This window comes from Schistocerca nitens, chromosome 9 (assembly GCF_023898315.1).
Source record: "Schistocerca nitens isolate TAMUIC-IGC-003100 chromosome 9, iqSchNite1.1, whole genome shotgun sequence".
In the NCBI taxonomy this organism is placed as follows: Eukaryota; Metazoa; Arthropoda; class Insecta; order Orthoptera; family Acrididae; genus Schistocerca; species Schistocerca nitens.
Window position 1 is genome coordinate 141695331 of NC_064622.1, and position 72089 is coordinate 141767419.

General features: G+C 43.8%; 1 protein-coding gene across 1 annotated transcript; it reads right to left on the minus strand.

Moving 5' to 3' along the window:
• Positions 1 to 702: 702 nt before the first annotated feature.
• Positions 703 to 51758, minus strand: LOC126202970 (UDP-glycosyltransferase UGT5-like). The gene is made up of 6 exons (XM_049937112.1): positions 51669 to 51758; positions 35471 to 35711; positions 24680 to 25257; positions 9239 to 9461; positions 1697 to 1916; positions 703 to 1571 (listed from the first exon to the last, which is right to left on the minus strand). Exons 2-6 carry the CDS (start codon positions 35709 to 35711, stop codon positions 1274 to 1276), a joined length of 1560 nt encoding a protein of 519 aa, XP_049793069.1. The 5' UTR covers positions 51669 to 51758; the 3' UTR covers positions 703 to 1273.
• Between the last annotated feature and the right edge of the window lie 20331 nt (positions 51759 to 72089).

Consider the following 72089-nt stretch of genomic DNA (forward strand, 5'->3'; position numbering starts at 1 on the left):
AGGGTGGTGTTACAAGGTTACCATCATCTTATTTCACCCGTTTGCTGGTCAGTTGCTTGTTTTTTTTAATTAACCTTTGCCTGTATTTGCTATTTTGCAGCAGGTTTCTAAATTTTTTATATAATTGCCGTTCCTGGCGTGTAAGGCCTTCAGCCGTGATTGTGGTCATTTGCTTTGAAAAAATAATTCGATATTTGTATTTTGGCAGTAAGCCTTAAAACCTTATTTACTGCCATTCCTGGCGTCTGATATCTTCTGCTGTGTCTGTGACCACTTACTTTTTAATATTTCAATACCTGTAAGTTGTAATTGCAGCGAGTTCTTAAAAATTCTTAATTTATTGCCATTCTTGGCGTGAAGGCCTTCAGCTGTGATCTCAGTGGCTTGTTTTTTAAAACATTATCTGTATCTGTATTTTATGGTGCTTTGCTAAATTGTAACGCACTGACAGCACTATTATTTACACAGTTGTTTGTTCCTTCATTAATAAAGTGTGGTACTTTTATATTTATTGTTTCTGGAATTACTCTTTTAAAAATAAATGTGTGTAACTGTAAAAGGCAAGCAATAGTAACTGATTACAGCCCCGTTCACAATCGTAACCGAATGCTGCCTTCCTTTGACTATCAATTTCACTACGTTTAGATTATGTGATGTATGTTTTCAGACACAATAAAATAAAATAAAACTGTGGCACATACGTTGCTGGGGTAGTTATTATTTTATTTATCTATTTCACACGTTTTATTACATCGTAATATTACATGCGTATCTGGAATGATCATCAGTGCCGATGAACGGTTGAGAACTTGGAACAAATTTATCAGTTCAAGAGGAGAGTTCTTCTGGTTATCTTAAATAAATGTGAAATAATGACATTTCTTTCTTATTATCAAGACGATAGTACCCCAGTATGGCAGTGAAATACTCAGCCTCAAGTACAAGCAAAATATTTCCAGTCAACAAGTGTCACTTCTGCTGGGACAAAGGGTGCCAAAGTGAGTGGTAATTATGTTCCAGACGAGCGCCAGCTCGGAGTGCAGGACGAGTAAGTACTTTATCGAAACAGTACCGTGACGTATCCCTTAGTGTAACTCTGTGGAGGCACCAGCACAGCCTAGAGGTAAAGGAGTAGGTCAGATTTATGACAGACCACGGAAGTATCCCGCAGAACTCTTCCGACAACGCATGTTTTTAACGTGATAACTGCGTTCACACACTTCTGGGACCTACAGCGAAGGGCACGTGCCAGACGGGAACAGTCCCTGAAAATTTAGTCTCGTTTGGAAACTTTCTTTTTGGTCATTACAGCGGGAACATGCCTAATCGTTCTCAACAGCAGTCTGAGTATCACAGAGACACTAAAGAGAAGTATAACTGTAACTAGAATAATAGCACCAACAACATCTAGCAAGAGCAGCTGGAACCACGAGAGATCAAGAGCCCCTGAACGCATATGTTGAGCTCCTTTGTGCCTTATGACGTATTCTATCCAGTAAACTGCTTCTTCCAGAGGCGTCCTTGGACTGTCATGGAAGAGTCGAGATCTGTACTGCACTGCTTCTCGATAACTGGAATCAGTACAGACATATTATTACCAAATCCAGAAAATTAATTACATATGTTCAATATTAAAATTAGGGAAAACCTTATTACATTTCAGAGGAAATTTAAAAGGTAGAAATGCTGTTCTTACCTGGAAGTTTCCAGTACTTCACTAACGGCCCAAGTAATTGATTCCAGAGATATGTTTGCAAATGTGATTTTAATTCCAAATCCAAGCTCCTCAGCTCTGTTCATATTGTGGAATTGGTCTGCGAAGACAGGGAATCCTATGACTGGTATTGCATGGTATATTGCCTCTTGAATACTCATGAGACCGCCGTGAGTCATAAATAAGCGAACATTCTTATGAGCTGTAACGAAGTTGAGGAAAATTATTCGTCGGATCAAACTAAACAGTCAGTAGCATGTAATACAAAAAATTCAGAGACCCACTAGGCTTATTTATATGATGATTTTTCAAAATAATTTATCATTGGCCTTTGACACATACACACACAGATCAACAAGAAAACTGCAAAGATGTGAAGGAGTCGTTCTTCATGATTAGGAGTAAAATACAAAAATAGACCAGTCTGCAGTAAGAGGGCAACTTAATAGCTGACACAGATATAATGTTCTGAAGATGTTACGTGGCTGGTAGCTCAAGGAATCAAATAGAATAACGTTCAAAAGGAGAAACACGAGTTATCATGTTGAAAGGCGTCTGCTGTTGAAGGTTTCCATCTCATGTATTCGTACATCACTTGCTAAGCACTTCTATGACTCAAAGACCGTCTAAGCAATATTTCTTTGAACTTTTTCGACGTCCACCGTCAATCCTATGTAGTAAAGATCACACACCGCGCACCAGTACTGTGGAAGAGAACGGACAAGTGAAGTTTGGATAAAGTCTTTAGTATATTAGGTGCATCTTCTAAATGTGCTGCTAATAAAACGCAATCTTTGTTTCGCATTCCCACAATATTTCACATATGATGCTTCCAGTTTGGTTCCCTAGGTATTTAACTTTGTTGATTTATTGTGTGATCAAAATCTGACGGAAGCTTTTTAGTACTCATGTGGTCCACCATACATTTTTTAATGTTTAGTGTTATTCGCCACTTTTCATACAGTACAGATGTCTTGTGGAAACCATTTTGTAATTGGTACTACTCCATTAATGACTTTGGCAGACAATAAACGACAACATAATTTGTAAACTATCGAGGAAGGCTGCTCGGATTGTCTTCTATATTGTTTTTGGGGAATATAAACAGCAGAGGGTGTATAACAGTTCGCTGGGCAACGCCAGCTACCACTTTTGTTTCACTCAATGACTTTCTGTCAGTTACTACGAACTGTGACTTTTATGACAAGAAATCGTGAATCCTGTGGCATAACTGTGATGATACTCTACTTGATTACAAGACGCTTGTGAAAACGGTCTCGACAGCCTTCTTGAAATCTAGAAATATAGAATCAACCTGAGATCCCTTGTCGATAGCACTAAGTGCTTCGTGTGAACAAAAAGCCTGTTGTATTTCACAAGAACGAAATTTTCTGAATCCGTCATGATGTGTCAAAAAATAGCATTCTCCGAGGTATTTCATGTGTTCTAACGGACCTATAATTCAGTGGATTACTCCTATTTCCAGTGTATTGGCTTGACCTGTGCGACTTTACATTGTTTCCTACTGAAAACTGGCATGAAAAGTATGCATCTATAATTCAGCGGATTACTTCTATTTCATTTCTTGAGTATTGGCTCTGAGCACTATGGGACTTAACATCTATGGTCATCAGTCCCCTAGAACTTAGAACTACTTAAACCTAACTAACCTAAGGACATCACACAACACCCAGTCATCACGAGCAGAGAAAATCCCTGACCCCGCCGGGAATCGAACACGGGAACCCGGGCGCGGGAAGCGAAAACGCTACCGCACGACCACGAGCTGCGGACCTCTTGAGTATTGGTGTGACCTGGGCAACTTTCCTGTCCTTAAACACAGATCTAAGTCGAGTGGGTAATTGTATAGGATTGCTAAAATGAAGCTGTTGCATCAGCCTACGTTGAAAGGAACCCAGTCTGGACCGGGAGACTTGCCCCTGTTAAATGAATTAAGTTGTTTTCTACACCGCGAGTATCTACTTATAATGATGAAGCATAGATTAAGTGCAACATGGCAGTAAAACCTCGAACAGTTTTAGACCAATTAACTAAAAAATTGTTCTCGATAGTCTAATAATCATTCAGGAGCCACAGGATACGTTTTTTAAATATATACACTCCTGGAAATTGAAATAAGAACACCGTGAATTCATTGTCCCAGGAAGGGGAAACTTTATTGACACATTCCTGGGGTCAGATACATCACATGATCACACTGACAGAACCACAGGCACATAGACACAGGCAACAGAGCATGCACAATGTCGGCACTAGTACAGTGTATATCCACCTTTCGCAGCAATGCAGGCTGCTATTCTCCCATGGAGGCGATCGTAGAGATGGTGGATGTAGTCCTGTGGAACGGCTTGCCATGCCATTTCCACCTGGCGCCTCAGTTGGACCAGCGTTCGTGCTGGACGTGCAGACCGCGTGAGACGACGCTTCATCCAGTCCCAAACATGCTCAATGGGGGACAGATCCGGAGATCTTGCTGGCCAGGGTAGTTGACTTACACCTTCTAGAGCACGTTGGGTGGCACGGGATACATGCGGACGTGCATTGTCCTGTTGGAACAGCAAGTTCCCTTGCCGGTCTAGGAATGGTAGAACGATGGGTTCGATGACGGTTTGGATGTAAGGTGCACTATTCAGTGTCCCCTTGACGATCACCAGTGGTGTACGGCCAGTGTAGGAGATCGCTCCCCACACCATGATGCCGGGTGTTGGCCCTGTGTGCCTCGGTCGTATGCAGTCCTGATTGTGGCGCTCACCTGCACGGCGCCAAACACGCATACGACCATCATTGGCACCAAGGCAGAAGCGACTCTCATCGCTGAAGACGACACGTCTCCATTCGTCCCTCCATTCACGCCTGTCGCGACACCACTGGAGGCGGGCTGCACGATGTTGGGGCGTGAGCGGAAGACGGCCTAACGGTGTGCGGGACCGTAGCCCAGCTTCATGGAGACGGTTGCGAATGGTCCTCGCCGATACCCCAGGAGCAACAGTGTCCCTAATTTGCTGGGAAGTGGCGGTGCGGTCCCCTACGGCACTGCGTAGGATCCTACGGTCTTGGCGTGCATCCGTGCGTCGCTGCGGTCCGGTCCCAGGTCGACGGGCACGTGCACCTTCCGCCGACCACTGGCGACAACATCGATGTACTGTGGAGACCTCACGCCCCACGTGTTGAGCAATTCGGCGGTACGTCCACCCGGCCTCCCGCATGCCCACTATACGCCCTCGCTCAAAGTCCGTCAACTGCACATACGGTTCACGTCCACGCTGTCGCGGCATGCTACCAGTGTTAAAGACTGCGATGGAGCTCCGTATGCCACGGCAAACTGGCTGACACTGACGGCGGCGGTGCACAAATGCTGCGCAGCTAGCGCCATTCGACGGCCAACACCGCGGTTCCTGGTGTGTCCGCTGTGCCGTGCGTGTGATCATTGCTTGTCCAGCCCTCTCGCAGTGTCCGGAGCAAGTATGGTGGGTCTGACACACCGGTGTCAATGTGTTCTTTTTTCCATTTCCAGGAGTGTAGAATGTATAAATATATACATAAATGGGAAATGTTACTAACAAAAGTTTTGAAAAGTTCTTGACCGATACGCTTCAGATTATTAAACGACATAGGCTATATGTTATTTAAACAAAAACGTACAAGTTTCCTGTTAAAACATACTACAAGAAGGGAAATGCTGACCTAAGCAGTGATGCGAAAATGTTTAATTTTCTTTCTCGCAGTCCGTTTAACTAATATAGTAGGACTATCACTAGAAAATTTGTTTTTCCCATATATATTCTTTCTCCTTGAACATAATTATAAACAAAAATTTTATGCGCAACAATATACTGCTTTGTTTTCTTCCTCACAGTCTGTTTTAACGGAAAACGGGAAACGAAAGTTGCATTTACGGTTTATCAGATTGTGATTACGAGACTACGGAATCTGCATCGTCCGAAACTTTCTAATTCTATGCGTTCTCAGATTGAAACCATGTGAAATACTGTCACTGGAGCTACTAACCTCAGAAATCCAGCAGCTGGAGATGTCTCTCTCGTACTCCATATGCCAATGAACCCCACCGATTTATTAAAATCATTTTAAGCGACTGCAGTTCCCAATCAAAGTTACGCTTGCAATATCAATGAACAATAGCACAAGGTCAGAGAGGGGAGGGAGACGATGTAGAGAGAGAGAGAGTGGGGGGGGGGTAGGAAATTGAATAGAGAGGGTAAAGGAAGAAATGGACAGGGACACTGATGAGGCGGAGATGTAGAGGTAGAAGGGGTCAAACAGATAGAGGGGGAGGGTAGGAGGAGGTGGACAGAGAGAGGGCGAAGAAGGAGATGAGCGGAGAGAGGGAGAGGGGAAGATGGACAGAGAGAGGGAGAGAAGGAGATTAGGACGTATATCCATTTCCAATACATGTTTAGCAATTGTGGAGTGTTGTTGCAATTCGTGGGTAATGTTCTGCGCGCATACACTAAGAAAACAAAGTCGCACCAAGAAGGAATTTTCCGAATGGGACCGAAATCGGTAGATGTGATAAACATGAACAGACAAACAAATGATTACAATTTCAGAAAAATTGTATGATCTATTCAAGAGAAAGGGCTGCACAAACTGAGCAAGTCAACAGCGCGTTCTTCCACCTCTGATCATTGTGGAAGTAGTTACTCAACTTGGCACTGACTGGCGGAGTTGTTGGTTGTCATCTTGGGAGATATCGTGACAAATTCTGAACAACTGGCGGGTAAGATGGTCAAAATCTTGAGCTGGTTGGACGGCCCCGTCCATAATATTCCAAAAGTGCCCAACTGGGCAGAGAGTGGGTGACTTTCCTGGCTAAGGTAGTGTTTGATAAGCACGAAGAAAAGCAGTAGTAACTCTCGCCGTGTGCGGGCGGGCGTTAGCTTGCAGAAATGTAGGCCCAGAATGGCCTGCTATGAGGGCAACAAAACGAGGCGTAGAATATCGTCGACGTACCAGGGCCCTCCAACCAGCAACTGGATTTTTGACGATCTAACGCGCCAGTTGGACAGAATTTCGTGCAATATCCCTCACTAGGACATCAAAACAACGCTGTCAATCAATGCCAAGTCGACTAACCACTTTGATAAGGGCCAGAGGTGGGACCAATGCGATTTTGATTTTCTCCATTTATGAAGCTCTTTGAGTTGAGTAAATCACGGATTTTTTTTCTGAAATTGTAATCATTGGTTTGTCTGAACATGTACATCACATTTACCGATTGCCGGACCATTCGGTTAGCTCCTTCGTGGTGCTTCGTTTTCTTTTTTTTTAATCTTTTTTTGGAATACTTCAATCCGAACTGCGTGGAACGGAAGAAGAAGAAAACACCACCATGCATCCCTACTGCTGCAGGGTCAAATGTGTTGCGGTGTAGCCACTACACGCAAGTCATGTGAGCTTTCCAACCATAGAAAAGAACACTTATAGTACCTGCTATGGATCAGAAATCACTGCTTCAAGCACAGACAGACAGATCACAGCAACCAAAAATCTAACACAGCACTCAAAATTGTCTATTGAAGTGCTGCTGTAGACAACGTTCTTCGTTCACCGAGGCAGTGAACCGAAAGAAAACACTTATTGTCAGTATGGCTAAATCAGAACTATTGGCCCCAGTGAGAAAAAAGTTTCCCATCTTGTGTTACATGATCATCTCAAGATAAAGAAATACATTAACCAGATCGCCTTCGAACTGCGAGCTAACATCCCAACGATGTTCGGGCTCACATGCGGTCCCCTTTCGTCGAAATGTCTTGGCTCAAACTCGTCTAGGGGTTGAACTGCACGTGTCGCATTACACGCCCTAAATTAGACACTTGTGACGCTTTGGTTAAATTGTCTGGCTGATGGCAAGTTTGCGAAATACAAAGTGAACATATAATAACAGTAATAATAATATCGGGAACTAAATCAGCGACCCGTAAATGATGTAGGTTACACAGTTGCGATTTGGTTAGAATAATGTTTATTCAGAAAGCAAACTAATAGCGAAAGTGGTCGTATTTAGAGTTACTGTTACACTCGAGCGCATATACATTTGACGCAGTTTGATCATTCACCATCTCATCGCGGAATACAAGTTATCTACGTGAAAAGTTGTAGTTCAAACCAGGCGCGCGGCTGCACACCGCTCAGAGACGAAGTCCCGCGATACCACACAACGCGAAAATTTCTAGTCGTTTCACTTCCTAGCTGCCTAAAGGCCGACTGTCCACTTTCGCGTCTCAATCCGAAATGTGCCCTTTGGTGTCTAGACCAGCACTGTCCCTCTGCCCGTCCCCGGTCGCGCTTCCCGCGCGCCGAGCATCCTCGCTCAACTGACTAGGGCAGTTCCCTTTCCTGAAGACGTCCATCTGATTGGCTACAACTTATTATACAGTATTTTACATTGTAACATTTTAAATAATCAACGCTTGACCACTTTCACGTTCTAAATAAAGTAACAATGTATTCATTGTTAAATTCTTTTACATAAAACCAATGCAATTTCCTTCTTAACTTTGAATATCAGGGCCAGTAACCTTGCACCAGTGTGCTTTCTGATAATTAAATAAAGAACAAAAGTAACTATTATGCACTAAACAAATATTCTATTACCTAATGATTCAATAAGGTGTCATGCTGTCATCGTTCAATGTGTTTTGTGTGGAGGAAATGACGCTCTGATGCTTAACCGAAAATAATGATAATTTAAATTTACTATATATTTTAAACAAATAAAGTCACAGAGTTGATATTTACAATGTCTGTCTTTTTAATGATGCTCTTCTATATGAAATATCGATCGTTCAGATCGATCAAAGCATTCAGACTTTAGCATTCAGGTCTTTGTTGCAAACCTTGTTAATTTCAATTTAACAGTAAATATTATAGATATGATCAATATTAAAATTTTATTGGGATCACCATGAAAATTTATGGAGGAGGGCAGATTAAAATTACTGTGGCTTGTTTCCCTGCATTACTACAGAATTAAATAGTTTTCATAAATGTTTCCCTTTATGGCCGATCTTAGGTCCGCCATATTTAACACTGCTACATCTCCTTGGCCACAAACGGCTGCTACTGGGTTTCCCTATAACGTAGGTTCTCATCTGTCTCACTCGCACACTACATCGCTTAGGCCTCAATAGACAACAGACGCCTGTGAGTTTCCCATCTCGTGGTAATCTGCGTCCTTTGTGGCACGCGGTCCTGGACTACAGGGTTCATTTCACAATTCCTGTAGGCTCACTCTTTTGGCCATATATTTAAATGAGAGAGCAATACTCGTTAACTCACAGAACCCAGTAACAGATTTATTGGCTACAACCCACACCAAGACAGCTAATGTACATGCAATGAGATGAATACAATCCAACAGAAATATGTTTCTTCAGCGTAGATACTAAATAATGACAATGATTAAAAATACATGTTCGAAAAAAAGGATATGTCACAGGTTTCGAGACAGTGGTAATTTAGAAAATGCTGCATTTTTCTTACCCAATATATCTTGCTGTGGTAACCATTTGGATGTCATAACATTACTTGGTTGTTTTGGCAGCTCGTCCTCATCGACCTTCCACAATACTCTCTGCTTCAGACGCGAGAAAGCCTCAGCGAAGGCCAATTTCGTCTCGTTTTTCATGTCTGTACTTTTAACATTGGTGCCAAGACTGAAATATATAGCTCCATTCTCTGCGTCATCAAGAAACTTCTGTATATTCTGTGGAAATACAATTTCAGCGGGTTTTACTTTATAAGTCTTTAGACAGTCAGCACACAGTACAAGTATATAGAAAAGAAGTCAGTCGAATGAAACAACTGTTTTACTGTTGAAGATAAGATCTTCTAGGATATTAGGCCACGTCATGGCCATCTTTAGTTTCTTCAAGGCGAAGAACGTTTCGACCCCTTTCCTGGGATCCGCTTCAGAATCTACTGACAGTGTTCACCTAACTGTGAACACTAGTATGTCCGGAAGAAACTGAAGAGGACCATGATGCGGCCTAATGTTCTAGAAGATTTGATCTTCAATAACAAAAGCTGCGAAAGTCTACATACTTAGACAAGGTTATTGTTACCAGTCACTATGTGTTTGTTTCCAGGACTCGTTTCGCAAGTATAAACATCCATCATGAGGTAGATTTACGTGTATTAATATGGCGTGAATGTGTTGTTACGACTTTGGGCAACTTGTGAAGCTGTGTGGTAGAGAAAAAATAATTTATTTGATGACGGTTCTTATAGTTTTGTGGAAGTCTTTGTCTGAAAGGATAAACGAAAATATAGATGTAAACATAAGAGAAAAAAATAAAAATACCTCTAGTGGTCACAAAATCCGTTTCCTATTGTTTCACATCATTTACACTATCAAATTTTGTAACTACTGAAGGGAGTAGAGATGGAATGTAACAGTTCAAAGACATATGGCAAAGCAAACCACTATAGTCTCATAGCATTGTGAAAGTCTTCGGCTGCACAGATGAACATAGATGTATGTGTAAATATCTCTAGTGGTCACAGATTCTGATCTGTCAAGTTGACATGAGTTAATACTTCGTACAAATTTAAGCAATCAGGATGACATGTTAGAAATGTCAAATGTAATAATTATTTTGCCAAGAGTGGCAAAACTTGTATATAATGAATGATTTACTTATTATTACTATTTTACATGTTTGTGTGTGCGTGTAATGAGTATGTATGTGTGTGTGGGAGGGTGGGATTGAGGAGCAGAAAGTGAAAGGTATGAGAAGGAGAGTGCAGGTTTAGCTATGACAGAGTTGTGGGTTGTTAAGCGTACATGTGTCGGTATATCTAAGTGATGGTTGAAGTAATAGATGGGCTATGATCTTAAAAATATTTACATATTCCTCACCTAGGTAGAAACAGTCACGATCAACACAAAGTTTTGCATACAACTGTATAATGTAGTGGTTGTCTTATTTTGTTGATATGCGGTAAATTTCTGACCAGTATTGTCAGTGGTAAAATATTTTTTTATGCCCTTCCATATTATATATGTTGTTCTCGTGGTCTTCAGCCCAAAGACTGGGTTGATGCAGCTCTATGTGCTACACTATCGTGTGCAACCCTCTCGCTTAGTCTCCCTCTGCGATCCCCCCCCCCCCACCCCAATTCTTCACCCCAGTACTAAATTGCTGATCTCGTGATGCCTCAGAAAGCATCCCACCAATCGATTCCTTCTTTTAGTCAGGTTGTACCACAAACTTCTGTTCTCCCGAATTCTATTCAGTTCCTCCTCATTAAATACATGATCTACCAATTTTATCTTCAGCATTCTGCTGTAGCACCACATTTCAAAAGCTTCTATTCTCTCCTTCTCTAAACTGTTTATCGTCCATGTTTCACATCCATGCATGGCTACGCTCCATACAAATACATTCAGAAAAGATTTCGTGACACTTAAATCTATACTCGATGATAACAAATTCCTCTTCTTAAGAAACGCTTTCCTTGCCATCGCCAGTCTACATTTTATTTTCTCTCTACTTCGACCATTATCAGTTATTTTGCTGCCCAAATAGCAAAACTCATCTACTTCTTTAAGAGTCTCATTTACTAACCTAATTCCCTCATCATCACCTGATTTCATTCGACTGCATTCCATTACCCTCGTTTTGCTTTTGTCGGCGTTCGCCTTATACGCTCCTTGAAAGACACTGTCCATTCCGTTCAACTGTTCTTCCAAGTCGTTTGCTGTCTCTGACAGAATTACAATGTCATCTTCCCCCTGGATTTTAATTCCTACTCCAAATTTTTCTCTTCTTTCCTTAACTGCTTGTTCAATGTACAGATTGAAAACATCGGGGATAGCCTACAACCAGTCTCACTTCCTTCTCAACCACTGCTTCCCTATAATGCCCTCGAATCTTATAACTCCCATCTCATCTCTGTACAAATTATATATCGTCATTCGCTTCCTGTATTTTATCCCCGCCATCTTTAGAATTTGAGAGTATTCCAGTTAACATTGTCAGAAGCTTTCTCTAAATCTAAAAATGCTATAAAAGTAGGTTAGCTTATCCTTAATCTAGCTTCTAAGATAAATCTTAGGGTCAGTATTGCCTCGCGCGTTTCTTCACCTCTACGGAATCCAAAATGATCTTCTCCGAGGTCGGCTTCTACCAGCTTTTCCACACGTCTGTATAGAATTCGTGTTAGCATTTTGAAACCGTGTCTTGTTAAACTGATAGTTAGGTGATTTTCACACCTGTCAGCATCTCCTTGCTTTGGAATTGGAATTATTATTTTCTTCTTGAAGTCTAAGGCTATTTCGCCTGTCTCATACATTCTGACCACCAGATTGAAGAGTTTGGTCATGGCTGGCTCTCCCAAGGCTATCAGTAGTTCTAACGGAATGTTTTCTACTCCCGGACCCTTATTTCTACTTAGGTCTTTCAGTGCTCTGTCAAATTCTTGACGCAGTATCATATCTCCCGTCTCGTCTACATCTACGTCCTTCTCCATTTCCATAATATTGTCCTCAAGTACGTCGCCCTTGTATAGACCCTCTATATATCCTTCCACCTTTTGGCTTTTCCCTGTTTGCTTAGGACCGGCTTACAATCTGAGCTCTTGATATTCATACAGATCTCTTTTCTCCGAAGGTCTCTCTATTTTTTCTGTAGGCGGCATCTATCTTACCTCTAGTGATATGTGCTTCTACATCTTTATATTTGTCCTCTAGCCATTCCTGCTTAGCCTTTTTGCACTTCCTGTCTATCTCATTTTTGAGACGTTTGTATTCCTTTTTGCCTGCTTCATTTACTGTATTTTTATATTTTATCCTAACATCTATTAAATTCAATATGTCTTGTGTTAACCAAGGATTTCTACCAGCCCTCTTCTTTTTACCTACTTGATCCTCTGGTGCCTTCACTATTTCATCTCTCAAAGCTACCCATTCTTCTTTTGCTCTATTCATTTCCCCCGTTCTTGTCAATCGTTCCCGAATACTCCCTCATAAACTCTCTACAACCTTTAGTTCTTTCAGTTTACCAGGTCCCATCTCCTTAAAATCCTGCCTTTTTGCAGTTTCTTCAGTTTTAATCTACTGTTCAAAACCAAGAGATTGTGATCAGAGTCCACATCTGTCTCTGAAAATGTCTTACAGTTTAAAACCTGGTTCCTGAATCCCTCTGTCTTACCATTATATAATCAATCTGAAACCTTCCGGTATCTCGAAGTCTTTGTTTCCTTTTATAGTTAATATGATTATTTCTTTATAACAAATTGGAATGTAATGCTCTGTTATTTGAACACTGTACGTGTCGTCATTTTTGTATATTTATATATGTGTAAATACTGTCTGTGTAAGTCGTCCCCCCCCTTTTTTATCTCCGTTTGAAATAAATACAAATTTGCAAATAATGTGATGTCCACCGGAGGTGCGATTTTCACGGAGCCAGATATCGATTGCGAGAATCGACACGTAATGTGCGGCGAAGCAAGCAACTTCTCCAATACGACATGAAACTAATATCTCGTGTTATGTTAATATGAAGCTATGATAATAATTGCGTCGATTTGATGTATTTAAAAACAGCCGGGAGTGTTACAGTGTTGTCGGAATTTTTATTACCTGTACCAAAGTACAGCGGCATAATAAACTCCGAAAGACGAGTTCATTTACGTTTGATAATGGGGCTATGTTGGTGGATGGATGAATGTAAGTGGATTCGTTTTTATTGTCAAAAGTGATAACACGTTCGGAGAAGAAGCAAGGCTGTAAATATGATCACAGCTCGTTTCAGTCACATCAATTAAATCTGTGCTATTAGGTTCCTGCCTAACTATGTCCTCGAAAATCGTGGCATATTTCTGCGACCTAATCAAGCAGTAATAATATTTACAGTCTTGCTTCTCCTCTACATGTGTTACCACTTTTGGCAATAAAAACTGATCCACTTACCTTACCTTGCCTATCCACCCACCCACCTGGCCCCATCATTTAATTAAAAAAAAACACTGATCATTTTAAATGGAGACTGCTTGGCTGGCTATACACAAAATCCTTTTTGTTCATGTTTTGTCGTTAGAGTTGTAATCGCTGTAAACAAAATCGATTTCTGACTCCGTACCTTGGATATAGTAGGTGTAGAAGTATGAACAGGAATTTCCCTATAGATGGTGCTAACCACCAGTGTAGGGTCTGTGAGGCCGTGTCTACAGCGCCATCTGCTTCCTGAAACAGCTGACGACAAATGTCAACACACAGTAACCCGAGTTCCATACATCGGTATCTGCTCCAAAACCCGTAAACATGTCGAGTCTTGGGCCTACAAACTACGATTGGCGGACAGATTGGTTTTTTATTATCATTTGAAGAAATGATAACAGAAACCACCAAAAAAGTTCAAAGACAACGAATTGCAGGCCTTATTGGGTGAAGATGATACTCAGACTCAACAGGAACTCGCAGAACATTTCGCTCGAAAGCTATGGGAACGGTGCACAAAATTGGGAAAATGGGTTCCGCATGAACTGAACGGCAGACAGCAAGCAGATCGAAAGACCACTAGTGAAACGCTGCTCGCCAGGTACAAAAGAAAGTGATTTCTCCATCGAGTAGTTACAGGTGATGAAAACTGGTTATATTCTGAGAATCCTAAGAGTCGCAAATCATGGGTGAATCCAGGCAAACCATCCACATACAAGACCAAATCGCTTGGGAAAGAAGACAATGCTCTGTGTTTGGTGGGATCAGAAGGATGTCATTTATTATGAGCCGCTGAAACCTGGTGAAGCCGTTAACACTGATCGCTACCAACAGCAAATGATCGATTTAAATCGCGCATTACGTGAAAAACGACCGGAATATGGAAAAATGCAGCACAGAGTCATATTGTTCCATAATAACGCCCCATCACACACATATACGAGTAAACACGTCAGGGAAACGATCGAGGCGTTCAGTTGGCGGCCTATTCTCCAGACCTGGCTCCATACGATTATCATCTATTTGCATCACTGGGACACACTCTCGCTGAACAACAATTCAATTCGTATGAAAGTGTACGAAAGTGGCTCGCTGACTGGTTCTCTTCAAAAGAAGAACTGTTATGTTGGCATGGCATTCACAGCCTGTCGGAGAGGTGAAATGAAACGATCGTATGGCATTGTTGGCCGGGATATCCCAGTCGGGCTGGGCCGCCAAGTGCAAGTCTTATTTACGGCGGCGCCACATTTGGCGACTTGCAGCCCTGGTGAGGGTGAAATGATGATGAGGGCAACACAACACCCAGTCCCCGAGCGGAGAAAATCTTCAACCCGGCCGGGAATCGAACCCGGGCACAGTGCATGGGAGGCAAGCAGGTTGCCACCCAGGTAAGCAGGAGGACTGTCGGAGAGGTTGGAGAAATGTGTTAATGGCAATGAAGGTTATTTTGAATAAAATATTGTTTATCAGTTTCAAACAACAGACGTGAAATTATTGAAACGAAATTTTGGTTTCATACTTCTGCACATGGTATATGGCTCGCGAGCTTTCTTCCAAATTACCGTTTTGCTGAACATTAGGAAGAGTTTCAACATTACGTTTCTGGCGAACCAGTCATTGTTGAAGTAATGCAAAGATGGTAATCTGTACAAAGAATCGACAGCAAACAGTTTGGTAAGTTTCTGTATGAACCTTAAGGGAAGACGTGTTTGATTTTCGGTTCAGCGAGCCAATCGCTGCGCTTCCCGTCAAGCGAGGGACTCTTGGTGGAGTTTCGATATAGTCTGTCGTATGCTGGTCGCTGTTTAGGTGAGACGTTGCCGAATTGAATGGAGCCGGTCGCTGTTTTCCGTGTTTGATAACGTGTCTCATTTATTGGAGTTATCCAGTGGTATTGCTTATCATCAAAGTGAGTTTGTTAAGCATTCGTGGACATTTGCATCTCGTGGGAGAATTTTTGCTGATTTACGGAGCGAAGTTGGAATGAACGCGCCGAATGAACTTTTGCTCCGCCAGTCGTTGCTAAGTGTTTGTCTTACGAGATCAGTAGACAAAATACAAATTCAATCGTTTAGTAACCTGAAGAGTAGTTCAATCAACTCATTCACACTTTCATTCAGATGAGATTATTGAAGTTATAAACCGTGTATAGAGTTAGGCTCATATGATGTTCACTAATCTTGCCCACTTGCAAATGTCTTTGAATGTATGAGGGACATGTGTTACTCTGTTCAACTGAATTTTTAATTAATTATATAACGTGAAAAACAAATATTTTCTCTCGATTAAAGATCCTGGTCAGTGACTTGATGGCTCTGAGCACTATGGGACGGAACATCTGAGGTCATCAGGCCCCTAGAACTTACAACTACTTAAACCCAACTAACCTAAGCACATCACACACATCCATGCCCTAGGCAGGATTCGAACCTGCGACCGTAGCGGTCGCGCGGTTCCAGACTGAAGCGCCTAGAGCCGCTCGGCCACGTCGGCCGGCCAGTGACTTGATACTTAAGTGCATTGTCGTAACTTCTACCCTCCTATCATTACATTTTCACGCTTGCTGAAACGCAACCTTATCTCTGATAACTGACGCATTTGCTAATTTTCGTGTAACATTTAATATAAAAGGTAGCATCCTCTATTCCAAACATTACGTATTCCCGTTTTACTGCGTGCATTTTATAGCAAATAAAGTAGGCCGTTACGCTGTTGCTACTAGGGGGGACGCGGTACATGGTTCTTCAGAAGTGCTCATGGCCAGTGTTTCATGTTTGACTGCTATAACCACAGAAACGAGGTTACCATCTCCACCGCAACTGACTAGTCGGAATGCCAACGCACATTCATTATTACTGAAATATTAGAGACGGTTTGCAGGTTCACTTGTGTGTAATTTGTCGATGCTATGCCTACTGTTTTCAATCTGCACGATTTACATAGGTGAGTTCTGCTCAGTTAACTTTTACTGGTGATGTTACAGTCAGATTGCGTTTATAAAGCAATTAGCTGGGTCATTACTTGTTCTATTGTAAGGAATAGTTCCTTCAAATCAGGGCACTTCAGAAAGCGCACACACTTTACGTCTTTAGCTCTCAGGACTAAATAATATTTAATTAAATTATTCATTTTTAAGAAATGGAACCGCCACATGCTTATACAGGGTCTTCCAACAGGGATGGTCAATATTCAGAGATATGACAGATACGATCAAAGTAAAAAATAGTCTAGTAAACATGGGCTCAAAAATGCATGCCATAAGACTTATGAGCACTTGTTCATCTTCGCTGCTGTGAAACTGTGAACAAGTGCTCAAAGCTCTTACGGGTGCGTTCTAAAACCTATGTATACTAGACAATTTCTTTCTTGTTGTTGTCCATACTACATCCTTTCCAATATGGAAAGCGATAAGCTCACTTTAAAAGAGATTTCTTTCATAGCACCGAAGATGAATTGTTCATACTCTTAAGGTATGCATTTTAGAGCCCCTATTTACAATATGAGGGTCACTCCAAAAGAAATGCACACTATTTTTGTAAACATACAGTTTTCATTGAGCATGTGTGAAAGTTTTACGGTGTGTAGATATATCCTTCCCGCTTGTTTTCAAACTTAGTTCTACCGGTTCCAGTGAGTCGCGCCGTCACAGCATGTCTTCAAGATGGCTGCTACACTTGACGTTCGTCAGAAACAACGTGCTCTCATAGAATTCCTGTGCTGTGAAAACGAGACAGTGGGAAACATCCACAAGAGGTTGAAAAAGGTGTATGGAGATGCTGCTGTCGATCGCAGTGCAGTTCGTCGGTGGACAAGCCGGTTACGTGATGAAAGCGGACACGGCAATATTGAGGATTGTCCTCGCAGCGGCAGGCCTCGTACTGCACACACTCCAGTCTATGTGCAGAGAGTTAACAAATTGGTAACTGGTGACAGCCGCATCACAGTGAACGAATTGTCACGCTATGTTGGGATGCGGGAAGGAAGTGTTTGTAGAATACTGAAAGTGTTGGCGTTAAAAAAAGTTTGTGCCAGTTGGGTTCCCAGGATGTTGACAGTGGCTCACAAAGAAACAAGAAAAACTGTATGCAGCGAACTTTTGGAACAGCACGAGAATGGTGGAGATGAATTTCTTGGAAGAATTGTGACAGGTAATGTAACATGGCTCCATCATTTTTCACCAGAGACAAAGAGGCAATGAATGGAGTGGCATCATGCAAATTCACCCAAGGAAAAAAAATTTCAAAACCACATCTTCTGCTGGAAAAGTTATGTCTACGGTGTTTCTCGATTCTGAAGGACTCGTGCTTGTGGAGATCATGCCAAGTGGAACCACCATAAATTCTGATGCAAATGTGATAACACTGAAGAAACTTCAAGTTCGACTGAGTCGTATTTGACCACATCGGCAAAAGCAGGATGTTTTGCTGTTGCACGACTATGCACGGTCACATGTCAGCCAAAAAACCATGGAAGCGATCACAAAACTCTGATGGACAACACTGAAACACCCGCCTTACAGTTCTGACCTGGCCCCATGTGACTATCATCTCTTTGGGAAACTGAAAGACTCTCTTCGTGGAACAAGGTTTGAAGATGATGACTCCCTTGTGCACGCTGCCAAACAGTGGCTCCAACAAAAAATGGTTCAAATGGCTCTGAGCACTATGGGACTTAACATCTATGGTCATCAGTCCCCTAGAACTTAGAACTACTTAAACCTAACTAACCTAAGGACAGCACACAACACCCAGCCATCACGAGGCAGAGAAAATCCCTGACCCCGCCGGGAATCGAACCCGGGAACCCGGGCGTGGGAAGCGATTTTTTTTTTTTGTTTGGTTTAAGGGCGCTCAACTGCTGAGGTCATTAGCGCCCAGTCACTGTTGTGAGAGCACATGGAATCCGGTAAAACTCAAGGGGATGGGGGGGGGGGGGGGGACACCAGAAGGACCTGACAAAGATGCAGATAAAATACGTAAAAAGGTTAAATGTCTTTGGACAAGCCAGTTAAAGTTATAAAACGCAGAATACGAGCAGCTGCTCGAGCGTCATCAGCTAAAACATCCGGTAAAGTAGATGGCAGGGACAGGACAACATGAAATTGACTAAAACGGGGACACGACAATAAAACATGGAGCACTGTTAATGCCTGACCACAAGGGCACTGCGGGGCTGGGTCACCGGAGAGCAGGTAGCGGTGGCTAAACCGGCAATGCCCAATCCGCAACCTGGTCAGAAGGACCTCCTCGCGCCGAGATGGTCGGGAGGATGTTGTCCAAGCAGTTGGGAGCGGTTTTACTGCCCGGAGCTTGTTTCCTTGGAGGGATGACCAAGCATCCCACCACAACGACACAAGCCTCTTACATACATCCCCACGAACGTCAGATGACGGGACACAATGGGAGGCTGGCCGAGGCAGGAGGACTGCAGCCTTGGCTGCAGCATCCGCAGCCTCATTCCCAGGCACTCCTACATGTCCGGGAACCCACAGAAAGCTGACAGAACCACCATTATCAGCGAAAGAATGGAGGGACTGCTGTATCCGTTGAATCAAGGGATGGACCGGATAGGGAGCTCCAAGGCTCTGACGAGCACTGAGTGCGTCAGAGCAGAGTACATACGATGAATGGCGGTGGTGGCGGGCATACTGAACGGCCTGATGGAGAGCAAAAAGCTCGGCCGTAAAGCTGGAACATTGGTCGAGGAGCCGGTATTTAAAGGTGGCGGCCCCGACGACAAAGGCACAGCCGACACCACCGTCAGTTTTGGAGCCATCGGTGTAAATAAAGGTGTGACCGGCAAGTCGAGCACGAAGTTCGACAAACCGTGAGCAATACACTGCAGCCGGAGTACCCTCCTTCGGGAGTGAGCTGAGGTCGAGATAAATATGAACCGGAGCCTGGAGCCAAGGTGGTGTCGGGCTCTCACCCTCTCTGAAGGTGGTAGGGAGGGCAAAATCCAATTGTCGAAGCAGGCGACGGAAGCGGACTCTGGGGGGCAGCAGGGCAGACACATACAACCCGTACTGACGGTCGAGAGAATCGGCGAAGAAGGACTTGTAAGAGGGGTGGTCGGGCATAGACAACAGCCGGCAGGCATACCGACACAGCAGTACGTCGCGCCGGTAGGTCAATGGTAACTCGGCAGCTTCAGCATAAAGACTCTCGACAGGACTAGTGTAGAAGGCTCCGGTCGCAAGACGTATCCCCCGATGGTGGATGGAGTTGAGCCGGCGTAAGAGGGATGGCCGAGCGGACGAGTAGACGAAGCTCCCATAATCCAGCTTCGATCGGACTATGGACCGATACAAGCGAAGCAGGACAGTGCGATACACTCCCCAAGATGAACCGCTAAGAACTCTGAGGACATTAAGGGAACGTGTACAACGGGCCGCCAAATAAGAGACATGTGGAGACCAACACAGTTTCCTGTCCAACGTGAGCCCTAGAAACTTAGTTGTGTCCACGAATGGGAGAACAACGGGACCGAGATGTAAGGATGGCGGAAGGAACGCTTTATATCGCCAAAAGTTGATACAAACCGTCTTCTCTTCAGAGAACCGGAAGCCATTTGCCACGCTCCATGAGTAGAGGCTGTCTAGACAACGCTGAAGGCAGCGCTCCAGGAGGCATGTTCTCTGGGCACTGCAGTAGATCGCGAAGTCATCGACGAAGAGAGAGCCTGAGACATTAGGTGGAATGCAATCCATAATTGGATTGATCGCGATGGCAAAAAGGGCTACGCTCAAGACGGATCCCTGAGGCACTCCGTTCTCCTGGAGGAAGACGTCGGACAATACGGAACCCACACGTACCCTAAACTTTCGATCCGTTAAAAAGGAATCAATAAAAAGGGGCAGGCGACCGCGTAGGCCCCACCTGTGCATAGTGCGGAGGATACCTCCTCTCCAACAGGTATCATAAGCCTTCTCCAAGTCGAAGAACACGGCTACCGTTTGGCGCCTTCACAAAAAGTTGTTCATGATGAATGTCGACAAGGTCACAAGGTGGTCAACAGCGGAGCGGCGGCGACGAAAGCCGCATTGGACATTAGTAAGTAGCCGTCGAGATTCAAGAATCCAGACTAACCGAGCATTAACCATGCGCTCCATCACCTTACAGACACAGCTTGTAAGAGAAATGGGGCTGTAACTAGAAGTAAGGTGTCTATCCTTCCCGGGTTTGGGTATAGGAACAACAACGGCGTCACGCCAACGCATGGGGACTTGACCTTCGGTCCAGACGCGATTGTAGGTACGAAGAAGGAAGCTTTTGCCCGCCGGAGAAAGGTGTGCCAGCATCTGAACGTGAATGTCATCTGGCCCCGGAGCAGAGGACCGGGACAGTGCAAGCGCACGTTCGAGTTCCCGCATAGTAAAGGGGGCATTATAAGTTTCCAGATTCAGCGAGTGGAAGGAAGGTCGCCGAGCCTCTTCTGCCTCTTTCCTGGGAAGGAAGGCAGGATGGTAATGGGCGGAGCTTGAAACCTCCGCGAAAAAGCGGTCAAAGGCGTTGGAGACAGCCACAGGATCAACAAGGACCTCATTACCTGAGGTCAGGCCGGGTACCGAGGAGTGGGCCTTAATGCCCGACAGCCGGCGCAGGCTACCCCAAACGACGGAAGAGGGAGTAAAACTGTTAAAGGAGCTGGTGAAAGAGGCCCAACAAGCTTTTTTGCTGTCTTTGATGACTCTACGGCATTGCGCTCGGAGTCGTTTGTATTCAATACAATTCGCCAACGTAGGATGGCGGCGAAAGGTGCGTAAAGCACGTCGTCGAGCACGGATAGCGTCCCTACAAGCCTCGTTCCACCAGGGGACGGAAACGCGACGTGAAGAAGAAGTAGTACGAGGAATGGAACGTTCGGCAGCATTGATGATAACAGCCGTGAGGTATTCGACCTGACTGTCACAACTGGGAAAATCGTGGTCCGGAAAGGTCGCCAGGGAGGAGTAAAGTCCCCAGTCAGCTTTCAGTATGTTCCAGCTCGAAGGACGTGGGGATGGGGTGTGGTGCAGGAGACGAACGACACAGGGGAAGTGGTCGCTCGAATAGGTGTCAGAAAGGACATACCACTCGAACCGCCGGGCAAGAGTGGTAGAACAGATCGAGAGGTCCAAGTGGGAGTAGGTATGAGTAGAGTCCGAGAGGAAAGTCGGGGCGCCAGTATTGAGGCAGACAAGATTGAGATGGTTGAAGACATCCGCCAAGAGTGAGCCTCTTTGACAGGATGCAGGAGAGCCCCAAAGGGGATGATGGGCATTGAAGTCACCAAACAATAAAAACGGCGGGGGAAGCTGAACGATCAGGTGCATCATGTCAGCCCGACTAACAGCAGATGACGGTGGAATGTAGATGGTACAAACTGAAAAAGTAAAAGCAGAAAGAGTAATGCGGACAGCTATTGCTTGGAGTGGGGTGGTCAATGGGATGGGATGGTAATAGACATCGTCCCGAACGAGCAACATGACCCCACCATGAGCTGGGACACCGTCCACAGGGGTGAGGTCATACCGCTCCGAGGTATAGTGGGTAAAGGCAATACGGTCAGTCGGGCGCAACTTGGTTTCCTAGAGACCAAGGACGAGCGGACAGTGCAGGCGGAGGAGCAGTTGTAATTCCTCCTGATTAGATCGAATACCTCTTATGTTCCAATGAAACAACGCCATCGCTAGTCAAAAAGTTGGGGGAACGAGACGGGGGAAGAGCTGGTCACCTCGATGGCCGCGGAGGGCCAGGTTGCGAGGGAACAACGCTACAACCGACGGGAGGCGGATCCGGTTCCATCGACTCGTCGCCAGCTGCGGCCGCTGTCCCTGGTTGTGTAGGAGGGGCAGCATCGTTTGCCGACGAAAGGCCAGCTGAGCGCCTGGCAGCAGAGCGTCCCGGCGAAACTGAGGACGGCCGGGAGCAGCGACTCACGGATGGAGCGTCAGACGAAACGCGCCGGGGTGGAGAGGGGGATAGAGACTTCTTCTTGGAGGCCTTCTTGGAAGGCCGAGGAGGCACAGGGATGGTGGGCTGGACCCGAAGAAGGTCCTCACGCACGGGGTCCGTTTTGGAACGCCGGACCTCGGAAGCTGGGGTCCGGAACGTTTCCCCGATGGACGCCTGAGAAGAGGAACGCTTCTCAGGTGGCGTGGGGGCAGGAGGAGGAGGAAGGGTGGCCCCTGGGGCAGAGGGGGTGGGGGCCATGGGGGAGGAGGATTGGGAAGGGAGGGATTTGGGAGGCAGAGGCAGGGCCCCCTGATGGGCGGAGGAGGCGGAGGGGGGACAGGATAGGGGTGAGGATACCGCGGAAGGAGTGGACACAACTGAGGCAAACGAAGTGGTCAATGGCACGGGATGGAGGCGGTCATACTTCTTCCTGGGCTCAGAATAAGAGAGCCGATCCAAAGTTTTGATTTCTTGTATCTTCTTCTCCTTCTGATATGCGGGGCAGTCTGAGGATCTAGGCGAGTGGACGCCAGGACAATTAATGCACCGAGGTGGTGGGGTGCATGTATGTTCCTCACGAAGAGGACGTCCACAATCGCCACAAAGGTGCTCAGCCTCACACCGTGACGACATGTGCCCAAAGTGCAAACACCTAAAACAGCGCATAGGAGGCGGGACGTATGGTTACACGTCACACCGGTAGCACATCACCTTTACCTTCTCCGGGAGAACGTCCCCCTCGAAGGCGAGGATAAAGGCCCCGGTGTCGATGCGACGGTCTTTGGGGCCGCGCTGGACTCGCCGGACGAAATGCACGCCTCGGCGCTCCAGGTTGGCCCTGAGCTCCTCATCAGATTGCAGCAGGAGGTCACGATGAAAAGTAACCCCCTGCGTTCTATTTAGTGCCAGATGTGGGACAATGGATACTGGGATGTCCCCTAGGCGGTCGCACGCCTGGAGCGCCGCCGACTGTGTGGCGGAGGTGGTCTTGATAAGAACGGATCCTGAACGCATCTTGCTGAGAGCCTCGATTTCCCCGAAGATGTCCTCAATGTGCTGAACAAAGAACATGGGCTTGGAGGTGGCGAATGTCCCCCCATCGGTTCGAGAACAGACCAAATAGCGGGGGAAGTACTTCGCCCCAAGCCGGCGGGCCTGTCCCTCCTCCCATGGAGTGGCCAAGGGGGAAAGGGCAGGAGAACCAGAACTAGAAACGGTACCTTTTCTTTTGAAAGACTCGGCCGCAGAGCGACCTGATACGTGTTGACGTTTCATCTGCGAAACGTCCGCCCCGATACCACCCACTCCGACCAGGGGCTCTCCCCACAGGCGCCACCCAGCTGCAGCAAGGGCCACCTGGCAGGATGACCATTGCCGGGAGTCCTGATGCCCCAAGGAGATGGGCATCTATTCCTTGGCAGACGTGGGGAGGGTGCAGCTTAGGTATCGGCAGTACGATCCCTGTGTTGTCAGGGGGCTACAACCTAGAGGATACATGACGACCCCACCACAACGGGCTGGCTACCGTGCTGGATTTCTGGTGCCATGGAAAGTCCATCATGATCGCTGGTGCAGATGGAGATGCACTATGGGCGTAACTTGGACAACCCATCAGGCGTTTAGGCCCAATTTGAGGAATAGTTGGTATGGTTACAACGCCGGTGCAATGCTGAGTGCCAAGGTCTTAGTGCACTTAGGACCAGTGGTACACCACGTAAGGTGTCCTTCCCCAAAAGGCTCGTACTTCTGTAGAATTTTGAAAAATGGAGGTCAAACCCCAAGGGGGACCATCACATGGAAGGCCGAAACGGTTGAAACTCCTTTTAGTCGCCTCTTACGACAGGCAGGAATACCTCGGGCCTATTCTTACCCCGGACCCGCAGGGGGTGCGTGGGAAGCGAGAACGCTACCGCACGACCACGAGATGCGGACTGCCTTCAGTGCCGCCAATGGTAATTCATTCTCGTGGCATCATTGCGTTTTGGTTCATCAGTGTGTGATGAACGTAGGGTACACTATCAAAAGAAACTTTCAGTCCATTACCTGTGGGAGAGCCTTAGGAGCCTTTATGTGCATTCCTCCGTACCCAACAACGCTGGGAAGCATCGGCCGCGGGCGGTTGAAGCTGAGATGCCAGTTGAGCATAACCAGGGACGTGGTGCGCTCCAGATGGGCCAGAGGCGGAGCGCCGGGCACGTACTTCTGCACGACGGCGTCGACGGCGGGCAGGTAGACGTGGCGGCGGTACGCCCTCACCAGGGCGCCGTAGGCCGCGTTGAGCGCGCGGTCCAGCAGCGAGTCGAGCCGGCCGCGGTCCAGGAAGGCGTCGGTCACGTAGGCGGGCGGCCGCGGGTTGCCCACCATGTCGTCCATCCAGGGCGCGCCCTCGAAGGGGCAGGTCCCCACTATGGGCACACGGAACTTGTGGGCCAGCACCAGCAGGCAGTCGTTGAAGAACAGCTCCGCGATGAGCAGGTCGAAGCTCTCGTCCGGCGACGCCAGCAGTCGCTGCACCTCGGGCTCTTCCATCAGCCTCGGACACGAACGCTCGCCGTACCGCATCAAGCGCCTCATTATACCGATCTTGTCCGCCCCGAAGGAGAAAACATCTATGTACGTGCCTACGAGGGAAGGGCTTTAGTGAGGAGGGAGCAAGTGCACGTCTAGGATTCGTATCTGTGGTGGAGGGTGGGGGGTGTGACAGTTTGTTGTTGTCTCGCAACAGAAATATAAAATATTTTACTGTATTATATAAACACTACTGGCCATTAAAATTGCTACACCAAGAAGAAATGCAGATGATAAACGGGTATTCATTGAACAAATATATTATACTAGAACTGACATGTGATTACATTTTCACGCAATTTGGATGCATAGATCCTGAGAAATCAGTACCCAGAACAACCACCTCTGGCCGTAATAACGGCCTTGATACGCCTGGGCATTGAGTCAAACAGAGCTTGGATGGCGTGTACAGGTACAGCTGCCCATGCAGCTTCAACACGATACCACAGTTCATCAAGAGTAGTGACTGGCGTATTGTGACGAGCCACTTGCTCGGCCACCATTGACCAGACGTTTTCAGTTGGTGAGAGATCTGAAGAATGTGCTGGCAGGGCAGCAGTCGAACATTTTCTGTATCCAGATAGGCCCGTACAGGACCTGCAACATGGGGTCGTGTTTTATCCTGCTGAAATGTAGGGTTTTGCAGGGATCGAATGAAGGGTAGAGCCACGGATCGTAACACAACTGAAATGTAACGTCCACTGTTCAAAGTGCCGTCAATGCGATCAAGAGGTCACCGAGACGTGTAACCACTCCATACCATCACGCCGGGTGATGCGCCAGTATGGCGATGACGAATACACACTTCCAATGTGCGTTCACCGCGATGTCGCCAAACACGAATGCGACCATCATGATGCTGTAAACAGAACCTGGATTCATCCGAAAAAATGACGTTTTGCCATTCGTGCACACAGGTTCGTCGTTGAGTACACCATCGCAGGCGTTCCTGTCTGTGATGCAGCGTCAAGGGTAACCGCAGCCACGGTCTCCGATCTGATAGTTCATGCTGCTGCGAACGTCGTTTGACTGTTCGTGCAGATGGTTGTTTTGCAAACGTCCCCATCTGTTGACTCAGGGATCGAGACGTGGCTGCACGATCCGTTACAGTCATGCGGATAAGATGCCTCTCATCTCGCCTGCTAGTGACACGAGGCCGTTGGGATCCAGAACGGGGTTCCGTATTACCTTCCTGAACCCACCGATGCCATATTGTGCTAACAGTCATTGGATCTCGACCAACGCGAGCAGCAATGTCGCGATACGATAAACCGCAATCGCGATAGGCTACAATCCGACCTTTATGAAAGTCGGAAACGTGGTGGTACGCATTTTTCCTCCTTACACGATGCATCACAACAACGTTTCACCAGGCAACACCGGTCAACTGCTGTTTGTGTATGAGAAATCGGTTGGTAACTTTCCTCATGTCAGCACGTTGTAGGTGTCACCACCGGCGCCAACCTTGTGTGAATGCTCTGAAAAGCTAATCATTTGCATATCACAGCATCTTCTTCCTGTCGGTTAAATTTCGCGTCTGTAGCACGTCATCTTCGTGGTGTAACAAACTTTAATGGTCAGTAGTGTACTAATTTGTTTATGTCAGTTTTCAGTTCATCTCTTTAGGACATACACGGACAGAAAAAAATCGCGACACCAGCAAGGAGTTGTGACACATAAAGGAAAGTTGTTAGGCGTGTTTCTGCATGTGAAAGATGATGTCTCTTCTGATTTCGTGCTATTCGCGTAAAAGTGGCGTTAGTAGCATCAGTATGAGGATACGAATCAGGTTTGATTTAAATACAACGCTGTAAGGGCCGTGAGAATTAGTTACCTTTGAGACTGGACGTGATCAGTTGATGTTCGCCAAGAATGCCTTTAAGGCGACAAAGACGCCACTATCACCTCACTGAGTTTAAACGAGGTCGTGTAATAGGGTTACGAGAAGCCGGACGTTCCTTCTGGGATACTGTGGAAAAACTTGGCAGGAATGTAGCCAAAGTACACGATTGCTTCAAATGTTCAAATGTGTTTGAAATCTTATGGACTTAACTGCTAAGGTCATCAGTCCCCGAGCTTATGCACTACTTAACCTAAATCATCCTAAGCACAAACACACACACCCCTGCCCGAGGGAGGACTCGAACCTCCGCCGGGACCAGCCGCACAGTCCATGACTGCAGCGCCGGAGACCGCTCTGCTAATCCCGCGAGAATGTACGGTCGCAAGAAGACCGGGCTCCGGACGTTCACATGGTACTACTGTGCATCATATATCATCTGCCCAGCAATTTAAGTAGCAGTTGGCACCGCAGTGATACAACGAACTGTTGCAAATAGATTACTTCAAGGACAGCTCCGAGCCAGACGCTCTGTACCGTGCGTTCCAATGACCCCAAACCATCACCGTTTGCGACTTCAGTGGTGTCAAGCCACAGCTCATTGGAGAGCAAGGTGCAGGTCTGTTGTGTTTTCCGATGGCTGTGTGTTTGATAGGAGGGCAGCTCAGGGCTTGTAACCAACCTGTTTGCGTGCTAGATTCAAATGGTTCAAATAGCTCTGAGCACTATGGGACTTAACATCTGAGGTCATCAGTCCCCTAGATTTAGAACTACTTAAACCTAACTAACCCAAGGACATCACACACATCCATGCCCGAGGCAGGATTCGAACCTGCGACCGCAACCCCAGCGCGGTCCCGGACTGAAGCGCCTAGAACCGCTCGGCCACAGCGGCCGGCGTTTGCGTGCTAGAAACACTGGTGCTACACCTGAAGTTTTGGACTGGAATCCGACTTCTTACGACATCAGGATCATTATCATGGTTGTCACACGCACCTTGACTCCAAAATTGTACGTCAATCTGATGATTCGACCTCTTGTGCTACCATTCATGACTGCATTCCAGGATTTCTTTCCAACAGAATAACGCTCGCCCACATACCGGTGTTGTAACCCAACAAACTGTACATAGTATCTACGTGTTACCTTGGCCTGCTGGACTACCAGATGTGTCTCCAATCGAGAACATATGGGACATAGACAAAGGTTTTCTGGGTATGGTACCGCGTCATAATGTAAAAACTACTGCAGCAGTAGTTTTTACATTATGACGTGGTACCATACCCAGAAAACTTTTATGTCGACTGACTCTGGCCGCGGAAGCATACGCAATTATATGGGACATCATCGGACGCTACTTCAGCGTCACCCACATACAAAATTAACTGTTCCTGTAGCCAGCCGTTGTGGCCGAGCGGTTCTAGGCGCTTCAGTCCGGAACCGCGCTGCTGCTACCGTCGCAGGTTGGAATCCAGCCTCGGGCATGGATGTGTGTGCTGTCCTTAGGTTAGTTAGGTTTAAGTAGTTCTAAGTCCAGGGGACTGATGACCTCAGATGTTAAGTCCCATAGTGCTCAGAGCTATTCGAACCATTTTTGAACTGTCCCTGTACTGTACAGGCAAGTGCTACAAGCAAGGAACTCCATCTCGCAAATTGACATCCGACGTTTGTACAAAACGACGCATGCGCGTTTGCAATCAACATTCTGTCTGTTACACTGGTTATTAATATTCCAGCGTTTCATATTTCCAATGCCTTATCTCTCGCTTACGTTAACCTGTGATCTTGCAACGTTAATCACTTTAATATGTTATCCAGACAAATGTATTCACGAAATTTCATTACTATATATGAATTAGTTTTTGGTGTTGCGATTTTTTTCAGCTATTACCAGGAATTGCAGCTCAAAGAAATACAGTACTTGGGAAGGATTCGGCCAAACTTTTAGAAGTAGATGTGTTATGCAACTGAGTGCACACAGGTCTGCATAGTACGGCCGTGCAGGTGTGTAAATGAAGCGAACTCTGTTTATCTGGAACTTTTCCACCTACGTTCTCCGACAGTCGTCTCTTTCCTTAGGGGAGAGTCGCTTCCTTTCTGCCTTTTTTTACACAACTTCCCGCGGATTTTGCATGCTCTAACTGTGGACTCGCAAACCGTGTCGGATTTCTTGTTAACAGCACTTACGGTCAGCCTGTAAACTTCTGCGTTTCCTGTCTGAGTGTTGTCCGTATACGGTCTCCTTGTAAGGCCGTCCACCAGCGTAGGTACTCTAGCAACGAACAGGAAAATATCCTCTGTTAATCGTAGCTTTCAATTTATAGAATTTCTTGGAATTTTCGAGACTCTAAGTTTCCATTGCACTTTGTTGTCCAAAAGTTAGCTGAGAAATCTGAAAATTTATATACGTAAAATTATAATGTCACATATTAATGTTTTTGGGTGGAGGGGTTGACGGGGTTAGCGGAAAGTTTCATTATACGTCTCGTTCTTTAGCACCAGCCACACTGGAATTAATAATCTCTAAAAATATATTAATTCATTAGAAAATTGTGTTTGGTGGGTTGGGAAGCGGAGATGTAGATCAGAAACGGGAACCGCAAAAAGAGTTACATCAGACAATGTACACTGGTTGATCAAGAGTCAGGATACCTACTGGTCATTAATATGGGATGTGCCAATCCTTCGGATTTATGATATCTTTTACTCTGCGTGGGACACTTTCCATGAGCTGTCTCATTGTATGTGGAGAAATGACAGACCGTTCTGCCTCAAGAGCCGAAACCAGAGAAGCATCGTAGTAGCATTGTACACTAGCGTCTGGAGCAAAGCCGACGTTGTAACTCATTCTAAAGGTGTTCCATTGGGTTTAGTTCACAATCTGTGCAGGCCAGTCCATTTCGGGAATATTACTGTGCACAAACCATTGCTGACAGATATTGCCTCTTGAGAACGTGTATTGTTCTGCTGATACAACCACTCATCAGCTCTTTAGTGTTCCTCTACTGTACGCAGGACACAGTTTTGTAAAATGTGTCATATCCTTCAACATCGAGTGTATTCTTAAGCTCAACAATGGGAGCACAACGTTACCTCTAAAATATCCCTGTACCAAAACACACTTCATTGTTGCCCCAACATAAATGCCAGTTAACGTTATGCAGGCATTCGCCAAACTCAAGCCCTTTCATCGGACTGCCGCAGGGTACAACGAGATTCATCACTCGTTTATAGTCATCTACTGCCCAGTGGCACCTCTCTTTATACCACCTTAAGCGTGGATTAGCATTGGCTACAAAAATGTGTGGATTATCCATATCACCATATGGGCCGAATTAGGACGACTGGAATGTCCCTGATAGATTTGTTGCTCACGTGGCATCCAGTGGCTAGGTACGTTAGAAGTCAACTCTTCGGTGGTCATCGGAACTCAACTCGATCACTGAAGACAATTCTACTCCAGTCAATTAGATTACAGGCCGAAGACGTGTCTGGAGAGGCTCAGAACAGAGGTGGGATACCAGACTGATCGTTGCCCACAATATCTCCTGACAAGCGAGAGCGATGGTCTGGGCTGCCATTTCTTTTTATAGCACCAATCCTTCGGCTGCCATCAGCACAGCGGTATGTCAACGATATTCTACGCCCCGTTTTGTTGCCCTTGATGGCAAGCCACCCTGGACTTACATTTGGGCAAGATAATGGTAGGCCGCACACGGCAAGAGTTTTTACTGCCAGTCTGCGTACTTTGGCCAGCAAGATCATCGGATTTCCCACCATTCGAGAACGTTTGGGGCATTACGATCAGACATTCCCAACCATCTCCGGATTTTGACGATCTAGTGAATCCGTTGGACAGAATTTGGCACGATACTCCAAAGAACGACATCAGTCAATGTCAAATAACTGCTTTCACAGGATGCAGAGGTAAAGCAACGCGTTATTGACTTAAGAAATGATAATTAATCGAAACCCTCTGCTGCCAACTGGTGTTCTTGATATTCCTTAATGGGGACAGCTGAAAATGTGTGCCCCGACCGGGACTCGAACCCGGGATCTCCTACTTACATGGCAGACGCTCTATCCATCTAAGCCACCTAGGACACATATGAATAGTGCGACTGCAGGGACTTAACCCTGGCGCACTTCCCGTGAGACCCACATTCCCAACTGTCCACAACCTACATTCGTAATGTTGCTAAAGGATATTTGCCCATTCACTCATTACTCGCGCCACCTAAGGTGACGAGTCCCGTAAGAGTTCGGCCAAAGTGTGCGCATTCGCACAGAAGAAGGTCAATGGCCAGGTAGCCTTTAACTATAGAGAAGATGCATGGTCATCATTGGTATCTATTCTTTCGGGAAGAGATACCATCTTCATATAGTTAAAGGCTACCTGGCCATTGACCTTCATCTGTGCAAATGCGCACACTTTGGCCGAACTCTTATGGGAATCGTCACCTTAGTTGGCGCGAGTAATGAATGAATGGACAAATATTCTTTAGGAACATTACGAATGTAGGTTGTGGACAGTTGGGAATGTGGGTCTCACGGGAAGCGCGCAAGGGATAAGTCCCTGCAGTTGCCCTGTCCTCTGTGCCCTCGCAGGCTTAGATGGACAGCCGGCACGGTACCTCAGCGTGTTCGGTCAGAGGGCTAGCTGCCCTGTGTAACAAAAAAAAAAAAAAAAAAAACTGAGTTAATCGAGCAACAACGAAATTAAAACGGATGTCTTACAACGTCCGCCCCCAGCAGATCCAACGAACAAAAGCGAACAAAATGAAGAAAGAAAAAAGAAAAAAAAAGATGGATAGCAGGAGATCCCGGGTTCGAGTCCCAGTAGGGGAACTCGTTTTTAGCTTTCCCCATTGAGGTATATCAGCAACACCTGTTAGCAGCTGAAGGTTTCGATTAATTATCATTTCTTTCTAGAGAAGCTGCATGGGCAATATTGGTATGTGTTCTTTCAGAACAGTTACTATCTTCCTATCGTTATTGACTTGCTTAGTTTCTGAATCTCTTTCTCTTGAATTAATCATCTAATTTTTCTGTAAGTATAATCATTTTTTGTGCGCATATTTACGTCACATCAGCCTATTTCCGTCAGTCGGAAAGTACCTTTGGAGTTAATCTTTTTTTCTCTTAGACTGCATATTATGAAGCGTTAACTGTTCTCTAAGCACGTCCTACGTTACCTGAATGACATCATTCCAGGTCGGTGGACTGGAAGAGGAGGAGCAGATCATGAACTTCATCGTCGGTGTCCCCCCAGGTCTCCAGACCTCACACCTGGCGTCTTTTTTCTGTGCGGTTACGTAAAAGACAGCTTTTTTATCCCCCCTATACCTGTCAGTGTTGAAAGTCTGCGACATCGCATTGTTGAAGCTGTGAATTCGATAACGAGGGACCATCTACTTCGTATGTGGCAGGAAATTAGCCACCATTCTGATACATGTCGTGTAACTCATGGTGCTCACGTTACATGCATAAAAATTTGATCTTTTCTCTTTCCAGGAAAGTTGCAATTGTGTCTCTATCTTCCGTAGTTTGGAAGCAATCAATGTTTGAAATATGTACATTATTGACAAGGTTTTCTCTATTGCAACGCTGTTAAATTTCGATAAGTATTTGTTACTAGCCACAAGCCCACGTTGTGCCTGATGACATTTTTTTCTCATGTGAAATAACCTTCTTTACCCCGAGTATTTTTGTTAATTTCACAGAAAGACTGCAGGATAAACAAAGTGAATGCCACCATTTGAAAATGGAGTAAGAAAATATATTAAATTTCTATTGCAGAACTGGCTACAGGCGTAAATCAGAAAGCCTTCCAAGATACAACACTCTTGTCTACTGACAGGCAGGGATCGTCGAGTATTGCAGAGGGTGGCTGTAAAAAATCCCTTGACGTCAGCAGAAGGAATCACTCTTGAGTTCCAAAAGTGCTACCAGCTGTCCAGCTAGCATGATTACTGTGCGTAGGGAGTTAAAAGGAATGGGATTCAGTGATGAGCAGGTACTCATGTCACCCACTTCTGTGCTAAACGATGCTTGAGGTGATGTAGAGATCGGTGCCACGGGACAGTAGATGACTGGAAATGAGTGATTTGGAGTGAAGGATCACGCTGTATCCTGTGGCAATCCGATGGAAGTACTTGGTTGTAGCGAATGCCTGGAGAACTTTAGCTGTCATTATGTGTAATACTGCCAGTGAACACGAAGGAGGTGGTGGTACGGCACGGGGTTGTTTCTCATGGGTACAGTGTAGTTCACTTATTGCGCTGAAGGAAAAGCTAAATGCAGAAGAGCATGAATGCATCTTACAACATTATATGTTGCATATGGTTGAGCAAAAGCTCGCAGACGAAGACTGTTTCTATCAGCGTGACAAATCACCCTATCATAAAGCACTATCTGTGACGCAACAGTTTGTGGACAATAACTTTTGTGCAATGACTTGACCTCCCCAGAATTCCGACCTGAACCCAATGGAACATTTTCTGGATGAGATAGTTCGAGGGGCGTTTGAAAAGTCCGTGCAAAGTGCGAGAGATGGCACCACCGGCGTGTATCGAGGTCATGTTTAGTTAGTAGCATCTTTGCAAAGAACGCACATCAAGTTTCAGCCATATTGGTCTATTTATTTGTGTTTGGTATTCGTGTGAATCAAGAAAGTTAAGTTTTTGTCAAAAAATGGACGAAAAAGAATTTCGTGTGGTGATTAAACATTGCTTTATGAAAGGCAAAACGTCTCAGAAGACTAAAGAGAAGCTTGATAAACATTACGGTGACTCTGCACCTTCGATTAGAACAGTTTATAAGTGGTTTCAAAATTTTCGGAGTGGCCATTTGGGCAAAAGTGATGCTGAACGTTCTGGACGCCCTGTGGAGGTTACGACTCCATAAATCATTGATAAAATCCGCCGGCCGCTGTGGCCGAGCGGTTCTAGGGGCTTCAGTCTGGAACCGCGCGACCACCACGGTCGCAGGTTCGAATCCTGCCTCGGGCATGGATGTCTGTGATGTCCTTAGGTTAGTTAGGTTTAAGTAGTTCTAAGTTCTAGGGGACTGATGACCTCAGATGTTAAGTCCCATAGTGCTCAGAGCCATTTGAACCATTTGATAAAATCCATATGGTGATGGATGGCAGAAGGGTTAAGGTGCGTGAGATTGCTAGTGCTGTGGGCATCTCGAATGAATGGGTGCATAATACTTTGCATAAACATTTGGACATGAGAAAGCTATCCGCAAGATTGATTCCGCCATTGCTCACGCTTGACCAAAAACGGAATCGTGTGAAGTGTTGCAAGGATGGTTTGCAGCTGTTCAGGAAGAATCCTCAAGACTTTAAGCGTCGTTTCGTCACTGTGGATAGAACATGGATACATTACTAAACTCCTGAGACCAAACAATAATCTAAACAATGGGTTACCAAGCGAGAATCTGCACCCAAAAAAGGCGAAGACCATTCCTTCGGCCGGAAAGGTTATGGCGACTGCCTTTTGGAATTCGACAGGGATAATCCTCATCGACTATCTGGAAAAGGGTAAAACTATTATAAGTGAATATTATTTATCGTTATTGGACCGGTTGAAAACAGAACTGCAATAAAAACGCCGGCGATTGGACCGCAAGAAACTCCTTTTCTATCACGACAATGCATCAGCACACACCTCAGCAGTTGTGGTTGCAAAATTCTATTCTCCAGATTTGGCCCCCTCGGGCGACTATCTGTTCCCCAATTTGGAGAAATGGCTGGCAGGACGAAGATTTAGTTCAAACGAGGAGGCGATTGCACCAACTAATAGCTATTTTGTAGACTTGGACTATTCCTATTATTCGGAAGGGATCAACAAATTAGAAGAGCGTTGCATAAAGTGTGTAAGTCTAAAAGGAGACTATGTCGAAAAATAAAAAAGGTTTACCCCAAACACGTAAGTAGTTTTAATTTTTGCGTGGACTTTTCAAACACCCGTCGTATGTGGACTTCCCTCTGGACTCCAGCGTCCAACTTCACTAACTCTTCTGATTTCATCACTTGAGGAAGAGTGGGCTTCTCTTTCTCCACAGACATTTAGAAAGCTCATTGAAAGCGTCTCCAGTAGAGATCAAACCGTCACACAAGCGAAGGGTGGACATACCTCATATTAGTGTCCACTAACAAGTGTCTGGATACTGTTGACCAGCTATTGTATATGTTGTTGGAGCAACATTGCTCCAGAAAAAATATAATATCCTAGTAAAAGTAACTGCAGCTGTTTGCGTATGCGGAGAATGAAGTCGATGCTCTTTTCCATATGTTTCATATCTAGCTGCAAGTGTGTTACCTCACTTAAGAAGACTAGAAGTAGGTTTATATGATAGTCACAGCACAGATATGTGTACAATTGATGGCGGTGTCGGCAAGTGGTTGTGTTGTGACTCACCCGGCATCAGATCGAGGTGCTCGCCAACTGGCGCAACAGTCCAGTTAGGGTGCGGCTGGTTCTCGCGGTGGGAGGTGAGGATGGTGACGTGGTGCCCCCTCTCAGCCAGCTCCCATAGCAGTGGCCGGAACACGTTCCAGTGGCTCCAGGCCGGCACGCTGTACACGGCCAGTATGCGGGCCGCCGTCGACGCCGACAGGCAAGCGGCCGCCACCAGCAGCTGCCTCCACGGGGCACCCATCTGTGGCTCCAAAACATGATGTATCTCTTCAGTCTCACTGTCCTGCACTTCCGGCTAGCATGCTAATGATAGCTGAAAGGCTCTGCAGGAGAAAGTGAACCACGAATTTACACTACTGGCCATTAAAATTGCTACACCAAGAAGAAATGCAGATGATAAACGGGTATTAATTGGACAAATATATTATACTAGAACTGACATGTGATTACATTTTCACGCAATTTGGGTGCATAGATCCTGAGAAATCAGTACCCACAACAACCACCTCTGGCCGTAATAACGGCCTTGATACGCCTGGACATTGACTCAAACAGAGCTTGGTTGGCGTGTACAGGTACAGCTGCCCATGCGGCTTCAACACGCCCTACCACAGTTCATCGAGAGTAGTGACTGGCATATTGTGACGAGCCAGTTGTTCGGCCACCATTGACCAGACATTTCCAATTGGTGAGAGATCTGGACAATGTGCTGGCCAGGGCAGCAGTCGAACATTTTCTGTATCCAGAAAGTCCCGTACAGGACCTGCAAATGCGGTCGTGCATTATCCTGCTGAAATGTAGGATTTCGCATGGAGATCGAATGAAGGGTAGAGCCACGGGTCGTAACACATCTGAAATGCAACGTCCACTGTTAAAAGTGCCGTCAATGCGAACAAGAGGTGACCGAGACGTGTAACCAATGGCACCCCATACCATCACGCCGGGTGATACGCCAGTATGGCGATGACGAATACACGCTTCCAATGGGCGTTCACCGCGACGTCGCCAAAGACGGATGCAGCCATCATGATGCTGTAAACAGAACCTGGATTCACCCGAAAAAATGACGTTTTGCCATTCGTGCACCCAGGATCGTCATTAAGTGCATCGTCACAGGCGCTCCTGTCTCTGACGCAGCATCAAGGGTAACCACAGCCATGGTCCACAAGCTGATAGTCCTTGCTGCTGCAAACGTCATCGAACTGTTGGTGTAGATGGTTGTTGTCTTGCAAACGTCCCCATCTGTTGACTCAGGGATCGAGACGTGGCTGCACGATCCGTTACAGCCATGCGGATAAGATGCCTGTCATCTCGACTGCTAGTGATACGAGGCCGTTGGGATCCAGCACGGCGTTCCGTATTACCCTCCTGAACCCACCGATTCCATATTCTGCAAACAGTCATCGGATCTCAACCAACGCGAGCAGCAATGTCGCTATACGATAAAACGCAATCGCGATAGGCTACAATCCGTCCTTTATCAAAGTCGCCACTGGTGCTAACTTTGTGTGAATGCTCTGAAAAGCTAATCATTTGCATATCACAGCATCTTCTTCCTGTCGGTTAAATTTCGCGTCTGTAGCACGGCATCTTCGTTGTGTAGCAATTTTAATGGCCAGTAGTGTAGTTAGCATTAGGTTGACTACACTACCGATTTTTCCATATGAGTCACTAGGAAAAGTATATAATTCGATTTGTCTTACTTTATTTACACTCTTTTCTTTGAATTTCACCAAAGAAATAACATGCATAACTCAAAACACATTTTAGCGACTTAACAGCTACTTCCACCGTTTCCTTCAATTCTAGACTGACCAGGTTCAAACGTTCATCGAAATTGGAGTATCAAAAGTACCACTGACAAGTACCATGGACATTCGTCGAGAATGGGAGGACTTTATTACGAAATCAGCTGAAGTTGTCGATTTCGCAAGCCTATTTGGTACAAGATGTCGAGACAAAATACTATAGAGATCGATTGTACGTCAACTGAATATCAAAATAAATTGGGTGATGTAGCTGTATGGTGAATTTGCATTGCTAGTGCAGTGAAATAACACCTGAAGGTTACAAATGAGTCCATCGTCCATGAATCGCGGACCTTTCGGCGGAGGAGTGGCTTGCGGGCCTCTACGGTACATACGCCCACGCCGTAGGTGCAACCACAGCGGAAGGGCATCTGTTGAGAGGCCAGACAAACGTGTGATTCCTGCACAGTGGCAGCATTCTTGTCAGTATTTGCGGGGGCAACAGTCTGGGTGACTGACTGGGCTGGCCTTGTAACATCAACCAAGAAAGCCTTGCTGAAAGTAGGGGGAAACTACAGCCGTAATTTTTACCGAGAGCATGCAGCTCTATTGTATGATTAAATGATGACGGCATCCTCTTACGTAAGATATTCCAGAGGTAAAATAGTCCCCCATACGGATCACCTGCCGGGCACTAGTCTGGAGGATGTCATCATCAGGGGAAACAAACTGTTATTCTAAGGATCGGAGGGTGGAATGGTAGATCCCTTAATCGGGTTGGTAGGCTAGAAAATTTAAAAAGGGAAATGAATAGGATGAAGTTAGATATAGTAGGAATTAGTGCAGTGTGGTGGCAGGAGGAACAGAACTTCTGGTCAGTTGAATACAGGGTTATAAATACAAAATCAAGCAAGGGAACCGCAGGTGTAGTTTTAATAGTGAATAAGAAAGTAGGGATGCGGGTAAAGGACTGTGAACAGCATAGTAAACAGATTATCATAACCAAGATAGATACAAAGCCAACACGCAACACAATAGTACAAGTTTATATGCCAACTAACTCTGCAGATGGTGAAGAGATTGAAGAAATGTATTGTGAGGTAAAACAAAATTGTCAGCTAGTTAAAGCAGACAAAAATTTAACTGTGATGGGGCCCTGGTATTCGATACTAGGAAAAGAAACAGAAGGAAAAATTGTATGTGAATATTGTCTTGGGGAAGGGAATGAGAGAGAAAGTCACCTGGTAGAGATTTGCACAGAGCATAGTGTAATCATAACTAACACTTGGTTTAAGAATCATGAAAGAAGGTTGTACACGTGGAAGAGACCTGGAGACACCGGAAGATTTCAGATTGATTATATAAATGTAAGATAGTGATTTCGGAACCACATTTTGAATTGTAATACATTTCCAGGGGGAGATGTGAATTCTGACCACAATTTATTGGTTATGAACTGTAAATTAGAACTACAGAAACTACAAAAGGTAGTATACTAGGAAGATGGGACCTGGATAGCTTGAAAGAACCTCAGGTTGTTGAGAGACTTTCAGAGAGACTACTAGGCAACGATTGACTAGAACAGGGGGATAAAAACAGTAGAAGACGAATGGGTAGCTTTAAGAGATGAAATAGTTAAAGTAGCAGGGGATCAAATACATAAATGAAGTCAATAGAGCAGGTGAAAGGGAATACGAATGTCTAAATAGTGAGACTGACAGTAAGTGCAAAATGGCTGAGCAGGAATGAAGAAAGAAAGGAAGATTGGCTTTAACGTCCCGTCGACATCGAGGTCAATAGAGACGGAGCACATGCTCGGATTGCGTCAAGGGTGGGGAAGAAAATCCGCCGTGCGCCTTCGAAGGAACCACGCCGTCATTTGACCAGAAAGATTTAGAGAAATCACAGAAAACCCAAATCTGGATGGCCGGACGTCGGTTTGAATCGTCTTCCTCCCGAAAGTGAGTCCAATGTGTTAACCAGTACGCCAACTCGCTCGGTCTAAGCAGGAATGGCTAAAGGGCAAATGTAAGGATTTAGAAGCATAGTTCCGTAGGAGAAAGCTAGGTATTTCTGGTAGGAAAATTAATGACGTCTTTGGAGAAAAGAGAAACAAGTGTGTGAATATAGAGAGCTCAAATGCAAAACCAGTCGTATGCAAAGAATGGAAAGATGAAAGGTGAAAGAAGAACGTAGAGCGTTATGCAAGGGAGATGAACTTGAAGGGAATGTTATGGAAATGGAAGAGGACGTAGATGAAGATGAGGTCCACAACGCCGTAAAAAATGTCGTTCAGATTAATGTCGTGTTCCTTGACTTCAGGAAGGCATCGGACACCGTCCCGCACTGAAAAAGTATGAGCTTATCGAGCATCGGAGCAGATTTGCGACTGGATTCAAGACTTGCTTGCAGACAGAATCCAGCACGTCGCTCTTAATAGAACAACATCGACAGATGTGAAGGTAATTTCCAGGGTACTCCAAGGAAGTGTTATAGGAACTTTACTGTTTACAATGTATATAAATGATCTAGTTGAAAGAGTCGGATGCTGTCTAAGGCTGTTCGCATATGATGCGGTTACCTATAACAAAGTAGTAACGACAGAAATAGTAACGATTTGTAGAATGACTTCCAGAGAATTGATGAATGGTGCAGGCTCTGATAGTTGACCCTGAACGTAAATAAATGTAACATATTGCGTATACACAGGAAGTAACTATCCAGAGCGACCTTAAATGGAATGACCACATATAACAAATAAAGGGAAAAGCAGATGCCAGGCTCAGATTCATAGGAAGAATCTCAAGGAAATATAACTCATCCACGAAGGAAGTGGCCTATAAGGCACTTGATCGACCTATTCGTGAGTATTGTTCATCTATCTGGGATCCCTAGCAGATAGGACTGATAGAAGAGAGAGAGAGAGAGAGAGAGAGAGAGAGAGAGAGAGAGAGAGAGAGAGAGAGAGAAGATGCAATGAAGAGCGTCACATTTCGTCACAGGATTGCTTAGTCGACACGAGAGTGTTACGGAGATGCTCAACAAACTCCATTGGCAGGTCTTACAAGAGAGGCGTTGTGCATAACTGAGGGAATTTCTGTCGAAATTTCTAGAGAACACTTTCTGGGGATAGTTGGACAATTTATTACTGCCCTCATCCCCCACGTAAGTCTGACGTAATGAATATGAGGAGAACATTCGAGAAACTACAGTTAATGCATTCTTCCCACGCGCTATTCGCCATTAGAATAGGGTTGGAGGGCTTAGTTAGAGGTACAAAAAATATCCTCCGCCACAAAGCCTTAGGTGGCTTAAAAAGTATGATGTAGATGTGATACTGCGAGTAGAATATGACAGAGCATTGAAACATCTGAGTCGAAACAAGGCCCCGGGAGTAGACAGCATTGCGTCAGACCTACTGAGAGCCTTGGCAGAGCCAACCATGACAAAACCCTTCCATCTGATGTGCAATGTGTATAAGACAGCCCACATACTCTCAGATTTCGAGAATAATGTAGTAATTCCAATTCCAAAGAATGTAGGTGTCAATAATATCCAACTATCTGTTTAATAAACCTTGGTTGCAAAATACTAATACGAATTCTTAATAGAAGAATGGAAAGATTGGTAGAAGTCGGATCATGTAGGAACATGCATGGCAATACTGACCCTACGACTTTACTTAGAAGATAGGTTAAGGAAAGGCAAACCTACTTTTATAGCATGTGTAGACTTTGAGAAAACTTTTGACAATGTTAACTACAATACTGTCTTTGAAATTCTGAACGTATCAGGGGTATTAAAACACAGGGAGAGAAGGCTATTTACAACTTTCACAGTAACCAGAAGGCCGTTACAAAAGTCGAGGGGCATGAAAGAGGCTGAGAAGGGAGTGAGGCAGCATTGTAGCCTATCACCAATGTTATTCAATCTGTACATTCAGCAAGTAGTAAAAAAAAAAAAAAAAATTGAGTGGGAACCATAGATCACAGAGAAGAAATGAAAACTTTGACGTCTGCCAATGATACTGTAATTCTTTCAGAGATAGCAAAAGGATTTGGAAGAGCAGCTGAACAGAATGGACAGTGTGTTGAAAGGTGTATTTACGTGCTGTCCTGTGACATATTAAAACATTATTTTTTCATAGTTGTTATGTTCTCAGCAGCTGCAATATAGTGTATATTTCAGTTGCAGAGCTATTTTTATTTTGCTTTATCGGTTTCAATAGATTAGTATGTCAGTTTCAGAAGCTTAACGTTTGTTTAGCAGATGTCATAATGGCCGGCCGTTGTGGCCGTGCTGTTCTAGGCGCTGCAGTCCGGAACCGCGGGACTGCTACGGTCGCAGGTTCGAATCCTGCCTCGGGCATGGATGTGTGTGATGTCCTTAGGTTAGTTACTTTTAAGTAGTTCTAAGTTCTAGGGGACTGATGACCTAAGATGTTAAGTCCCGTAGTGCTCAGAGACATTTGAACCATTTGAGCCAATCACAATGTCATGACAGGTCCAAAATTCTGCATATTGTATGCTGTAATTATAATCACAGATTGATAAATTACGGTAAATGTATCACATTTGTGCACACAGTCAAAATTATTAGAGTGGACGCATTAAAAAAACCCAGTTAATAACTTACTCAGTGCCACGATGTCATAACTAAAATGATCTATTGACAAAAATCAAAATTATGTAGGCAGAAGAAATAAAAGGCCTTATGAAGTATGGAATATCGTAAGTTTTTCGTTGTTACACTATACAGTACTGGAACTAGTGAGAAGGTTACTGATACAGAAGTTTTCTAAGATTTCCTTATTCATTTTCGATCTGGTTGGTTGTAGCACTGGCACAGAATAGTTAAGCTGGCTTCCAGCGAGATTTGAAGCAAGAGCCAATGCAGCCTTCACATTATAGCGTGACTCCATTACTCAGAGCTATCTAAGGGCTACAGCACTCATTTCTCGCCTTATTTCCATCATCATGGCTAGGAAAGATAAACCACAAAGTAAAAGACAACATTAGCTGCAGTTTCTGTGTGGAACTATTTTTATGAACTCAACACCATAAATTATAACTATTACTTTAAAGTTCTGGCACTTATTGTCGTTCTTCTTCTTCATGATTCCCAATTCAATGTTATTCAGTCTGCATTACAATCACTTAATTTTTTACACTCTTTTAAATGTTCTTTGATCGTGACACAGAACACCCGCAAACGGCAGGATGGATATCTTATGCAGATGAGCGGGGCGACCGAACATTCATGTTCAGTATCCAAGCGGAACGTGACTGATGCTGTTCTACTTGATCCATCGGGTACTGCCGGGACACCCACGAGGTTTCTCCAGATTTTTCTCTCTCATGAAAACAGACAGAGTGAATGCGAGGAAGAAAGTGGATTCAATGAGAGAACAAAGGTATGTGGTAGAATGGTGAAAGATAACAGCAAATTTAAAAACACCATAAGTGAATGAAGAAGAAGTACTTTCAACAAATTCATTGAAAACTTAGACGAAAGAAGAGATAGTGACAATGTTTATAAACTCATTGTAAAACTGTAAAACTGATGCGCAGGGTGGTCCATTGATAGTGACCGGGCCAAATATCTCACGAAATAAGCATCAAACGAAAAAACTACAAAGAACGAAACTCGTCTAGCTTGAAGGAGGAAACCAGATGGCGCTATGGTTGGCCCGCTGGATGGCGCTGCCATAGGTCAAACGGATATCAACTGCGTTTTTTAAAATAGGAACCTCCTTTTTTATTACATATTCATGTAGTACGTAAAGAAATATGAATGTTTTAGTTGGACCACTTTTTTCGCTTTGTGATAGATGGCGCTGTAATAGTCACAAACATATGGCTCACAATTTTAGACGAACAGTTGCTAACAGGTAGGATTTTAAAATTAAAATACAGAACGTAGGTACGTTTGAATATTTTATTTCGGTTGTTCCTATGTGACACATGTACCTTTGTGAACTTATCATTTCCGAGCACGCATGCTGTTACAGCGTGATTACCTGTAAATACCACATTAATGCAATAAATGCTCAAAATGATGTCCGTCAATCTCAATGCATTTGACTACGTTAATTTAAATTACTACTGTTACTGAGTTGCTGCTTTGCCTGACTGACCGGCGCTAGCAGCGCGTATCGATATATCCCCTTTCGTAGTATCTTTGCTTGACTGCTATTACTTCCCGGGCGTTGTCTGTCGTAAGCCAGTTCAGGTCGCGAGTTCGGACTGCCAGTCAGTTGGAACGTGTCTGGAGCGCAGTCAGGACCTGCAAGTCGGGGAGTTGCAATGCGGCACAAGTGGAGTCGGGTTGAAGCAGCAGTGAGGTCTGCGTCGACGTGGCTCGCATTGCCGCCACGCATCACTTGCGCCGAGCCACAATCTTGGTGGATCGACGGTCGGTCGTCCTACCTGACGACGCGTTTTGGCTCGCCGATCGTTCATGAGTCGGCTGTGTGTGTGTGCATCGACTCCCGATTTGTCTTCGTGCGTGCTTAGTTACTGTTGGGTATCGTTCAGGTCTTCGTGCAAGTGTTTGTCTGGTTGTGTGTGTCGTTTGTGTGATTTCCACTGAGGACTATTTTAGATGTTGTCGGCATTGTGAGAGGAGTCGGTCGGTTGCTGCGGACCAGGGAAGTTATCTCCGCGCAGTGCAGTCGGCTGGGTCCGCTGGCAGTCCCTGCGCAGTGTTGGAGCTTGTTTGGAGTTGTCCGATCGCTACGAGCTTCGTGGTTCACCAACCCAGGACGTCAAACTTGAGTGGTTTTTAAGTACCCAAGCCACGTCCATTCATGTTGTGTGGTTCGTTTCGGTGGTTCGCTGTTGGAGAGGTTTTCCTAGGCGCAACATCGAGTGTTTGTATTGCTGAAATTTAGTCGCCATGCGGTGGAATTAACTATACTTGTTGACTTCAATTTAAGTGCACCAGCGGAATTTTCTGCCTTGTGGCCGTTAGTGTTCAGATTCTCTGCCCTGGCCACTAACGTAATTTCAGGCAGCGTCCTTTCCTCACCTGTTGTCTCTGTCCAACACGTTGTGTAGTTTTGACAGCTTAATTCATATACATATTACATTGTGGATAATCACGCCCGTAACATTTTGTGTTTGAATTCTTATGTACCGATTGGTGGCAAGCAAGTCGTTTGTCGGTCGGTCTATGGCTGTCCCTTGGTTGGGTTCCGACAGATCAAGTGTAGTTGGGCTCACCACCTGTCTCGCCTAAGTGAACGAGGGCAGACCGACCCCCTGGAGGCTTCTGAGTGCTGCTGTCTTTACCGTCTTACTCATCGGTGTTTAACTGTCTGGTTATAATCTATGATAGCCAATGATTAAAAACAGCATTCTTGGTTTTACTGTGTTTTATGTAAGTAAGTTTGAATTCCGGCAAGTGGATATTTGCTGAAAGGTTGTTGCCGTTGTGTTGTCTTTTCTTTTAGTCCAGTTTCAGCTACTTAAAACTTACGGTTTATGGTTATATTTTCTTAAAATTCTGGATAATTAATTGTGGGCCTTCAACTTTGTAACCTTATTCTTAAAATTACCTTCCAATCTTAAACATTGCGGCCTTCTGCCTTTGAAAGTTTATCGTAATTTATTTTATAATATTGAAAATTTTATTTTGGGCCTTCAGCCGTTTGTATTGTACTTCGTTTATGTTTGTCTATCCACCCTTGCCTTGAGGCTTTCAGCCTAGCTGCGATATATAGATTTTTTAGTTATTTTTGTATGTAACTGTAATTGCGTGTTTTCACTCACTTGAAGTTTACCTTGTTGATTTTTAAGATTTCTTGTTTGGAGGCCTTCAGCCGTGAAAGATTTGAAGTTTGAAACTCGTAGTTGTAAAAGTTCGGCTATGTGCCGCTTTGGTTGTAAATGTGTTATTCAATTAAAAGTTTAACGTGAAACTGACCCCAACCTTATTTGGCCCTTTCCACAATTCTAATCACCTGTTCTGCCCAGCTGGTTTAGCGGGCGTATCAAGCGGATTCTCCATTGTGATAGTAAAGCTTCACTAACAGTGCTTTTTCTGTTAAAGCCAAAATGCCGCGACTGCTGGCGCATTTTTCTCCTCTCACTACAGCTCATACACAATTCTCATCCAGCGTCACTGACGTGTTGCTTTCCAGCACTATATTTTGAACGGTTTCTGCATTCGTTTTTGGTTTCAATAAAACTCCGTGGCATTTCAGGCATGTGAGTCAAGTTTTACCTCTCTATGTACATTATTCCGTGATTTGATCGTTTCAAATGTTGACGGACTTTGGGTGTCCCTGTACAACGTTCAAACTATGTTCGTAAGATTTAAAATGAGCAAAATCCAATTCGCAACTGGAAGACGAGTACTAGTACTTCAAATAAGAAAATGACAATTGTTGAACACACTTTTAGTGACATAAGCGTCTTGTGTAACTGCACGGTGTTCATTCGGTTTATCGAAGTTATTTTGCGCGAAACGCCAAACTTGAACAAGAAACAATTTCAGGCTTACCTATGTGAGAGCAGAAACGCGCCGCACCCACCTGGTGAGACGGTGGTCGCCGTCAAGTGGCTGGTGGTCGGTGGCCACTGCTGGACCAGCAAACTCTCGAGCATAAACTGTGTTGATGTTGGCGCAACCACGAGCTCTCTCGCCAAATCGAGGTTCCATCAGACTGACGCCCTTAGCAGACAGCCGAGAAGGGGTAAAAAAAAAAAAACACAGAAAGAGTGGATTCGAACTCGGTGCTCTGTATCTACACTGCGTGACGTATACTACTAAAAGGCGAGCATTTTAACACCTCGAGCGAAATACAGCACTGCCTGCAGATACTTCCGCATCCTATAGTGTTGCCAGATCGTCCAGATGCCAGACTTCGAATTCTAAGGGCCGGTCAGCAGTTATACCTGTACTGTGAAGCGTACACAACTTCAGCCAGCTATATCTTGGAAATTTGTGGTAAGGTATTGTGGGACCAAAATGCTGAGGTCATCGGTCCCTCAGCTGACGCACTACTTAATCTACCTTAAACTAACTTACGCTAAGGACAACACACACACACCCATGCCCGAGGGGGACTCGAACCTCCGACGGGGGGAGCCTCATGGACCGTGACAAGGCGCCCGAGACCACACGGCTACCCCGTGCGGCGCAGCTGTATCTCTTCGACCACTGAAAACTGGAAGCTGTTTTATATGAACTTCTGAATTATAAATTGTGCAATGTCCATGCCAGAGCTTCATCAAATAAGAGGAAATTTTTTGAAGTGCCATGTTAAAATAAAATGAAAATAAAAACAATACAACAACTATTTTTAGATGAAAAGCTCGACTTCAAGTCTTCTTTTCAACATAATTTTTACTCTTGTTAAGGTACTTATCGTATGCTATGACCAGCTTCCAAAGTCCATCCTCACAGAACTCTGCCGCCTGCAGTTTTAACCAGTCCTGTACTGACCTGGTAACATCTTCTTCCTTCTAGCGCTATCCAGAAAGGCGCTTCTTTAAGTGCAAGAACAAGTTACAGCCACTGAGCGCTAAGTCAGGGATACGCGGAGGGTGCTAACACTGTTCCCACACATGGCGATGTTATCTCAAGTGCAGCAAAACTATCACTCTACGGAGGATGCCATGCTGTTTGTTTTGAATTCGGCGGCGCAATTTCTTTAAGATCTCAAAATAACTGTGTCCACTGCATGCGCCACGTTGCGGCAAAAAAATCGGCAACCAAAATACCTTGCATATCTCAAAACACAGTGCACATAATTTTACGGGCTGAAACCATTTACTGGAACTTCAGTTTATAGGGGATACTGAACGATTCGATTCCAAGGACCGTTGTTTTGATTCCGGTGTAACATAAGCAATTTTTGTTTGTCACGAGTGTATGAATGCTGGAAATTTTGGCCGGCCGGTGTGGCCGTGCGTTTCTAGGCGCTTCAGTCTGGACCCGCGTGACCGCTACGTTCGCAGGTTCGAATCCTGCCTCGGGCATGGATGTGTGTGATGTCCTTAGGTTAGTTAGGTTTACTTAGTTCTAAGTCCTAGGTGACTGATGACCTCAGAAGTTAAGTCGCATAGTGCTCAGAGCCATTTGAACCATTTTTTGGAAATTTATGGTTAAGTTCCTATGGGATCAAACTGCTAAGGTCATTGATCCCTAGGTTTACACTCTACTTAATCTAACTTAAAGTAATTTAGGCTATGGACAACACACACACACCCGTGCCCGAAGGAGGACTCTAACCTACGACGGGGGTAGCTGCGCGAACCGTGGCAAGGCGCCTGAGACCGCGCGGCTAATCCGCGGGGCTACGAAAGCTGCGCCCATTGAAATTCGCCCCCGAACAATAATCTGTGAACTTTGCGCCCAATATTCCTGGCAATTAGTTGCTCACTAAATGACTGTCTATTTGCACCCCGAGTTCTGGTCCAACGAAGACGATCCCTACTCTCGTAGTGGGCTATTCAGATGCGCTCAAGGTAGGTAGAAGTTTAGCAGCGGGCCTGTCCGAGCCCCGTTGACACCGCCATCCAAATGCCCAGGAACGTAAACAAGCTTCTGATGAAAGAAAAGCAGTCCCAATGGGCGACATGCATACTGTTTCCTAATACAGAAAATCATTGTGCATTGTCATCATAGAAAATTTGTTATTACGTAATTTTATGATTCACACTTTGTTTTTTTAAAAGGTTACCTTAGCTAATTTCAGTGATAGTACATATATATCTTCCACTTGGCAATACTGACGATTTATAAAAACATTATGAAGGTAGTAACTATTCTCAGAAGAACAGATAACATTGATGACCATGCAGGTGACGATTCCCGTAAGAGAACAGCTACTATCTTCATATAAAGGTATATAGCTCAAGGCTACCTGGCCATTGACCTTGGTCTGTGAGAATGCGTACAGGTTGCCGAAACTCTTACGGGAATCGTCAGCTTAGTTGGCGCAAGTAATGAGTGGATGGGCAAGTATCTATTAGGAACATAACGTATGTAGAGTGTGCACAGTTGGGAATGTGGGTCTCACGGGAAGCGTGCGAGGGTTAAGTCCCTGCAGTCGCGCTATTCATGTGTGTCCTCGGTGGCTCAGATGGATGGATGGAGTGTGTCATGTAAGTGGGAGATCACGGATTCGAGTCCCGGTCAGGGCACATATTTTCAGCTGTCCGCATCAAGGCATGTCAACAACACCTGTCGGCAGCTGAGGGTTTTTAATTAATTATCATAAAAATTGTTTTTAAGTTACTTGTGGAGATACTCAAATTAGCGTTAGGAGTGAGAAATGAAACTATATTCAGCTTATTTCACCTCTACACGTACGTACTACTGGTCTTTTATGTATTTTTGAAACGAATTTCAAGTTTATTTTATATACCATATGCTGCACTAGGAGTACGGACAGTACATTCTTTTATATTTAGTTGAAAGGGTGCTTTGTCAAATAGAAGATATTCTATTTTTAAATTCCATGTTTGTATTTTGATTTTGATGCTTTCCATTGTAATTTCTGAAGGTCTAGTCATAACCAGAAATTTTGTGATTGAGTTCGACAGAAGATGAAGTAAACTATGATCAATTCCAAATGTAAAAAATTGGCATTATAGAATTAGTTCTTGTTCGACCATCTCCACTCAATTTCATTAGTAGTTGCTGTAAAGGAAAACAGCACATCAGAGTCCTCAGCTCTTCTACACATCCCTACCGGTACCTTCCAGGGCCTCATTGATTCTCTTCCTGCACGTGTCGCAGCTGGCCCGCACTGCAAGAAGTAATTATTCGGGCTTTTGACCGGTAGTCATAATAATGTGGTGGGGTATCGTACCTGCCAGGAAAGTTGCGGAGTTTCGACAGGAGGATTAGTGGAACTTTCCTCGACCTTTCCTACGCACAAGTGGGCGGAGTTTACAGAACGCCGTTTATACCAGTGACAATGTATCTTACAAAATTTTTTCCCTTGGATACAGCTAATTTTTTTTTCGCTTATTTGTCATTTCCATTCTCCGTCAGGGGCGGGCTGGCAGCAACACAAGCGCTGCTCTTCAGCCGAGAGACATAAATAGATAGAAAGACATTTAAAACAATATAAAGAACATAACATGGTGGAATTTAAAAACAAAAAATGCAGAACAGAGGAATAGAAGGCACACAAAGCAGTGGCTCTAGATCAGAGATAAAAATCTAAAAAAGTACGGTACACAGAAAACCACACACTACATTAAAAGGCGCCAGGCAAAGTATGGCTGGAGCATAACAATTTGTAGAACGAGAAACTGCCACGCGACGGATAGCGTAGCAAGGATAAATCATGGACGAAAGACAGATCGAGCACACAATTGAAACCACATCACTAGATGACACTGTATAATGACACCAAAACACAACACTAACGCAGCAAACTGATAACGATTAAAAACTGGTAGGATCTGCAAGGGGGGAGACAAGGGAAATGGGAGGAAGGGGAAAGGAGGCGAGGAGGAGGTGCGAGAAAGGGAGATGAGGTGGAGGAGGGGGGGGGGGGCGAATGAGGGCTGAGGAGGGAAGGGACAGGGGAAGAAGACAGCTGAGGAGGGGGTGCAGAGAATCATGGAGTGAAGGAGAAAAATCCGCTCTGGGTGATGGAGGGGACAGGAAGAGGGGGGCTCTGGGGAGGGGGGGGGGCAAGGCAAGGTTACAGTAGGAAGGAAGGAAGGGTATACGTCACAGCGAAGTTCAACATCCGGGAGGGAGAGGCGATGGAAATAGCCCTGATGAAGGAGATGGAGGGTGTGGAGGTGGAGAGAGGGAGAGATACAGCGATAGAGGTGCGGCAATGGGTGGGGGTGGAGGATACAGCTAAATTCAATGCGTTTGTTTTGTACAACTCAGTAGGATTTTCGTATGCGAGAGTGCACACAACTTCCGATATTGTAAGCTTCTTGTTACAGCTTCGTGCAGAACACTTCCTGAACGTGAAGAAAAGCATGAAATAATGATGACATCATGATATCCATTTTTTTATTGACTTTCCGCACCAGGTCATGAGTAAGGTTTGAAAAGTTCTCGGAATCACCACGAGAGGTCAGCGCTAGCGCAACGAGTTGTTCACGTGATCTTAATTGGACTGTTGCCCGTAAACACGTGTCACGCCAGTGCTCTTGGAAGAGAGCTGTGGCAGTGACGTGATTCTGTTGTTGGTCCCGCATAGTGATTTGCCAAGATGGAAAGAAAAAGAGATTCGAGCAGTGATTAAGTACTTCGTTAAGAAATGTGTGAAAGCAAAGGGCATTCATGGCGATTTCCAGACTACATTGGGGACTCTGCTCCTTCATATTCAACTTTTGCCAAGTGGACAAATGAATTTAAATTCGGTCGGCAGAGCTTAGATGATGATCCCCTCAGTGGTCGGCCAAGATGTGGCACTACTCCAGAAATCATTGCACAAAATGGTCAAGTAGGATCGCCGATTGAAAGTGCATGAAATTGTTCACGCTTGGCAGATGTCATCTGAAAGGGTACATCACATTTTAACTGAAGAATCAGAAATGAAAAAAAAAAAAATTATATGCAAGATGGGTGCCGTGACTCTTGACGCTGGATCAAAAACGCGCCCGCAGACATGTGCCGTCGCCATGGCAAAATTACACGAAATAAGGAATGAATTGTTGCCACGTCCGCCTTATTCACCTGATATGGCTCCGTCAGACTGACGTATCTTCCCAAAACTGAAAATTTTTCTTGGTGGACGAAGATTCACTTCAGACGAAGAATTGATAGCTGGAGTTGACAACTATTTTTCAGACATGGAGGAAACTCATTTTAGAGATGGGATCAGGGCACTGGAACATCGTTGGATCAAGTGCATTAATCTACAAGGAGACTGCATTGAAAAATAAAAAAGTTTAAGTGATGTAAGTACTTTTTTTTCTATTCCGTTTCGAGAACTTTTCAAACCAGCCTCGTACTTCGTTTCATATCGTGTACATTTCTGCAACCATCTTAAAATGCTCTTCGCCATATTCTAACTCTTCAAGCGCTCATAGCGTGTTCACCACACATTTCACTAATCTGCTGACGAATTTTTAGCTTTCATGTCTCTTCCATTTAAAAAACAAAGAAGATCGCGTATTTCACAATCGGTGGAATTTTAAATCCACTCAGTCATATTAAAAAAGTGTGAATGAACGTTAATTAAATCGAAAGCTATCGCTTATGTGTTTGTGGATAAGTAACAATTGGAGATACTTTACGAGCATGCGCAGTACGGCAGCTGCAGAGATCCAGTGGCAATATTTCAGAACGGTACTTATTTTAAAAATGCGCCTCGTATTTACTATTTCCCCTGAAGCCCACTGTGTGGATAAACGGTCAGAAGTTGATGACGTGGTTGGCAGATATCGGGGAAGCGACTACGATGTGTTTACGGTCACATGACAAAACTAGGGCAACTGTTACTTATAAGATGACCTCACCTGGTCCCAAGTGGCCGGGGCTCGTGTGGTTGCTCTTGCACAGACTGGTGATCGGCGACTGCGCCACGACGGCCACAGATAGGTCCACAAGAGCGTCCTTGTCTCGCGTTTATCGCGCCTGATAAATGGATCACGGCCACTGTGAGGCTGGAAGGACATCGAGTGATCTCTGCTGCTTGTCGCCTGTCAAGAAAATTCTCGTGCCGAGGACGATAACCATGCAAGATTGATTTATGCCTTTTGAAGTAATACTGCAACCTTTTTTTCGGGAAATATTTTCCGTATAACAGAAAACAAGTTCATGCAGTAGGCTAATACGGGAACCGCATGACAATCCAATTTTTGTACACATATTAGGTCTACAACTTCGCTTCCGCAGTTTTGCAATAGACGGCAGTAGCGGCAAAGGGGCTCAGGTGATCGGTCACATGTGTAATATAATAAGCTTAGGCATCTGTAAACATGATGCCATAAAAATATTAGTCGATTTGTGATTGCATAATAAGGTTATTCTCGATTTAGTACGTCAACTTACGTACCCATTTCTCGCCATTTGCGGGAGGTTTTCATTTTCTGCTTTAACATGAAGGAATCTCCGGCTGTGGTTCTTAAACGTGCAGAGAATGTTTTCAACGCCTTAACAACGGTGATTTTGATGTTGAAGACCGGCATGGCAGTGCAAGACATAACGTTTTCGTAGCTACTGAAGCAGACGAAGACAGTCACAGGGCATCATTAACGAAAGCAACAGATGCGTTCGAGTCCAGCACTGACACACAAACGACCACAATACAGCGATGGACACGTAAAGGTAATTTTGCAGCAGGTCAGTGTTCGACCCCATGTCGCAAAACCCGCCAGACTATACATGGAAACGTTGAAATGAGAAGTCCTATCCCTCCCGCCGTATTGTCCATACGTTGCTTTCTCTGACTACCACCTTTTTCGATCAGTGGCATACAGTCTGGCTGACCAGTCCTTCTGATCGTATGAACAAGTGCAAAATTGAATCGATTCAAGGATCCCCAAAAGACGCCCAGTTCTTCCGCCACGGGATTCGTATGCTATCCGAAAGATGGGAGAATGTAGTGGCCAGCGATTGGCAATATTATGAATCATAATTTTTTTGTAAGTTTTTCAGAATAAAGCCCCAAATTTAGAGAAAAAACGGCGGAAGAAAAGTTGTAGACCTAGTATATATATTTTTATATTTGCGGCACATCAAGTTCGGAACTCAAACATCAATCAGCGAAAGCAGTTCATTGCAACTTCCAAAAATTCTCGAGAAAATTGACTCTGAAGTTTCTCGACCGTCTTTAGCATGATAAAGCAACGCCGATTTTTCTCGATGCCCCCCAGCAAACCAGATGAAACACAAAGACTTAAATTGGAAGACGGTCTGATCATATTTTGCAGACAAACCCTTAAGCTAAATGTTGAGCACAGCAGATTACATGTTCATAAATGATTTGACGCCGACAGCTGCGCGACATCACAGGGAGGTTGCTCCACAATCGCAGGTCTGTGGAAACGAATAAAATTTAAATCAGCAGGATTGCTATCAGCGACTGTTGGCAAAATAAACAGCAAGAAAATAGTGTACATGAACGTCAAGTCGTTTCCAACATCCAAGACAAGATCACTCACGTGGTTCATATATTGTTTTATAAACTGCATCGGCAACAAGGGAGGAGTGTCTACTTACGAATGACTTGAAACAACACATGAAGAACGATAAACACGAAATCCTCAACAGTAATGGAAAAGAGAAAAGTTGTAACCATTTATACATTTCATTTAAATGCTGTATTTAAAGTTAATGTAAATGTTTGGTGTTTGCTGTTGCTCAATAAATTCATATAGATAAAGTGTAGTGTGGCTGTGAGTTTGGTTTCCAACCGTGGAAACATTTTAAGCAGCGGTGCATCTTCCATGAACATTTTTCTGAGGCATAAAATACCTAAGCATGAAAAAGAATTTAACTAGCAATTTTTTTAAATTTAAACAATCTTTTACAAAAGATCAGTGATGTAGGATTTATATATGAAATGAAAACCGTATTCTTGTGTGGGATATGTAATTGGAAATAAGACATGCAATTTTCATAATAACAGCAATTAGATATGTGTTAGTTAGCATATATTTGATGAATTTTGTATTGAAATGACATAGTTATTCGAATTGAACGGAAAGAAAACCAAAAAATAGTCGCAACAATACTCGAACCATCGATTACGTGTCTCTAACACTACTGATTTTTTCCCATCTTCACGGAGTTGCTAGTAGAAAATGCACCTCTGTTTAAAAATTTAAATCAGCCAGGAATCGAAACTAAAAATCCTGCTCGCAGGCGAACATTCTACCACGTAGGCACACTGCAAATAGGTGAACAGCAACCTTGCTTTAGCGTATTAAGGACGGTCGGAAAATTTCAAATCCGATTTTCTCGAGAATTTTTGAGAATTGCGCCGAACTGTTTTGTGGGATGAATCTATGAGTTCTGAATTCCGTTTACCACAGGTATAAAAAAATAGAAACCAGATTCTCGCGTTGTCCTCTTACGGAAACCTTCTCATTTCACTTGTCACGTCAGATCTGGATAAAATCTTGAGCATTCGAAGAAATCCTCGAATGGGTTTCATCAGGAGCAACTGACTGCCGTGGTTGCTATTATGAACATTTGTAGCCCATAGGCGGATTGTGCCAGGTCGTCGTACGTCATCACTACGTCATTCTGTCAGAGACTGTCTCCGCGTAGGCCCTAATCCGGCGGTCTCATACGAAGAAACTGCATATACTTTTCGTCAGCTTGAGAAGCTGCGCGAAATATTCGGAGTTACGGAGCAAATTAGCGCTACTGCAACGTTGTCGAGGTGAAGAGACTGTACCAAAGTTTGCCGTGGTTAAACATCACATAAAATGGGTCAACATCTCAGCGCACACAATTTTCACCATCCAGTCCAGAAGAGTGGCGTTTTAAATACATTAAGCGAAGTGTCGACGCTGGAGAAGACAGGGAAATTCTCTGAATAGTTTATGTTCCTCCGAGAGCGCTCGCACCAGCAATACAGTCGTTGAAGCGGAAGTGGGGGAAGTTTCTTTGAACTGCCACATCTGTTCGTCTGCCTCATCAGCCTCCAAGACTAGTTTGTGCATCTCTCACTTTTTAAACAGTGTATGCTGTTTTACGGACTACTGTCATATTAGAAGGTTGTATTTTGCTCCTGGTGGTCACATAACCACTGAATGTCCGAGTACGTCAGCTACAACAAAAAAATTATATTTATTCATACTTTGATGCTTCTGAACAGTTACGCCGACAAATCACTTCGAAAGAGATGTACAACATACAGAATGTAGATAATATAATATAGAACTTTGGGTCTTAATTATGAACAAAAAAATGAAAATCTTATGCTGTTATTCTTCCATACATCTCATCATTCATCACTACCCCACTCACACTGCTTCACGCACTTAACTACGCCCAAACACTGTTGCAGTTCAACATATTTCTGGGTATCTGACTGCGTGCAACAATCAAAATAGAGAAGGAAGACAACATAGTTATCCATGTCACACATCTCCCTGGTCAAAGCAGCAGAGCCGTGTCAGTGCAAGTAACTTATACACCCCTCAGCGCCTTAGAAACTAACACCACCATCTTCTCGTCAGCTAATTAATTGTATCAACTATTTATGTATTCTGTGTTTCTACAAAGTTGTGTGTGTGTGTGTGTGTGTGTGTGTGTGTGTGTGTGTGTGTGTGTGTGTGTGTGTGTGTGTGTGTGTGTGTGTGTGTGTGTGTGCGTGCGTGTGTGTGTGTGTGTGTGTGTGTGTGTGTGTGTGACCTAATATGAGATCGAACATCTGTAGATTAACAGTCAGAACTGCTACGCCTAGACTAAGGTTGAGTCCTGTATTCATCTGTCGAACGCGTAATAAAAGCAATATTAGGACATGGATGTGAAAAGGGGGAAACCCAGAGTGTTTAGAAATAACACGATGCGGTTGGAATAACTAAAGAACCTCGAGACTGCGCTTTTAGTGTTAACTGCGATCAGGCTTTCAAACGGTTACCGGATGCGGTCGTAAAGTTAAAGAATGCCAGACGTAATGACGCTGTTTACAACATTCCACGCCCCTCTTATTGTCTACCATGCAACCACAATGTTGGTTGCTAGTTGCAACAGGGGAGTTCTTGTGGTCTTCAGACCTAACACTGCTTTGATGCAGTTCTCCACGCTAATCTATACTGAGCAAGCCTCTTCCTCTAAACTATCTTTGTTTCGTAGTTAGGTACATAAAAGATCTCTGCCTGTGACATTAAAACCACTCCCGGCTCTGACGCAAACGGATTTCCTTAATTTTGTGTTTTCGAGTACTCTAGATACTCGGCGTATTTTCCTATCGATTGAGGGATTCGATTGAGCATTATATCACTTCTTCATCTGTCATCAAAAGAGGAAATCGATGAAAACAAAATTTGAAACGCCCCTGGCCTATCGTCAGTCCCGGCTAGAAGTTGGACGACATTGTAAGAATTTGTGTAGCGCTTATAAGATAATTCTGAAGAGGCTAATGAAAGATGGGTTTACATTAGCTTTTTCGATTCCCATACGTCATTTCACGGCAATATCTAATATTCTCACCCCAGTTGTATCACGTCCAGATTCGCAGTGTAGTAACTGCCTATCGAATATGAAAATGCTATTTTGTTATTAAGAGGAAGTAATTCTAACAAAAAGAATATTACAGAGATTTTTTTTTCAATGAGAAAGGCTGAAACGTATTTTTTATGTACGAGATGTCTAACCATATCAAATAAACCAATTTTGGTTAATATCGGACATTGGTGTCTCAGATATCTCTGAATTTTTTTATTTGGCAGTAGCTGTGTAGTTCAAAACTACTGAAAATTCTAACAGGTATTCGCTACGGTCGCAGGTTCGAATCCTGCCTCGGGCATGGATGTTTGTGATGTCCTTAGGTTAGTTAGGTTTAACTAGTTCTAAGTTCTAGGGGACTAATGACCACAGCAGTTGAGTCCCATAGTGCTCAGAGCCATTTGAACCATTTGAACCATTCTAACAGGTATTGGACATGCATGTTGTTTGCTTTATGGTTTCAAAACGTTATAAATTTTCCAAAACTATTGAAGCTGTAAGCTTGACTCTTGTATAATTTTAAAGCTCTAAAATTGGATACGCCGTGAGATTTATCTAATCCTGCAAAAATACCAGAAATATTGGTTTTTCAAAATATCAAAAACACTACTTCATTTTTTTGTCAGAAAATATGTTTGTTTCTTCCGGATATGTCTGATTGCATCAAATACAAACACAGAAAAAAGGATGGGTGGAAAGGGATATCAGTTTTTGAATAGAGTACTGCACCGCGGTGATTTCTCTTTGCAGTTCATATTACAAGGAATGGTCAACAACTAACAAGTAGGGAATCCTTGTGTTAGCTTTTCCTTTCTATTAGATGATAGTTACACCACTGTATATTTTACAGACGTCTTTGCATTTACGTGACGGATACTCTTTACCTCTGAAGTGTGAAATATTCGTTTAGTTACTTGGGGCCTACTGGTGTCAAAAAGTAGACGTAACGGAAAGTGCGTTTGAAAGTAGTTAACCACAGCTTCCATTGCTAGAAAATGTTTAAAAATTGAGGTAAACCAGTTTTCTTGCTACACAAAGTAACACATAAGAGGTGAAAGTTGCCATGATCTATGATCTTGCTTAATACAGTTCGTATTTTCATCATTGTGCATTAATAATGGAACTTTCAGCCCCAGTTGAAAACAGACTTGATTTAAAGGGCTAAACTTGTCGTCGACTTACATAAAGCACATATCGGCAACTAGAGCGGCCTTTCATTGTTACCGCCGGCCGAAGTGGCCGTGCGGTTAAATGCGCTGCAGTCTGGAACCGCAAGACCGCTACGGTCGCAGGTTCGAATCCTGCCTCGGGCATGGATGTTTGTGATGTCCTTAGGTTAGTTAGGTTTAACTAGTTCTAAGTTCTAGGGGACTAATGACCTCAGCAGTTGAGTCCCATAGTGCTCAGAGCCATTTTTTTCGTTGTTACCTTGTTTGTGCCTCAATACAAAATCCAGTTCTAGCGCTGCATCTTCAACCAAATCATGTTGCATCTTTCAGTTGTGTCGTACAATGACGGAAGTAATGAACTGAAACATCTGAATTATCTCTCAGGATCAAAGGAAAAATTCTCTAACATTAAAAATATATTCTATTTTTCTGGTGGTAGTGCAGTACAATACATAAAACGAATCCTGACGTATGCCTTCAAATGATTGAGAATATGTGGAGTGTGACAATTTTCGCACAACACATTGTAAATATGATTGCATTGGATTTGGTGGCGCTGTCAAAAGACTTTCTACTAAACCAAGTCTACAAAGACTATTCGAAAGAAAATCGTGGCCCCAGGCAGCTGTATGACTTTGCTCGGAAAACCATTTCTAACATTCATTTTGAATTATGTACAATAGGGGAATACAAACATTAATAAACATAAAATTCAATTAAAATCTGTCAAATACTTCAACTTGACGTTCAATGAAAATTGCTGGCGTTTGTTACGAAAATCTCGTAATTCCTTTATGTAATATAATATTCTTAACTTAATATCTCACAAGAACCAACTTGAGTGCGAGGTCGCAAGTTCAGTCTTGAAAGTGTTGTGTTAACAATTTTGGCAGGAAAATATTAGCTTCTAATGACTCATCATACGCATGAGGAGGGCGACAGAAAATGAGTGTTCGTGAAGTTCAGACATCAACTTTCTATGGGATGTTTGCATTACACTTCAGAGAATGAACATCGTCGACATTCAAGAAATGTTCAAACAAACCATTAACTCGCACCGTGAACATCGAATGAAAAAAGGCGCGCAACAGTGATCACAATGGTTCGTACCATCGAAATCGAAGGCGAAATCCTGGACACGGGAACAAGAAACACCCAGAGTCTGAATTTATCCAGTAGTTCCAGGTGGCATGAATTGCGATATCACACAATTTACAGGAACGAAAAAAATGAAATGACTGTGTGGCGTTGAAGGCCCCAACCAGGGAAGTTCGGCCGCCGGGTTGCAAGACTTATTTCAGATGATGCCACATTGGGTGATTTGCATGTCAATGATAATGAGAGGATGATGACAACAGAATAAAAATATCTAACCGAGCTGACAATCGAATCCGGACCTGCTACATGGTAGGCAAACATGCCATCACTGAGCTAAGCAGGCGGACTTTCAGAAACGGTAGTTTCCTCTAAAGGAAGATGACTTTTGTACGCAGACCAGGAATCAAGCAAAAGTAAATTTATCTCATACACAAATTTTCGGACCGATTCCACAGTTTGCTGTGCATCGTCTGGTTGACGCTTTGTTCGTTTTCCAATTCTGTAGCACTGTCTGAAGTTATGCAACCATCTACTGGTTCCGTTGAAAACATTGTAATCCATGTCGTCCGAACGCAGTAGATCACTATCATGCACATCTTGTTAATAGTATCGAGCATCGTTGAGAAGCACAAACACTAGTTTTTGTAGTAAGTGGGTCTTGTCCTCTTTTTAGGTTCAAAATGGCTCTGAGCACTATGGGACTCAACTGCTGAGGTCATTAGTCCCCTAGAACTTAGAACTAGTTAAACCTAACTAACCTAAGGACATCACAAACATCCATGCCCGAGGCAGGATTCGAACCTGCGACCGTAGCGGTCTTGCAGTTCCAGACTGCAGCGCCTTGAACCGCACGGCCACTTCGGCCGGCCCTCTTTTTAGGACTTATGCACTAACCGGTCATGTTGCTGATGACCTATTAGACATCTGTTAATAACTATTTTTTTACTATGTTGCGTATGATCTTCCATGTACGTAATTATGTTTAGTACCATTCCTTGGACAACGATTGTCCGTTACTACATTTCCCTGGAGACGTGATTTGTGGCTCCCTGTCCGATAAGGATGAGAACTACATGGCTTCACACCTGTTTTAATATCACTTTGATTTGTGAAGTATGTACCGTCATCACCGTACTCCTCATGTGTACTGTCCGCACAATCGACCGTGTACATCACACTAATTCATATTGCACAAAAGGTAATGTTTCATGTGCCACTTCTTTCTTACCCTATGAAATTCCTTGGGTTCCTATCTGACGAAATGTAAACTTCGGTAACTGTTGTAGATATTTTGCGAATGTTTGTTTTGTTTATCGTTGCCATTGTTCTGCTTTGTATCAACACCACTAGCCCTGTAGCAAAGTTGTCAGTTACTCGTCGACTAAGCTCTTCAACTACGCTCCGTATAGCCTCATGCTGTGCTCACCAACGCATATCTTCAGCCACTTTTGTACTATTGTATTTGTATGATAGACAATATTTGGAGCGTAGAATGCTGTAAACATCATTGGCCTTTTGCGACCTCACGCTCAAGGGATTCCCTGTCAGTAACCAGTCCCTTCTCCATTGTCAAATTTAAACCATTGTTTATGAGTACATACATGAAAACCAGAATATTTTAAAAATACGAAAGTGGGATTTTCTAAAGTATATTTTTCGAATTTTAGTAAAAATCAAATAAATGTTGTGTTCCATATGAAATCGATGCTAAACTGAAACGTTTATAATAAAATAAGCTTCACCTTCTTAGGATTAAATTTTGAAGCTGTAGATAGAGTCGTTTATGGCAATCTAAAAAAAGAGCAATTTTTATTTCTAGAAATTTGAAAAACAAATGATACATGCCTCGAAAGAGCACCGAAATTTTAAACTTTTTGTTTACACTGTGATGGATAGCATTGTCTGTACATACAAGAAGATGACAAACAAATGTCTGCCTCTAATAAGCGCAAACCTTTGGTTGAACTGTTACAGACAGTCCCCGAAATGAGAATATGTGACATGATAAAGCATATGAATATAACTTAGAAGGCTAAAAATAATTATATGTGAAGTCAGCAGATTATTTTCAATAAGTATAGGTAATTAAAAAACAAGTAACGATCTTCAAAAATGCTACTACCACTTTTTTGAGTATTTATTCAGATAACCGGTTTTGTTGCCATCTTTTGATCTTATGTGCTATACTTCAAGGTATCTTATCCATCGGTACAATCATTTGCGTCACATAAAAAAACGACATATCAAGAATATGCGTGACATAGCACATCGCCATCTCAAATGTAAAACAGTCCTTACATAATATATCATAGACAGTGCATCGAATATGCTATATGTGATCCATTGTGTATGGTATTTTATATAATGATTGTTTTACGTTTGACATTCTGATATACTATGCCATACATGTCCTTCCTATGTATTTTTATTATGTGACACAAATGATCGTACGCGTGGATGAAATCATTCAGTACTTGTTGGAGGCACCTTTAATCTGCCGACATAGGTTGGAATCTCTATGGATTCATTGTGGGGGGTACAGACAGAAAGTCATGCGAAATACTTTTGAACGTTTTCTGAAAACTGTCTTGAGCAGCTAGCTCGGCTGTCCATACATCTCGGAAATACTTTAGACCTTCTAGCTACAAATACACTGGACCTTATCGGCAATGTTAGTATACTAACGAGGACTAGCGATCATGACATCATTATAGCAACAATTGTTCCGGCGTAACGACAAGCGCCTGCATGAAGATCGAGAACGATACACCAGAAAGGTGCTGTGAGACGACGACAGCCAATAGCACGCTGACTAGGATAATTATTTTTAGTCTTCTACCTTATAGTCATATGCGAATCGTGGATTTACTTTCAAAATCTTTTCTTAAATAATTTACTTTATTTACTAGCGATTCATCAAGAACATTGACACATTTAATCACACTATGTGAGCGTGGAAGTAGTTGCCAGTGGGTAACTGAGGAAGCAAATTTCATTCAACAAATAGAAATTTTGTTCCTAAAAACCCTTTCTTTTTTTTAAAAAAAAAAAGAGATTTAAAATTATAATCAGAAAGCACCCTCTAAACATCAAGTTACAATTTATTCAGTGGCAGAAATATTTATTTATTTTTTTATTTTTTTTGACAGTATTGTCTTTCGGGCTGAGAAGCCTGCCGCTCCCTTTTAACACGGCCATAGTCACGACCGCTCACAACCACCTCTGAAAGACTACACTGGTGCAAATCTGAAACACACCAGATTACTTTAAACTAAGAATTTTAACAACTCGCACAAACAACAACTATACACCCCGTAGGAGAGATGGAAATGGTACAAAACACTCACATTATAAAAATTACTTGCACCGAAAGTGCAACTTGTTTTTAAAGAAAACTCTTACGGTAAAATGACCATTTAAATAAAAACCCATGAAATGCAGTCTTACATAAAATGTGCAAACATGCTCTACATTACACATATGCCGCCTCTCAAGATGATAGGCAAGATAAAAACATTTCAGGAATTCGGTCTTAACACCTTAAGCAAAAAATTTGGGGTCGACAGAAGCGTCCGATCCCACGCGTCGGCTTTGACCCGTGACGTAAGGGTGTTGTCGTGTGTGACGTCATGACGGCGCGGAGTTTGGTTTGAGTGTGGCTGTCTCCAGTTCTGTTTTATCTCATTTTATTTACTTTTCTGATCTGTTCGTTCTATCTCGTGAGATTTATTATTTTTTTTTAAATTTAAAAACACTTATTACTTATTTTAATTATCTGTTTTCTCCAATTTCTGTTTTAGTTTATTATAATGATCTTTCTGCTCTGTTCGTTCTATCCCGTGAGATTTTTTTTAAAGACAAAAAACACTAATCAGCTACTGAAGCATCTTTATCTTCTATGGGTTGCAGGGGTTACGACCCTGGGGAGGTGGGTGGGTATTCATGCATGGCTGTCTTCACTTACACTTTGTAGCTACGCAAGGCGTCTAAATTTGTTTATATTTAGTTTGTCCCCCACCCAAAACACCCCATCTCCCGCGCTTGTCCCGTTAGCGTCATTAGGCTTCTTGTGGAAAGTGTGTGTGTGTGTGTGTGTGTGTGTGTGTGTGTGTGTGTGTGTGTGTGTGTGTGTGTGTGTTTGTTTCCGCCATATTTGTGACGTCATGGGTCAAAGCAGACGGGCGGGATCGGACGCTTTCGTATTTCCAAAATTTGTTAACACTGAATCCGACAAACATGACAGAGGCACCTATTGACGTAGGGCAGACCGACCGACCGACAGACAGACAGACACTAACTGCCTAACAAATAGGGACGAGAGGCAGAAGAGCAAGCTGGGAACGAGAGACTGACCAAGAAACAAGTAGAATTTAACAAGTAAATGAAACAACATATCACGAATCACTTAACTTCAAATAAACTACAATGGCTGGCGAAGACCTGGCGCAGCACCCCCAAAACGCTCTCCCGAACCGTCTGCTACCAGCCGCTTCAACGGACGCAGGAAGGCGCGCCGATCTCCCGTCTCACCGCGTCGCAGCTCGCGCCGGCCAGACCGATGTCGTGGGTTGTTGACTCCTGTTGCTCTCGTGTCAGCCGCGAAGCCACTACCCCTCGCTATACGGCGCGGTCCACTGGACTGACGTGGCGACCTCACATGCGCCGACGCTCAAGACGGACCAGTCATCTTGTGTTCCGGTGCGCGACCGACCAACCGATCGATCCAACCACCAATGACCATCGCCTGAACAAACTCGAGCAGACTAGCGGCCTAACACATACTAGCACTCCGGACGACAGACAGACACTGACTGCCCCACACTGACCTGGATGACCAACCGCCCTTGGCGAGCTCATAGCGCCCCTTAAATGCACGTGAACAGCCAACCTTTCCCCTTTTCCACCACAGGCAGACACCAAAGCTGCGATTGCCACAGCGGCGCCACCGCCAGAAACGGAGGGCGACTGCTTCACACAACACGCTGCGGCGCGCTCTTCAAAACAACAAATTTACCACTGCTCAATGTGCTTTATCATGTCACATATTCTCATATTGGGGACTGTCTGTAACAATTCAACCAAATGCTTGCGCTTCGTAGAGGCGACATGCAAATAATCAGTGTTCTTCGAAATATACATTGTACATGCGAGCTATTGATATAAGATCACAAACCACGACTCTTCTAGTGCGGCCGAGTATAGGCGGCGCGTCGCTTTTATTTTCTTCGTGTGGAGGCCGGTGAAAACTGAGTTCAGGCAAAAATGCATACTCTGCATGAAGCTCCACCAGACTATGCACGAAAACAGCCAAAGTCATCGTTTGTTGCCGTTCAAACAGAGGCAGGAACTTTGAGCTGAGTGCAGAAGCATCCGAAGTCCAGGACTCCGGTTATTTTTCTTTTCGACTGATGGTATTAAAGTAAAGTGCGGTACAACTGTACTGAAGAAATTGGCATGGTTGATTTTTAGTATTCTTGCTAAAATGGATGAAGTGGCGTGTATCAACAGTTATGAGAAGGAAAGGGTGAAACATTCTTCGGAATATCAAAGAAATATTATGGAGAAAGCTAAAATTCGTGAAGCGGAACATATGAATTATAGAGGCGAAGCAATTCCGAAAAAGGTGACATGAGAAGACTGCAATTCTCGAAGAAGCTGTTTTAGTGTTATTGCAGAACTCACTCTTTAGCACGTTTTCTGAACATGGACTCCAAGAATGATCAGGACCTTTGTTTGCAAGGACTGGTTACAGTTAGCGATGTTAAAAGACACCGCCCAAGGAATGAGAAGGGGTGCAGGAATGAAAAATGTTTTAGCTACTGTGTCCTCGTTGGAGACAAACGATTTGTGGTATGTAGAAAAGCTTTTGTACGTATTTGTGTAGTAACTGATGTGAGAGTTAAAGGAATTGGCGAAATGCTGTGTAGTGGGCAGACGCCGAAAGACGGAAGAGGGAAATGTAGGAGTGTTAAGGTCATACCGACAACATGTAAAATGTTCAACTTCCTCGTGTCCCGGTGCAAGAGCTGTTCTACGGTTGCAGTATTTTGTATACATAATCTACATACAAGGTCATCTGTTTTCTGTCTCTGTCATGAAGGGAATGCGAAGAAAGGACCCAACAAAGTTTGTAGTTTTCCATTAAGCTACATAAATGAATATATAGCCCAGATGTGAAAAACTTACTTCTGTTTCCCGATAACTGCCGGGGACAGAACAAACACATCACAATGATCCGCCTGAATTTAGCTCTTGGGGGATTAGACCGATTTGAAAAGATTGAATATTTTTACCCTATACACCGTCATTCATTCCTGCCATGTGACAGGGCATTTGGGGTAATAAAGAGAGCTCTCAAGAAAGTAGAGAGGATGTACTAAATTCATGAATTAATGGAGCTTATAATAACTGTAATTACATCGTGTATTTGATGGATGGAGATGAGATAGTAGACGTCAAGAAGTGGTGGCCAACACTTGCTTTTCTATTGAAACATCGAAACGAGGCTGACAGTGTACCACTAAATATTTCAAAGTTTCATCATTTCCATTATAAATCATCAATGCCAGGAATTATGGAAGCATTAATGGGCTTCGGACCAATAACTTCTGCGTGAAATTTGAACAAAGGAAGAAGCCACAATTGCCAGATGAAAAGTATTGCTAGGATACGAAAGTAGCTATTGGGGTGAAGAAAATGGAAGACATTACATAATGAGCACGATTTGTTCCTGACAGTGAAAGTGTGTCAACCTTCTGGAATGAAGTTCTAACGTGGCCTACGGCAAATATGCAAGAAGCGTTGGGTGGACTTACCCACTGTATACATTAAAAACTATTTTGTTTTGTTACTTGTTTTTCCTTTTGTAAACAGCGTTAACTAGCGAAAGCATTCAAAATGTCGTATTACAGCTCTGCAATAAATATGAGAACAGTGTACTGTATTCTAAATAAAAATAATTAATTTGTTACTGTATTTTTTGAATTTTTTTATCATCAAATGCATTGATTGCAAAAATAACAGAAATTCACAGCATAAAAAGATTTTTGCAATGCAAATGGATTAGCATGTACGTATGAGATGTTGACAATAAACCTGTTGAGCGCTACTCAATTTTCATCTTAAGTTTCACCTTATTCTAATAATTGGTATAGTACGTATGTTGCTTTTCTCACTTCCCTTAAAAGTAGGTGAATGTGACTTAGGTTGTTTTTGGAATCAGCGATTCATTTACAAATAGACGTGAAATTATCGGTGCAATTAAGGCCTAGGCGTTGACTGATAATGTGGTCAACATGATAACTTTACCCACAAGTAATCCCACGTTTCCAAACAAGACCCTGTACAAAAATATCCGAGTCTCATTTCAAATGACAACATACGTTCATATTATTGAACTATGGGGAAGTTGGGGGTTTCAAGCGGGGACACACAATTTCGTAATTAGGCAAAAAATATGACAAACACGATGTCATACAATCAAAATTAACCTACGTGATAATAAGTACAGAGCCATATTAGCAAGCAAATCCAATTTCTTAACATACAATACGTAGAACCAAAGAACCAGGATAGCAGATGATACAATTAAGATTAATCTAATTTGATCTATTTCCTTTCAATCTAGCCACAACTGCAAAACACATTATATATCCAAAAAGAGGAGATATCAGATAAAGATGGCAGATATTTCACAAACGAAACTGAAAGGAAACAATATGCAGCAAATTACAGCTACAAAGTTTAATTGTAGAATGCAATATAATCTGATTTCTGATTAATGTTGGTTAATAAATCATATCCCGAGAGTAATATGACTTTTATTTGTGAAGGGGGTTTGGCTCAGTGGTTCAGTGATACATAACCGAATTTGATTAACTATCAGTACTAAATTTTCATGTGTCAGTTGTCGCTTATGTAGCTTCTGGCAGTGTTTGTTATTATGAAAAATGCCGAGCTGCACAGTGTTTTGGAGCTCACACATTAAAGTATAGATCCTGAGTAAGTCAGTTTAAAGGTAAGAGGAGGGTAATAGTTGAGTTGGTGTGAGCTGATCTCTGTCAGTTGAAGAGGTCTGGGCGCAATAGCTTCGTACACCTGCCTCAACCAATAACGTGACTTGATTTTGTAAACGTGCCTTTGGCAACGTCACAGTATTGTCACAGATCCGTGGACAGTTACTGTTTTCGCTTCCAGCAATTAGCGTTTCGCAGTTGAAAACTGGCAACAGTGCTGCGAGCTGTCAGGGATCTACTTACGCCGTCTCGTCTACAGGATTGATTGGTTGATTTGGGGAAGAGGACCAAACATCGGTCCCATCGGAGTATGGAAGGATGGGGAAGGAAATCGGCTGCGCCATTGCAATGGAAGCATTATGGCATTTGCCTGAAGCGATTTAGGGAAATCATGGAAAACGTAAATAAAGATGGCCAGCCGCGGGTTTGAACCGCCGTCCTCCCGAATTCGAAACCAGTGTGCTAACCACTGCGTTACCTCGTTAGGTTGTCTATAGGATCATACCTGCTTGGTGATGATCGAACTGTGGATGTGTGAGAGCTTTACTTTTTTAAGTGTTGGGTGTATAAGAAATGAAATAGTGGCAGCTATCCCACAATAATTTTATTATTTTGATAATAGTTTGTATTGCGTTTCTTGAATGTATGTTCAATGTAAGTACGATATAATTAGCTAATGACTAAATGAATTTGTGTAGGAAAATACGACGTTGTGATCACCATGTTCATCTTGTAAACAGCCAACGTCGACAGCTGATGTATTATGCATAAATTTCCCGGTGTCAAATATTCTGCAATTTTCAAAATTCCATTATGGTAACGGACAAAGAAACCTACAAAAAAAGAAAAACACTGATCCTTACGAAACAGAGTGTTATCAGAGTACTGGGTGACCTCTAAAGAGAACTAACGTTACATACACTATGTGATCAAAAGTATATGGACACCCCAGAAACATACGTCTTTCATGTTAGGTGCCACCTACTGCCAGGTACTCCATATCGGCGACCTCAGTAGTCATCAGACATCGTGAGAGAGCAGAATGGGACGCTCCGCGGAACTCATGGACTTCGAACGTGGTCAGGTGATTGGGTGTGACTTGTGTCATACATATGTGCGTGAGATTTCCACACTCCTAAACATCCATAGGTCCACAGTTTCCGATGTGATAGTGAAGTGGAAACGTGATGGAACACGTAAGCACAAAAGCGTACAGGCCGACCTCGTCTGTTGACTGACAGAGAATGCTGACAGTTGAAAAGGGTCGTAATGTGTAATAGGCAGACATCTATCCAGACCATCACACAGGAATTCCGGATTGCATCAGGATCCACTGCAAGTACTATGGGAGTTAGGCGGGGTGCGAGAAAACTTGCACTGCATGGTCGAGCGGCTGGTCATAAGCCTCACATCACGCTGGTAAATACAAACTACGCCTTGCTTGGTGTAAGGAGCGTAGACATTGGACGATTGAACCGTGGAAAAACGTTGTGTGGAGTGACCAATAACGGTACACAATGGGGCGATCCCATGGCAGGGTGTGGGTATGGCGAATGCTCGGTGAACGTCATCTACCGGCGTGTGTAGTGCCAACAGTAAAATTTGGAGGCGGCGGTGTTACGGTGTGGTCGTGTTTTCCATGGAGGGGGCTTGCACCCGTTGTTGCTTTGCGTGGCACTATCATAGCACAGGCCTACACTGATGTTTTAAGCATCTTCTTACTTCCCACTGTTGAAGAGCAATTCGGGGATGGCGACTGCATCTTTCAACACGTTCGAGCACCTGTTCGTAATGCACGACCTGTGGCGGAGTGGTTGCACGACAATCACATCCCTGTAGTGGACTGGCCTGCACAGAGTTCTGACCTGAATCCTACAGAAAATCTCTGGGGTGTTTTGCAACGCCGACTTCGTGCCAGGCATCATCGACCTACATCGATACCTCTCCTCAGTGTAGCATTCTGTGAAGAATGGGCTGCCATTCCCCAAGAAACCTTGCAGCACCTGATTGAATGTATACCTGCGAGAGTGGAAGCTGTCATCAAGGCTAAGGTTGGGCCAACACCATACTGAATTCCAGCATTACTGATGAAGAGCACCATGAACTTGTAAGTCATTTTCAGCCAGGTGTCCGGATACTTTTCATCACATAGTGTAGCATCAGTTAGATGGAGATATAATAAGGGGTGGTGGCGCTACAGACAATCGCTGTGCGTTGCTTTGAACCCGACGTCTCCTTGTTAGTAGCCCGTAAAAGTTAGCGGACTACTGTACAGAACCGCTTCATGTTCTTAATTTCTCTCAGGTCCCCAACTGTTCTTTTAAATAGTAAATGTTACAGCGCTTTCGTGAATGAAAGTGTCAGATAGGCGTTTTCAGACGTTTTTCTGGTCTTAAAGCCACATTTGATATAGTAATACGACGCATGTGGCCTCATCAGTGTAATATTTTTTTACACGTTTCGAACAATCAAGAAGTCAAACATGTGTGAGCCATGGCTGGCTCATGCTGTGCGCTGGAGTAAACCTTCCTTACGATTCTGTTTTTAGTCTCCCGCGATTATCGCGATTATGCTGTTATCCTCTCCTTCCGTGGGTGGCAGCAGCAGCGTGTATCGATATTCGCACCTTGGACTATCCTTGACCTGGCGCTTATAGTTTCTGGCTGGGCGGTGTGCGACCAGTCAGTCGGTTGGCGTGGAGCAGTGAGGAATTCTCGGTGGGCGTAGTTTGGCCGGGGCCCGCTGGCAGTCTCTACATGGTGTCGGAGTGTGTGGCGCTGTTCCCATTGCTACGAGCTCCATGGCTCACCGACCCTGGACACGAAAGTTGAGTTTTGATTCAACCTACCAGCAAGTCAAGACTGTTCACATTGTGTCGATTGTCGATTGGGATTCGTTGTCGGCTGTTGGGATATTCCCGCGAGCAACAACATGGTTTTCAACTTAGAAAACTCTAGCCACCTTCCGGTGGAGTTTCACTGTATTTGGTTATTTGAATTGAAGTGCACCAGCCGAATCTTCTGCCTTGTGGCCGTTAACATTCTGGTTACCTGCCCTGGCCGTTGACGTAAATTTCAGGCAGTGTAGTTTCCTCATCGTGTTGTTGCTGTCCAGCACGGTGTGCAGTTTGACAGCTCCATGTATGATTGGTTGTGGGCGCCAATATCTTCTACATTGTTCCGTTGAAATCTCTGTTGTTCCTTGGTCGGGTGAAGTGGAAGTTATTTTGTCGGTGTGTCCGTTGACTGTCGAACGGTTGGGTTGTCGTTGGATCGTGAATGGTTGGCTCGACTGCCTGTCTCACCTAAGCGAGCATTAGTGTTGGAATTACAGGCCGACCCTCGAACATCTGAGCGCCCTTGGGTGTTCTGCCCTATTTTTTTTAAATTTTGTTCTTGTTGTTTGTACTTCTGTGGCTTCTAGCCGATTTTTTTAAAAAAATTGGAGTTGTTTTGCTCTTAATGCCTACAGCCTAGTTTAAAGTACTGTTTAACATAAGCCCTTTGGCATTTTAAAAATTTTAATGTTGTGGAATTTTTCAAGTCTTGGGCCTTCAGCCGATTTTGTGTTTGAGTTGTTGTGCTTTTAAGGCCTTCAGCCTAGTTAAAGTACTGTTTAACGTAAGCCCTTTGGCATTTTAAAACTTTTAATGTTGTTGAATTTTAAGTCATGGAACTTCAGCTGATTTTGAGTTTGAGTTGTTTGCTCTTAAGGCCTTTAGCGTAAATTAAAGAACTGTTTCACGTAAGGCCTTTGGTATTTAAAAAAAATAATGTTATGGAATTTTAAGCGTTGGTCCTTCAGCCGATTTGGATTTAACTTGTTTACTTCAGCTTAACTAAAGAACTGTTTTCAGATAAGGCTTGCCTTTTAAATTTCTGTTTATGCTTGCGTTTTAAGTTATTGGCCTTCAGCCGTTTTTAAATTAAGGTGGCTTTCAGCCTGTATTTAAGTCCCAAAGATTAAAGCTGTGTGTTAAAAAAAATGTATTGGGTTCTTGTAATGTCTGATCAAATAATAAAGTTGTATGTTCGAGTGTAACTGACGGTTTCTTATTTTGGCCCCTTTCCACAACTTACACTGTCTGTCCTGTCCTGCGGGTTAAGCAGGGCGGTTCATTGTGGTGTGAAAAGGCTTATAACACTACCAGCTACTACTAAATTAGCAATACACCGATAATGTTACTCCTATGAAAGGATACTTACTTGAACGTGATCGTGCGTAATGGAAAGGTATTGGACTATTTTTGTTTCTCTAAAGATTTCTATAGAAGGGAAGCAGCAGCAAAACAAACGGGAATCGAACCAAGGTTCTATTAGCGGTCAAATAAACTATAATTACATACAAAAAACGACCACCATCCTCTTTGGGCAAAGTTGTGCCAAGTACTAGGTTTAGCAAGAAAGTTAACTATTGGGATTGGCTTTGCTTGATACTGAATTTTTTTTTGCTGCAAAGATACAAGACAGTAGCGCAATTTTCGCAAGTAATGTACGATGATCTAAGACGAACTACACAGCTGGAGTATTAATGCGTGAGGGCAACTGACTCTCAAATACACCTACTATATCTACTTTACAGTAGGAAGCTAATGATCATTGTAGGTAAAAATGGCTACTAATGGTGGATCACTGCTAACATTGACGAGGGGTTCTTTTTTCACATTAATTATTGGAGATTACTACAACTACAATAGTTACCAAGTAATTGTGTCTTTTCTACTGATTCTTATTTGTATTCTCAAGGAATATTCACTTCCTTGTAGTATTGAACTAAGATGGGACATGTGATAGCTGAATGTAGCACAGCCGGAATAGTTGTAACTATTTTCGTACTATGTACACACAAGTTATAATAATGACAGTTGTACTTCTTGAGTACCATTATTGTAGCTGAAATTTAAATCTGGCTTAACATGGGGACCCGGAAACTAGTCTATCATTAGACTCCGACAAAGGCTGAACATTTTAATCACAACACAATATGAGAAACATTCTTAAATATATAACACATGAAATAATAAAGTGCTGCAAGATTGAGATTTTCACTGTGCAGCGAAGTGTGGGCTGATATGAAACTTCCTGGCAGATTAAAACTGTGTGCCGGACCGAGACTCGATCTCGGGAGAGCTTCTGTAGTTTGGAAGGTAGGAGACGAGGTACTGGCAGAAGTAAAGCTATGAGGACGGGGCGTAAGTCGTGCTTGGGTAGCTCAGTGATAGAACACTTGCCCGCGAAAGGCATAGTCCACGGGTTCGAGTCTCGGTCGGGCACACAGTTTTAATCTGCCAGGAAGTTTCAATACCCGTTTATCATCTGCATTTTTTCTTGGTGTAGCAATTTTAATGGCCAGTGACATGTCAGTTCTAGTATAAAATATTTGTCCAATGAATACCCGTTTATCATCTGCATTTTTTCTTGGTGTAGCAATTTTAATGGCCAGTAGTGTATATACGTTTCAATAAACAGTGTTA

Bases quoted from the DNA above. Each gene is read 5' to 3' on its own strand.
- LOC126202970 (XM_049937112.1), bottom strand. From the start codon at position 35,711: ATGGGTGCCCCGTGGAGGCAGCTGCTGGTGGCGGCCGCTTGCCTGTCG. The intron at 25,258-35,470 runs GTGAGTCACAAC...CTTCCCTCGTAG, and splicing joins GCACCTCGATCTGATGCCGG to GCACGTACATAGATGTTTTC. The intron at 9,462-24,679 runs GTAATGGACTGA...GTATTTCCACAG, and splicing joins CTCCTAAGGCTCTCCCACAG to AATATACAGAAGTTTCTTGA.